The 72,089-nt window shown below is 41.4% G+C and overlaps 2 protein-coding genes across 5 annotated transcripts; one reads left to right on the forward strand and one right to left on the reverse strand.

Annotated features, from left to right (window-relative positions):
• The first annotated feature begins 3,648 nt into the window (after positions 1-3,648).
• lto1 (LTO1 maturation factor of ABCE1) lies at positions 3,649-8,386 on the forward strand. Of its 4 annotated transcripts, none has more exons than XM_069177936.1 (5): positions 3,649-3,761; positions 3,924-4,029; positions 4,101-4,171; positions 7,262-7,392; positions 7,978-8,386. In XM_069177936.1, the coding sequence occupies exons 1-5, from the start codon at positions 3,662-3,664 to the stop codon at positions 8,047-8,049; spliced, it is 480 nt and encodes a 159-aa protein (XP_069034037.1). In that variant the 5' UTR covers positions 3,649-3,661; the 3' UTR covers positions 8,050-8,386. The 4 variants fall into 4 exon arrangements, with proteins under 4 accessions (XP_069034037.1, XP_069034038.1, XP_069034039.1 ...); XM_069177937.1 differs by having other exon boundaries at positions 7,265-7,392; XM_069177938.1 differs by having other exon boundaries at positions 3,655-3,761; positions 7,275-7,392.
• A 10,318-nt stretch (positions 8,387-18,704) lies between these two features.
• On the reverse strand, positions 18,705-24,913 carry ccnd1 (cyclin D1). The gene is made up of 5 exons (XM_069177934.1): positions 24,427-24,913; positions 22,925-23,140; positions 22,165-22,324; positions 21,754-21,902; positions 18,705-21,672 (listed from the first exon to the last, which is right to left on the reverse strand). Exons 1-5 carry the CDS (start codon positions 24,622-24,624, stop codon positions 21,520-21,522), a joined length of 876 nt encoding a protein of 291 aa, XP_069034035.1. The 5' UTR covers positions 24,625-24,913; the 3' UTR covers positions 18,705-21,519.
• Between the last annotated feature and the right edge of the window lie 47,176 nt (positions 24,914-72,089).

The following is a 72,089-nucleotide window of genomic DNA, read 5'->3' on the forward strand; positions in this document are numbered from 1 at the left end:
CGAGGTCCTCCAGCAGCCTCGGCCTATAACAGCATAACTAAGGGTTGGTTCAGGTCTACCTGAGCCAGCCCTAACTATAGGCTTTATCAAGAAGGAACGTTTTGAGTCTAATCTTAAAGCTAGAGAGGGTTTCTGACCCTCCAACACAAACTGGGAGCTGGTTCCACAGGGGAGGAGCATGAAAACTGAAGCTCCGCCTCCCATTCTACTTCTGGAAACTAGGAACCACAAGTAGACCAGCGTACTGAGAGAGAAGTGCTCTGCTGGGATTATATGGTTCTATAAGATCTCTAAGATATGATGGAGCCTGGTCATGTAGAGCTTTGTAAGTCATCAAGAGAACTTTAAATTCTATTCTTGATTTCACAGGAAGTCAGTGAAGAGAAGATAAAACTGGAGAAATATGATCTCTCTTGTTAAATCCCGTCAGTACTCTTGCTGCAGCATTTTGGATCAGCTGCAGGTTTTTAATGAGTAATTTGGACATCCTAACAACAAGGAATTACAATAATCTAGTCTAGAAGTAACAAACACATGAATGAGTTTTTCTGCATCACGCTGAGGAAGGATTTTCCTGATTTTATTAATATTACGTAGATGAAAGAAGGCAGTTCTGGAGATTTGCTTTATATGGTGTCTAAAGGACAAATCCTCATCAAAGATGACTCCAAGGTTCCTCACAGTTTTACTGGAGGCCAAGACAACGTCATCTAGAGTAACTACGTGATTACAGAAAGAGTTTCTGAGGTGTTTAGGACCAAGTACAAGAACTTCTGTTTTGTCTGAATTTAGAAGCAGGAAGTTTTTGGTCATCCAGGCCTTTATGTCTTTTAGACAGGCTTCAAGTTTTACTAACTGATTAGTTTCATCTGGTTTTATAGAAAGATATAGCTGAGTGTCATCTGCATAACAATGGAAGTTGATGCAGTGCTTCCTGATGACATCTCCTCATGGAAGCATGTACAAAGTAAAAAGTATTGGACCCAACACTGAGCCTTGTGGAACTCCATAACTAACTCTTGTTTGTCTGGAAGACTCATTGTTGACATGGACAAACTGGAATCTATCTGATAAGTAGGACTTGAACCAGTCTAATGCAGTTCCTTTAATCTTCGTAACGTCTTCTAATCTCTGTAATAAGATCTTATGATCAATCGTATCAAAAGCAGCACTGAGGTCCAGAAGAACAAGTCCAGAGACGAGTCCATTATCTGAGGCTAATAAAAGGTCGTTAGTAACTTTCACCAGAGCTGTTTCTGTGCTATGATGAACTCTAAAGACTGAACATCTTCAAACAGATCATTCCTTTGGAAATGATCACAAAGTTGATTTGAAACAACTTTTTCAAGGATTTTAGAAACAAACATCAGGTTGTAAATTGGTCTGTAGTTTCCTAAAACAGCTGATCAAGAGTCGGCTTTTGAAGTAAAGGTTTAATTACAGCCACTTTAAAAGCCTGCGGTACATAGCCGGTTACAATAGATAGGTTGATCTGATCTAATATGGAAGTATTAATTAAAGTGAAGACTTCCTTAAAAAGTTTAGTTGGGATGAGATCTAACAGACAGCTAGAGGATCCAGATGAAGAAATAATTCTAGTTAACTCAGAGAGCTCAACAGGAGAGAAATGTTCCAAGTTTACATCTGGTCCTACAGTTGCTTTCAGGGCTGCTGTTGCTTAGCAACACATCAGTGATGGTGTCAGGAAGGATCGGCCCGATTCTCTCCCTGATAGTAATAATTTTATCATTACTGGAGGTTGGTCGCTGCCTAGCAGAGCGTAGTTCTGAGTTGTACCATGGAGACAACTTCCTCTGGTTCATGACTCTCTTCTTCAGAGGGGCGACATCATCTAGAGTTGTAGCAGAGATACTGCAGTGTTTTCTACCAGATGATCCACTTGTGTGGGACTAAGATCAACGTAGATGTCTTCCACTGCTTTAACACACGGCATCGAAGAGGATAAACATGTAACTGCTTCCTTAAACTTGGCCACGACATCATCTGACAGACATCTACTGTAGTGGGATTTATTCCCACATGCTGTGTAGTCCATTATTGGAACTTCAGATGTTAATAAGAAGTGGTCCGACAAAACAGGGTTTGGAGGAAATACAACAACATTTTCAGTTTCCATCCCATACGACAGAACCAGATGGAGGGTGTGGTTACCACGGTGACAGGGTTTATTTACATCCTGATAAAAGCCTATAGAATCTAATAATGAGCTGAAAGTAGAACTGAGGCTGTCGTTGTCCACGTCAACATGAATGTTAAAGTCTCCCACTATCATCACTTTATCTGAACTCAGCACTAAATCTGATCAAAAGTCAGAATTCAGTTAGAAAATTGAGGAATAGTTAATGCTTTTATTTTGAAGGCCTATCTACAATATTATTATCAATATTTATTTAATTGATCAACAGTTAATGCTTTCATTTTGAAGGTCCAACTACAATATTACTGTATTGTTGTTGTCGAATCAGACTTTATTTTTTATGATGTATTTTGATCATAAACAGGCGCCTCCCTCCCACCCCTCCCCTCCCCTCCTCCTCCCCCTCTCCCCCTCTCCCCCTCTCCCAGAGACAGGTGTGCCTCAGAGAAATGTTTGCAGAACTCACTGATTGATGAACTTTACTGATACTGAAGTTTCCCATCTCTGGAACCTCCAGCTGTGTTTTCTCAGCTGCTCAGAGACAACATGGACGTTCCTGGTAGTATCGATAGAGAACACACAGCTGGACGGACAACATCTGTCTCACCTTCACTGAACGACCACAGCTGCCCAAGCTGAGGTCACGTCAGCTTCAACCTGCTGCAGAAACCTCCTCACAGCCTTCCACTGGTCCTACAGCGCCCTCTGCTGGTAGAAGGACAGGCACCAGAGAGAAGACCTGCAAAGGTCCAAACTGCTCTCAGTCCAGATGTTTGATAATGCAGTCAGGACGATATATCTGAATGTAGATTATTACAGTCTGCGGTACTTTAACTTCCTCCCTGATCACACACTGTTTTTAGTTCACGCTGATTATTTCAGTGGCAGACAGAAGACACAGAAGATGTATGAAACACGTTCCGATAACACTGTCAGTGATTAATCTGGCTCATTATATTTATTCTGGATATGAGTCCAGAATCCATTAAAGGTCACGTTAATATTTAACTCTGTGATTCGGCAGCTTTGCTTCATATTAAAGTTGGAGTGTGTTTGACGTGTTGACTGACACAGACGTGCTGGTCTCTGGATGGCCGACAGCAGTGAGGACACTCAGAGACTTTGTTAGGCAGGACGTCCAGGAGACAAACAGTTCAGTGCTGCCTGTGAAGGAAGAAGCAGTTTGTTGTTTTTTGGAGATTTGATTTATATCCAAATTGGCCTTATTCAGTTGCAACAGTACATTATAAACTGAGCTGTAGATAAATAAATAAAGATAAATAAAGATAAATAAATAAAATCAGCCACAATGATTTAAAGAAATAAAAACAAAACAAAAGATACTAATGAGGTTAGAGACAGCACTGTGACGTGGCCTGCAGGGGGCAGCACCGTGTGACGTGGTAACCTCCGGCCTGCAGGGGGCAGCACCGTGTGACGTGGTAACCTCCGGCCTGCAGGGGGCAGCAGTGCGGCCTTGGTGGCGCAAGGCTTCGGCGCGTCATGGCTTCTTCCAGCAGATCAGCTGTTGACAGCGGAGGAAGATGGCGGGCAGCCGGGAGGACCAGGACCTGTTCGACAGCATCCTGCTGGCCGATGAAAAGTGAGTTTTATTACCGGGCTTCTTCCGGCAGCAGTCTGTAGGACCACCGGGAACCGTCCTGTTCCACCAACCGGGTCAGTACCCGGTACTCGGTGCCCGGTACTTGGTCCTCGGTACTCGGTATCCGTCTCTGTCCAACAGCGGCAACATGTCTCTGTTCAGGTTCCGAGGAGACGGTTACCGGGAGGGCTTCGAGAGGGGGACCCGCCGGGGGCTGCAGGACGGCCGCAGACACGGGGCGTCCCACGGGGCCCGGCTGTCCTCGGAGGTGAGGAGACATCCGTGTCCTCTACATGAACTGTCTGTCTCCCTGTCTCACTGTCTCCTGTCCTCTGACAGATGTCCTTCTACCACGGTTTCTCCATCACCTGGAAATGTCTCCTCCAACATCACACAGACGTCAAATCCAAGTGAGTCTCACCTGCAGCGTCTCTGTCCTCCACGCTGTGTGTCTTCATGAGTGTTTATGTGTCTTCATGAGTGTTCATGTGTCTTCATGAGTGTTCATGTGTCTTCATGAGTGTTCATGCGTGTTCATGTGTCTTCATGTGTCTTCATGAGTGTTCATGTGTCTTCATGAGTGTTCATGCGTGTTCATGTGTCTTCATGAGTGTTCATGTGTCTTCATGTGTCTTCATGCGTGTTCATGCGTCTTCATGTGTGTTCATGTGTGTTCATGCGTCTTCATGTGTCTTCATGAGTGTTCATGCGTCTTCATGTGTGTTCATGTGTCTTCATGAGTGTTCATGAGTCTTCATGAGTGTTCATGTGTCTTCATGAGTGTTCATGAGTCTTCATGAGTGTTCATGTGTCTTCATGAGTGTTCATGTGTCTTCATGTGTCTTCATGTGTGTTCATGAGTGTTCATGTGTCTTCATGTGTCTTCATGTGTGTTCATGTGTCTTCATGTGTGTTCATGCGTCTTCATGCGTCTTCATGAGTGTTCATGCGTCTTCATGAGTGTTCATGTGTCTTCATGAGTGTTCATGTGTCTTCATGAGTGTTCATGTGTCTTCATGAGTGTTCATGAGTGTTCATGTGTCTTCATGAGTGTTCATGTGTCTTCATGAGTGTTCATGAGTGTTCATGTGTCTTCATGAGTGTTCATGAGTGTTCATGTGTCTTCATGAGTGTTCATGTGTCTTCATGAGTCTTCATGAGTGTTCATGTGTCTTCATGAGTCTTCATGAGTGTTCATGTGTCTTCATGAGTGTTCATGAGTGTTCATGTGTCTTCATGAGTGTTCATGTGTCTTCATGTGTGTTCATGTGTCTTCATGAGTGTTCATGTGTCTTCATGTGTCTTCGTGTGTCTTCATGAGTCTTCATGAGTGTTCATGTGTGTTCATGAGTGTTCATGTGTCTTCATGAGTGTTCATGTGTCTTCATGTGTCTTCATGAGTCTTCATGAGTGTTCATGAGTGTTCATGTGTCTTCATGAGTGTTCATGTGTCTTCATGAGTCTTCATGAGTGTTCATGTGTCTTCATGTGTGTTCATGAGTGTTCATGTGTCTTCATGTGTGTTCATGAGTGTTCATGTGTCTTCATGAGTCTTCATATGTGTTCATGTGTCTTCATGTGTGTTCATGCGTCTTCATGAGTGTTCATGTGTCTTCATGTGTGTTCATGAGTGTTCATGTGTCTTCATGAGTGTTCATGTGTCTTCATGTGTCTTCATGTGTCTTCATGTGTCTTCATGTGTGTTCATGCGTCTTCATGCGTCTTCATGAGTGTTCATGCGTCTTCATGAGTGTTCATGTGTCTTCATGAGTGTTCATGAGTGTTCATGTGTCTTCATGAGTGTTCATGAGTGTTCATGTGTCTTCATGAGTCTTCATGAGTGTTCATGAGTGTTCATGTGTCTTCATGAGTGTTCATGTGTCTTCATGAGTCTTCATGAGTGTTCATGTGTCTTCATGTGTGTTCATGAGTGTTCATGAGTCTTCATGTGTCTTCATGAGTGTTCATGTGTTCATGTGTCTTCATGTGTCTTCATGAGTGTTCATGTGTCTTCATGTGTGTTCATGAGTGTTCATGTGTCTTCATGAGTGTTCATGTGTCTTCATGAGTGTTCATGTGTCTTCATGAGTGTTCATATGTGTTCATGTGTCTTCATGAGTGTTCATGAGTGTTCATGTGTCTTCATGAGTCTTCATGAGTGTTCATATGTGTCTTCATGAGTGTTCATGTGTTCATGTGTCTTCATGTGTTCATGTGTCTTCATGAGTGTTCATGTGTCTTCATGAGTCTTCATATGTGTTCATGTGTCTTCATGAGTCTTCATGTGTTCATGTGTCTTCATGTGTCTTCATGAGTGTTCATGAGTGTTCATGTGTCTTCATGAGTCTTCATGAGTGTTCATGAGTGTTCATGTGTCTTCATGAGTCTTCATGAGTGTTCATGAGTGTTCATGTGTCTTCATGAGTCTTCATGAGTGTTCATATGTGTCTTCATGAGTGTTCATGAGTGTTCATGTGTCTTCATGAGTCTTCATGAGTGTTCATATGTGTCTTCATGAGTGTTCATATGTGTTCATGTGTCTTCATGAGTCTTCATGAGTCTTCATGAGTGTTCATATGTGTCTTCATGAGTGTTCATATGTGTTCATGTGTCTTCATGAGTCTTCATGAGTGTTCATATGTGTCTTCATGAGTGTTCATATGTGTTCATGTGTCTTCATGAGTCTTCATGAGTGTTCATGAGTCTTCATGAGTGTTCATGAGTCTTCATGAGTGTTCATGTGTCTTCATGAGTCTTCATGAGTGTTCATGTGTCTTCATGAGTGTTCATGTGTCTTCATGAGTCTTCATGAGTGTTCATGAGTGTTCATGTGTCTTCATGAATGTTCATGTGTGTTCATGAGTCTTCATGTGTCTTCATGAGTGTTCATGTGTCTTCATGTGTGTTCATGTGTCTTCAAGTGTCTTCATGTGTGTTCATGCGTGTTCATGTGTATTCATGTGTCTTCATGCCTGTTCATGTGTCTTCATGCGTGTTCATGTGTCTTCATGTGTCTTCATGCGTGTTCATGTGTCTTCATGTGTGTTCATACGTGTTCATGTGTCTTCATGCGTCTTCATGTGTGTTCATGTGTCTTCATGTGTGTTCATGCGTGTTCATGTGTCTTCATGCGTCTTCATGTGTCTTCATGTGTGTTCATGTGTGTTCATGCGTGTTCATGTGTCTTCATGTGTGTTCATGCGTGTTCATGTGTCTTCATGCGTCTTCATGTGTCTTCATGTGTGTTCATGTGTGTTCATGTGTCTTCATGTGTCTTCATGCGTGTTCATGTGTCTTCATGTGTGTTCATACGTGTTCATGTGTCTTCATGCGTCTTCATGTGTGTTCATGTGTCTTCATGTGTGTTCATGCGTGTTCATGTGTCTTCATGCGTCTTCATGTGTCTTCATGTGTGTTCATGTGTGTTCATGCGTGTTCATGTGTCTTCATGCGTCTTCATGTGTGTTCATTTGTCTTCATGTGTGTTCATGCGTGTTCATGAGTGTGCTGTAGGAAGCGTGTGAAGGCGCTGGAGTCTCTGCTGGTTCTGATCCACAACGTTCCTCTGGAGGATCCTCAGTCTGCCACGCTGCAGGAGAACATGGAGCGGCTGCGGGCCAAATTCAGACAGGTACTCTCCATGTATGTAGTGTGTTCACAGCTACTCTACATGTATGTAGTGTGTTCACAGGTACTCTCCATGTATGTAGTGTGTTCACAGGTACTCTACATGTATGTAGTGTGTTCACAGGTACTCTCCATGTATGTAGTGTGTTCACAGCTACTCTACATGTATGTAGTGTGTTCACAGGTACTCTCCATGTATGTAGTGTGTTCACAGCTACTCTACATGTATGTAGTGTGTTCACAGGTACTCTACATGTATGTAGTGTGTTCACAGGTACTCTCCATGTATGTAGTGTGTTCACAGCTACTCTACATGTATGTAGTGTGTTCACAGGTACTCTCCAACACTGCTGATGAGTCATCAACAATATAAAACAACATTCAGGGCAGGAAGCTCCAGTAAAAATAATTTAATTAGAATACAGTGAATTCATTTTAAAATTCAAAAAAATAAATCAACATTTCATAATTCAGCAGATTCAGCATTTTTAGTAAAAACTAAAGTTTTACTATTTACTACTTCATGTTGTTGTGTGCCTCTCTGATTGGTTCACGGTGTTGCAGTGATCTAACCTGTGCTGCTGTGCAGGTGTGCTCCATGCTGAGTGTCCCTGCTGACTTCAAAGACTTCATCAGGACAGCTGAGGGGACGTCGTTCTGAGTGCTGAGGAGGAGCAGCGCTGCAACCTGACGGAAGGGACGGACGTCACTGACATGTAGAGTCCTCAGTGGGAGGACACGATGGTGTGTCTCAGTCTCTGGACCGCTCCGACCAGAGGATGGGGACAGAGTGGATTTACTGCAGTGATACGGAGACACATGGAGACAGTCAGTGATCTGTGCAAGTTTAATGAAGTGATTATTTTGAGGTGCAAAGTAACTAAGTACATTTACTCCAGTAGGAATACATGTGGACAAGTAACACACAACAGGTGAAATACACACTGGTGTTACAACTGAACTGTAGTTTGAATAAAGGAACTTTTAGAAAGCAGGAACTGGACTGATTGTTCTCTTCTGTGTTTTTGTGGAGTTGTGTTGTTATGTTAGTGCTTTAGAAACAGACACACAAACATCACAACATTTCCATGTTCAGCTGGAATCCTTCTGCTTCTTCTTGCTGTTGGATGATGGACAGGAAAAACTTCTCCAACCATGTCTCCAAAAAAGTAGTGAAGCTGTTTAAAATGTAAATTAAAAACACAATGTGATGATTTGTAAATCATATAAACTCATGTTTAATATAAAATAGACCAAAGTCAACGTATCAAATGTTGAAACAGAGACATTTTATTGTTTTATAAAAAATATCTTCTCATGTTGAATCTGATGCAGCAACACGTCTCTATAAAGTTGTTCCAGGATCATGTTCACCACTGAGCTGCATCAACTCTTCTTTTAACAACACTCTGGAAACATTGGGGAACTGAGGAGACCAGTTTCTGGAGTTTTGAAAGTGAAATGTGGTCCCATTCTTGCCTGATAGAGGTTTTCAGCTGCTCAACAGTTCAGGGTCTCCTTTGTTGTATTGTTCATGTCCTGATGCTCCAGATGTTTTCAATGATTGACAGGTCTGGACTGCAGGAGGCCAGTTTATCAGCGGACTCTTCTACTAGAGAACCATGCTGTTGGAATACGTGCAGAATGTGGTTGGACGTTGTTCTGCTGAAATAAACAAGACCTTCCCTGAAAGAGACGTTGTCTGGATGGCAGCATATGTTGCTCCAAAACCTGAATATATCATTCAGCATTAATGCTTCCTTCCAGATGTTCAAGCTACCCATGCCATGTGCACTAATGCATCCCTGTACCATCACAGATGCTGGCTTTAGAACTGAGTGCTGATAACAAGCTGGATGGTCCCTCTCCTCTTTAACCTGGAGGATGCAGCGTCCATGATTTCCAAACAGAATCTCAGATTGTGATCCATCAGACCTCAGGACAGTTGTCCACTTCACCTCAGTCCATCTTCAATGATCTCGGTCCAGAGAAGGCGGCGGTGTTTCTGGATCATGTTTCTATCTGGTTTCTTCTTTGGAGAGTTTTAACAGCATTTGTGGACGCAGCGATGAACTGTGTTCACAGATGATGGTTTTCACAAGTGTTCCTGAGCCCATGCAGTGATTTCCACTCCAGAATAGTGTTTTTTTTAATGCAGTGCTGCCTGAGGGCCCGAAGATCACCACCATCCAATATTGGTTTCCAGCCTTGTCCCTTGTGTTCAGAGATTTCTCCAGATTCTCTGAATCTTTTAATGATATTATGAACCGTAGACGATGAAATCCACCAATTCTTTGTAGTTTTACGTTGAGGAACATTATTCTTAGATTGTTGCACTATTTTCCCAGGAGGTCTCTGTGCATGAGGAGGTGATGGGGATTCAGGAGATCTGCCCTCTGCCCCAGTGGTGGTCAGGTGATTATAACCAGTGTATCTGTCATTGAAACCAGGGGAGACAAATGTTAGTGAAACTTCAAGCATTTCTTGAAGACATAAAGGCCTGGATGATTATTTTTAAGGTTTTATTTCTCCTTTTATTTTGTAGGGTTTATTGTTCCTTTTATTTTGTAGGTTTCATTGTTCCTTTTATTTTGTAGGTTTTATTTCTCCTTTTATTTTTTAGGTTTCATTGTTCCTTTTATTTTGTAGGTTTTATTTCTCCTTTCATTTGGGAGGTTTATAAGTGAGATTTTTGTTGTTATTTTCTGGAGAAGTGAGATGTGTCAGTGAGGCTGCTGGATTTGGGCTTTCTACTGATGGGGGGCCACCGGTTCATGTTAAACAGTGTGTGTACATACTTTATGTACAGGGTGTGTACAGAGTGTGTGTATTTCACGACACAACAACGAAAAACAACAGCAGCAGCATCAGGAGGCACCAGAGAAGACCAGAGGGACGTTTTCAGCCTGTCAGCTGACCTGCTCCCTGTTTCTAAAGTCCTACTGACAATACAAAAAAAACGGGACTGTGTGTGTGTGTGTGTGTGTGTGTGTGTGTGTATATGTGTGTGTGTGTGTATGTGATTGTGTGTGTGTGTGTGTGTGTGTGTGTGTGTGTGTGTGTGTGTGTGTGTGTGTGCGCGCGCGCGTAGCAGCTGGTTCATGCAGTGTCGGGCAGCAGGTGAACGCTGTCTTCTGTCTTCTGTCTTCTGTCTTGCAGTCGGCAGCTTGTGAAGGAAACAGAAGAGAGGATGAGGGAGGCAGAGGGGGAGAGGGGTGACTCAGAGAGGCTGTGTTCAGTGTTTCAGTGTTTCATTTCGACTTTAAGTTACAAACAAACACAATTCAGAGGGTGATTGAGAGTAATTATTAAATAAAGAATCCAGAAAAGAAGAAAAGGAACAAATGGACTGAAGAGGAGGAAGAGGAAGAGTAATCACAGGAAGGGAAGGAAAAAAAGGAGGAGAGAGAAGCAGGAGGAGTGGAGACAAATGAAAAGGAAGAGCAGGAGGCAGAAGAGGAGGAGGAGGAGGGAATGATTTCTTTGAAAGAATGTGGAGGAATGTGGGGAGCAGGTGGTGAGTGGTGACATGAAAAGGAGCAGTGACAAATACAGCCGGCCTGAGGGGGGGGGGGGGTACAGTATTACAGCGTTGAAGTGTTGTAGTATTACAGTGTTGTAGTATTGGGGTGTTACAGTGTTGTAGTATTACAGTGTTGTAGTATTGGGGTGTTACAGTGTTGTAGTGTTACAGTGTTGTAGTGTTACCGTGTTATAGTGTTACCGTGTTATAGTGTTACAGTGTTGTAGTGTTGGTGTGTTACAGTGTTGTAGTGTTGTAGTGTTGGTGTGTTACAGTGTTGTAGTGTTACAGTGTTGTAGAGTTGGTGTGTTACAGTGTTGTAGTGTTGTAGTGTTGGTGTGTTACAGTGTTGTAGTGTTGGTGTGTTGGTGTGTTACAGTGTTGTAGTGTTGTAGTGTTGGTGTGTTGGTGTGTTACAGTGTTGTAGTGTTGTAGTGTTGGTGTGTTACAGTGTTGTAGTGTTACAGTGTTGTAGAGTTGGTGTGTTACAGTGTTGTAGTGTTACAGTGTTGTAGTGTTGGTGTGTTACAGTGTTGTAGTGTTACAGTGTTGTAGAGTTGGTGTGTTACCGTGTTGTAGTATTGGGGTGTTACAGTGTTGTAGTGTTACAGTGTTGTAGTGTTACCGTGTTGTAGTGTTACAGTGTTGTAGTGTTGGTGTGTTACAGTGTTGTAGTGTTGGTGTGTTACAGTGTTGTAGTATTGGGGTGTTACAGTGTTGTAGTGTTGGTGTGTTACAGTGTTGTAGTATTGGGGTGTTACAGTGTTGTAGTGTTGCAGTGTTGTAGTGTTACCGTGTTGTAGTGTTGGTGTGTTACAGTGTTGTAGTGTTACAGTGTTGTAGAGTTGGTGTGTTACAGTGTTGTACTGTTGTAGTGTTACAGTGTTGTAGTGTTGGTGTGTTACAGTGTTACGGTGTTAGTGATACAGTGTTGTAGAGTTGGTGTGTTACAGTGTTGTACTGTTGTAGTGTTACAGTGTTACAGTGTTAATGCTACAGTGTTGTAGTGTTACAGTGTTGTAGAGTTGGTGTGTTACAGTGTCGTACTGTTGTAGTGTTACAGTGTTGTAGTGTTGGTGTGTTACAGTGTTACGGTGTTAGTGATACAGTGTTGTAGAGTTGGTGTGTTACAGTGTTGGAGTGTTACAGTGTTACAATGTTGCAGTGTTGCAGTGTTGCAGTGTTACAGTGTTGTAGTGTTGTAGTGTTACAGTGTTGTAATGTTAGTGTTGTACTGTTGCAGTGTTATAGTGCAACTATGTTACAGTGTTGTAGTGTTGCACTGTTACAGTTTTGCAGTGCTACATACTTGTTCTTGTGTACTGTACCTGTTCAGTACTGGACAGTGTTGCGTGCAACATGACAATATGTGATCTATGAATGACTGGTGGAGGACTAAAGCTGAATATTTCTATCAAACCAGTATTGATCAGAGTGCAGCAGCAGAGAGGACCTGCCCCGCCTCCCTGTGTGTGATGTGGGCGGCTTAGAAAACACACTTACCTGTGACAGGACCAGAATAGTTCATTACATGTCAGATAAGTGTGAGTTGGGAGTGAACAGTGAGCAACTCCACTTTCAGGTTCACTGCAGACTGCATGTGAACACTGAGCAGCAGCCAGAGTCCCATCTGATCTCACTTTGACACAGCTCCTCCCCTCCACCTGCACATTTATAAAACTGATTCTTGAAGGGATGATCCAGCTTCATTTGAGTTTTAGAATTCTGTCCATGAAGAACTGCGTCTCTCCTCTGCAGGAGCTGCAGTTCCTCCACTGGAGATGTAGAACAACATGCAGCTCCTGAAGTCAGCAGCAGATCTACGTCGGTCTGTGTTCTGTAGCAACCCAACATATACGAGGACAGAAGTTCACAGAAGTGTGTGTGTGTGTGTGTGTGTGTATGTGTGTGTGTATGTGTGTGTGTGTGTGTGTGTGTGTGTGTGATTGTGTGTGTGTGTGTGTGTGTGTGTGTGTGTGTGTGTGTGTGTGTGTGTGTGTGTGTGTGTGTGTGTATGTGATTGTGTGTACATATGTGTGTGTGTGTGTGTGTGTGTGTGTGTGTGTGTGATTGTGTGTGTGCTGAGGCTCTTTGTCTGCTGCTGGCTCTGGCAGGCCTGTGGGAAAGGATTAGACTTTCACGCCTTTTCCTCCACACTGAAGCCCCATCAAAGACATTCCTTGCATAACAAATCAATGAGTACTGTCACACAGACACAGACACACACACACACACACACACACACACACACACACACACACACACACACACACACACACACACACACACACAATCACATACACACACACACACATATACACACACACACACACACACACACACACACACACACACACACACACACACACACTCCTGTTTCATTAGCCAAACAATAACTTTCAGGTTTCAGATAGAACCTCCTTGTTCTCCTTAAATGTGGGCAGGAGGAAATTAGCACGATGAAAAGTTCAAACAAAACTATTTGTAGCAGAACATTAAAAACAAAATCAACATGAACTCATCTCTCATTGGAGTATAAGTGTGTCTGAGTGTGTGTCTGAGTGTGTGTCTGAGTGTGTGCTGCTGCTTGTGAGTGTTTAATTCAATAGTTATAGATCATATAACTGTATTTGATCAGCAGGAGAATCATTGTGCTGGTTTCACACTAAATGAGACAGGGTGAAGCGAACAGCGTCGGACAGCCGACTGCACAAGGTCCACAACAAACCTCAGGAAGGATCGGAACCACAAACTACTTTTGCCAACATGTAAGCCAAAGTCACGCTGCGGTGGCCAATCACAGCCTGGGAATCAGCCACCGTTCTGAAGCCTCTAGTTCAGATGCTGCTTGTTTTGGAGCCAGAAGTGACCTTTATTTGGATGAGCTGGGGGAAATGAGGGGAGGATCCGAGGACACTAGCCCCACCCACTTATAGCAGAAACCTGACTGTACCTCAGGCCTGTCAATCAAACAGACACGCCCCCAAACATGCTGCTTTTTGAGGCCTAATATCTAATGAATGACGGATTATTTTCAGATGGACCTCCAGAAAACTAAAGAGTGACTTCGGCATATGACAAAATAATTACTTTCTTTTTCATGACAGAAGTTTAATGTGAGTCTATGGAGCCTTTTTAGAGCCTGCTGCTAGTGGCCATTGTTGGTATTGCAGTTTAAGACTCACTCAGGAGTTACTGATCCTGCTGACCTTGTTGTCAATGACAGCAGCTCAGTTTTAGATTTCATAATGTGAGTGTTGCTCAGGTCTGTGGACCAGCAGCTTTCATAGTTCCTGGATCCAGACTAGTTCTCACAGCTGAGCGGTTCTTCAAGGTCACGTCATCAGCTTCACTATTAGTGTCCATCCATCCATCCATCCATCATCTTCCACTTATCCGGGTCGGGTTGTGGTGGCAGCAGTCAAGCAAGCTGACCCAGACTTCCCTCTCCCCCACAACATCTTCCAGCTCATGCTGGGGGTTCCCGAGGCGTTCCCAGGCCGGCCGGGAGATATAATCCTCCAGATGTCCTGGGTCTTCCCTGGGGTCTCCTGTCTCCTGCAACACTACCACTGTAACACTCCCATTAGTTTTCAATCCTGATTGAAATCTGTTTTCACTAGCATCTCCAGATAAGGCTCAATTTAATTTGATGACATTTTCTCGAGTATTATTTACTGCTCATGTTTATCCTTGTTTTATCTTTCAATGTTTCAAGTCTGATTGAATTGTGTTTGATGTTGTGCAGCACCTTCTTAAATTTAAATGTGCAATATAAATAAAACTTGCCTCCTGCCTTCAAGAAGGAAAGTTGAAAAGTTGAGTGAAGATTAAAAATAACAACAACTGGTGGAACATCTGACAATTAATGATGTTACCATGGCAACAGATCAGTAACAAAAATAATGTTCCTCAACGTAAAACTACAAAGAATTAGTGGATTTCATCGTCTACGGTTCATAATATCATTAAAAGATTCAGAGAATCTGGAGAAATCTCTGAACACAAGGGACAAGGCTGGAAACCAATATTGGATGGTGGTGATCTTCGGGCCCTCAGGCAGCACTGCATTAAAAACACACTATTCTGGAGTGGAAATCACTGCATGGGCTCAGGAACACTTGTGAAAATCATCGTCTGTGAACACAGTTCATCGCTGCGTCCACAAATGATGTTAAAATTCTCCAAAGAAGAAACCAGATAGAAACATGATCCAGAAACACCGCCGCCTTCTCTGGACCGAGATCATTGAAGATGGACTGAGGTGAAGTGGACAACTGTCCTGAGGTCTGATGGATCACAATCTGAGATTCTGTTTGGAAATCATGGACGCTGCATCCTCCAGGTTAAAGAGGAGAGGGACCATCCAGCTTGTTATCAGCTCAGTTCTAAAGCCAACATCTGTGATGGTACAGGATGCATTAGTGCACATGACATGGGTAGCTTGAACATCTGGAAGGAAGCATTAATGCTGAATGATATATTCAGGTTTTGGAGCAACATATGCTGCCATCCAGACAACGTCTCTTTCAGGGAAGGTCTTGTTTATTTCAGCAGAACAACGTCCAACCACATTCTGCACGTATTCCAACAGCATGGTTCTCTAGTAGAAGAGTCCGCTGATAAACTGGCCTCCTGCAGTCCAGACCTGTCAATCATTGAAAACATCTGGAGCATTAGGACATGAACAATACAACAAAGGAGACCCTGAACTGTTGAGCAGCTGAAAACCTCTATCAGGCAAGAATGGGACCACATTTCACTTTCTAAACTCCAGAAACTAGTCTCCTCAGTTCCCAAAGGTTTCCAGAGTGTTGTTAAAAGAAGAGTTGATGCAGCTCAGTGGTGAACATGATCCTTCCTCAGCGTGACGCAGAAAAACTCATTCATGTGTTTGTTACTTCTAGACTAGATTATTGTAATTCCTTGTTGTTAGGATGTCCAAATTACTCATTAAAAACCTGCAGCTGATCCAAAATGCTGCAGCAAGAGTACTGACGGGATTTATCAAGAGAGATCATATTTCTCCAGTTGTATCTTCTCTTCACTGGCTTCCTGTGAAATCAAGAATAGAATTTAAAGTTCTCTTGATGACTTACAAAGCTCTACATGACCAGGCTCCATCATATCTTAGAGATCTTATAGAACCATATAATCCCAGCAGAGCACTTCTCTCTCAGTACGCTGGTCTACTTGTGGTTCCTAGAGTTTCCAGAAGTAGAATGGGAGGCGGAGCTTCAGTTTTCAGGCTCCTCCCCTGTGGAACCAGCTCCCAGTTTGTGTTGGAGGGGCAGAAACCCTCTCTAGCTTTAAGATTAGACTCAAAACGTTCCTTCTTGATAAAGCCTATAGTTAGAGCTGGCTCAGGTAGACCTGAACCAACCCTTAGTTATGCTGTTATAGGCCGAGGCTGCTGGAGGACCTCGTTACATGCTGAGCTTCTTTTCTTTCCTCCTACTCTTTAACTGACTCATACCTCACCATCTTCTTCTCTCCCATAGTTTCTTATTATTATCTGTTGTCTCCATTCAGTTCCTTCACTCGTGTAGTTTCTGTTCTTTCTTTTCCAGATGTTCCGTCATGGAGCTGCATGTCTCTGCTCTGTGATTGTCGTCTCCACCAACAGTTCTTCTCTTCTATCTCTATGCTGTCCTTTTCTCTCTCTGCTCTCCTCTCACCCCAACCGGTCGAGGAAGATGCTCCACCCACCTCTGATCCTGGTTCTGTTAACAGATGCTCCGCCCACCTCTGATCCCGGTTCTGTTAACAGATGCTCCACCCACCTCTGAGCCCGGTTCTGTTAACAGATGCTCCGCCCACCTCTGATCCCGGTTCTGTTAACAGATGTTCTCCACCTCTGATCCCGGTTCTGTTGACAGATGCTCCGCCCACCTCTGATCCCGGTTCTGTTGACAGATGCTCCGCCCACCTCTGATCCCAGTTCTGTTAACAGATGCTCCACCCACCTCTGATCCCGGTTCTGTTAACAGATGTTCTCCACCTCTGATCCCGGTTCTGTTGACAGATGCTCCGCCCACCTCTGATCCCGGTTCTGTTAACAGATGCTCCACCCACCTCTGATCCCGGTTCTGTTGACAGATGCTCCACCCACCTCTGATCCCGGTTCTGTTAACAGATGTTCTCCACCTCTGATCCCGGTTCTGTTGACAGATGCTCCGCCCACCTCTGATCCCGGTTCTGTTGACAGACGCTCCACCCACCTCTGAGCCCGGTTCTGTTAACAGATGCTCCGCCCACCTCTGATCCCGGTTCTGTTAACAGATGTTCTCCACCTCTGATCCCGGTTCTGTTAACAGATGCTCCACCCACCTCTGATCCCGGTTCTGTTAACAGATGTTCTCCACCTCTGAGCCTGGTTCTGTTAACAGATGCTCCACCCACCTCTGATCCCGGTTCTGTTAACAGATGCTCCACCCACCTCTGATCCCGGTTCTGTTAACAGATGCTCCGCCCACCTCTGATCCCGGTTCTGTTAACAGATGTTCTCCACCTCTGAGCCTGGTTCTGTTAACAGATGCTCCACCCACCTCTGATCCCGGTTCTGTTAACAGATGCTCCACCCACCTCTGATCCTGGTTCTGTTAACAGATGTTCTCCACCTCTGATCCTGGTTCTGTTAACAGATGTTCTCCACCTCTGATCCCGGTTCTGTTAACAGATGTTCTCCACCTCTGATCCTGGTTCTGTTAACAGATGTTCTCCACCTCTGATCCTGGTTCTGTTAACAGATGTTCTCCACCTCTGATCCCGGTTCTGTTAACAGATGTTCTCCACCTCTGATCCTGGTTCTGTTAACAGATGTTCTCCACCTCTGATCCTGGTTCTGTCGGAGGTTTCTTCCTGTTAAAGGATGTTTTTCTTCCCTCTGTTGGAGGTTTTTCTCCCTTAAAGAGGAGTTTTTTCCTCCTAGTTTATGTGGGAATTGTTGAATTGTTGGTTTCTCTGTATAATATTGTAAAGTTCTGATGTAAGGACTTTAATGTGTTAAGTGCCATGAAATAACCTTTGTTGTGATTTGGTGCTATAGAAATAAAGTTGAATTGAATTGAATCCTGGAACAACTTTATAGAGACGTGTTGCTGACATCAGATTCAAAATGAGAAGAGTTTTAATTTACATTTTACACAACTTTTTTGGAAACAGGATTACAATTTATTTGACTTTAATTGAACTGAAATGAAGTGAAGAGGATGATTGATGATGATTCAGCCTCAGACTGAGGGTCAGCCCTGTTTGTGGTGCAGCTGTTTCATGACAATCTGAAATGTGTTCCATTATTTTCACCATCACATAATCTTCTGGTGAAGTTTTCTCTCCAGTTAATCAGCTGGTCTGAACACCTGCTGGATAAATGTTCTGTCAGCTTTGGTCTGAAGGTCTTTCCTGTTCTCTTTAAAATGCCTGACATGTTTGGTCATCAGCAGCTCAGTCACGTTTTATTGTTTACAGAACCAGCCTACTGATTTTATAGAACCACATTGCATTATGGGTAAATAGATTGTGGGTATGGAGCGTGGAGCGGTGTATGAATCTACTGCTCAAAAGGAACATACTTCTGTGTGAGTCGTGTGCTGAAGCACTCAGCTGTCATCAGAAGTAACTCTTCATGTATGAGATGTGGTTCTGTGAAGTGTGAGGGGACACGGTCCGTCCCGTCTCCTCTGGGACAGACCAGCAGTTGACTGTGATGTCATCACCATGGCAGCAGGTGAGCTGCAGGTGAGATGTTCAGCATCATCATCTCCTCACAGAAACACACGGCCACTCCTCCGTCTAATTCATGTTTTTATTGTGTTGTTGACACAAAGATGAACACACCGTCCGTCCCAGTCGAAGGAAACTGGTTGAAGTAGAACTGTGTGGAATGATTTGTGGAATCTGAACAAAGACAGTCTATGGCTTACCGAGCACGACACTGGATCTATTTACAACGTCCAATCAACTCACTGGCAGGTGGAACAGTGGAGCAAAAAGCCTTTTCTCTTTCATAAATATAAAAAGGAGGGATAAAGGGGATAAAGTCTCTTTCAGCGAGACAGCTTAACACTCAACAGAGTTATACACATCCCATCTTCTGTTATGGCAGCAATGAGAGCGTGTCCTCCACCTCCAGCAGGTTAACACAGCTAGGAGGCTCTGAGGACAGGACACATACACGACCACCAATCACAGATCCATCTGGACTGTCACATGAGGTATTGTGGATCAAAGCATTTCTGTACATTGTCTCATTTTTCCTTGTTTTTGGAATAGTATGGAAAGTCATATGTTATTATCAACAAAAATGGATCACATAGAATCTACACAAAACAACAAATGAGGATGTCAATAACACAATTTTCTGAGAAAATTCTAGAATGGCAGTATATTGACATTTATATGTATAAAAAACAACCAAAATATAGCAGCAAACAACAGGAGAAAGCATCGTTTAATTCATTACATTTTTTGTCATATTTTTCTGTTTTTTTTTTTTTAACACGTAGCTGGAATTTATTTTCTATAGCAGCGGAATACAAGGAGTGTTTCTCTCCTACTCTATCCTTACTGTACAATCAGAAACCTAAACGCAGGCTTCCTACACAGCTTCACGTCCTCGCGCCTCCTCTCCGCTCTGAAGACGGCTCCTCGCTCCTCTTCCTGTTGAAGTGGACGTGAACTTGCCGTCCTGTGTAGGAGCCCCGATGAGCTCTACAGCAGTGAGACCACCTGGCAGGTGAGCCTTCACCCCTCCGTACTGTCGCCACCTGCTTTCAGGCGAGTCCCCAAGAAACGCAGCCACGTCCTTTAGGTTTGTGCAAAATCACATCATAGTCTCTCATCTCTCCTTTCTGCTGAGCTTCGTCCCGTCTCATCGTCCACGAGCAGCGTGGAGACGCTGTCCTGGTGACGCGGAGGCAGACGGGAGTTTTAGTCGGACGTGTTTCTGGACTGCAGGGCTGCTCTGGAGCAGACCGGCTCGCTGCCGACTTAAACGTCAGGAGGTGGAGCCTCGGTCGGTCTCTACAAAAATAAATAATCTGTTTTACTATATCAAAATAAAGCATTATTTTACCTTTAAAAATAATACTTCTTTTTACATTGAGCTCTGCAAGCTGACTTTAACTAAACCTACATTTCTGTCAGACATCAGAGCAGCTCTGCGCCGGGAAACACGGCTGAAGTCAAACTCTGATGTGAACGTGGATGGCAGTTACAGCCATCGGTCGGCCGGTCCGTCGGTCTGTCGGTCGGTCGGTCGGCCGGTCGGTCCGTCGGTCGGTCGGTCGGTCGGTCTGCCGGTCCGTCGGCTGGTCGGTCCATCAGCCGGTCAGTCGGCCGGTCGGCTGGTCGGTCCGTCGGCCGGTCGGTCGGTCTGTCGGTCGGTCGGTCGGTCCATCAGCCGGTCTGTCGGTCGGTCGGCTGGTCGGTCTGTCGGTCGGTCGGCTGGTCGGTCCATCAGCCGGTCAGTCGGCCGGTCGGCCCGTCGGCTGGTCGGTCGGTCTGTCGGTCGGCCGGTCTGTCGGTCTGTCGGTCGGCCGGTCTGTCGGTCTGTCGGTCCGTCGGCCGGTCGGTCGGTCGGTCTGTCGGTCGGTCGGTCTGTCGGTCGGTCGGTCGGCCGGTCTGTCGGTCGGTCGGTCTGTCGGTCGGCCGGTCTGTCGGTCGGTCGGTCTGTCGGTCGGTCGGTCCGGTTCTGTTCCCGCTGGATGAAGTGGATCCAGCTGTCTGCTCCTCTGACTCTCCGTCACCAAACCACTCCAGCTCAGAGCCTCCGTTCCTTTCTCATATTTCTTTACTAACTTTTACATCACTGTGATTTTTTTTCGTTGAGCCAGCGTCGCTGACCAAAAGTGCTTTTTTTTTTTTAGAAAACAAAGTTGGAATGGAATCAGGTGGAACTCCAGAGAACAGACTGGACCGCTCTGCTGCCGCTAGCATCGGCCGGGTTCATGGAGTCACAGATGAAAGACGCGATCAGCATCCGTCCGCATCCTAAAGACAGCATCGCACACTACAGGACACGCAGCTCGGAAGAGAGGACGAGACTAGCTGATGAAGAGGTCTACAACGATATACGATAAAGTGACTAAACATAAGCAAGCAGGGATACATGGAGGTCTGCACTACAGGACGTCCTCAGGATCAGACCTGAGGACAGACGACGACGACGACGACCTACTGGACACTTTGGGATGTTTTAGTAGGCAGCTGAGTCTGCAGCAATTTAAAGAGTCCTAGTTTAATAAGAGAGGGAATAAAAACAAAAATCTGCCTCTGAGGCTCCGCCCCCGCAGCTCATCATACTACTTTGTCTCCGGTCCGTGTCTGTAGTGTTCGTTTCAGGGGACACGTGTGACGTGGGGTATGTTGCATGGCGGGCAGGGGGCGCTGTGTCTCGTCACGGCGGCCCTATTGGACAGCGGTCTTTTTAGTGACATGTCGGCCATGATTGCAGCCCACCCTGAGGGAGGAGGAGGAAGAGGAGGAGGAGGAGGAGGGGAGGCTGAGTTCAGACGAGGCCCCCCCCTCCCCGGTCCACCCGTCACCACCCTGATGACAACTCTCCCTCCATCATCGAGTCATCGTGCGACGCGACGGCCGGTCGCCTCATATGTTGATGTCTCTGACGTCCGTGGGCGTGCAGGACAGGTCCACGTCCTCGTCCACGCGTTTGGTCTCCGTGCTGCTGTGCTGCTGCGCCTGCCGCAGACTGGACTCCAGCAGAGACTCGATCTGCTCCTGACACGACCGCAAGCAGTCCTGCAAGCACACAACCAGTCAGACAACACTCAACAGACCCGCCGGCTCACGCTCAGAGGGAGGGGGGGGCGTGGTTCATACCGGGTCACTGCGGATGACCTGCGACAGGAAGTTGGTGAGGTTCTGGGAGGACAAGGAGGTGTCCTGGCTCTTCAGGTAGAGACCCTGAACCGCTGCCACCACGCTGCCCGCTGCCACCATGGACGGAGGACTGGCGATGAAGTTTACATCTGTGGAGACAGAAGAGGAAGGTCAGGACCGATATGATCTAATCTACAGCCTCATGGTTTATTCTGAAATATGAACTACTGATGAGAACCCAGCAGAACCTCCCCACGGTCACAATACAAGGAATCCGGTTGAAGTGGGTCCTCCACCGGGCTGAGGAGTTCTTAGCTACATGACAGGTTCCACAGAACTAACTGTAGACCACCTGTCAGCACATACATGTTCTAAACTTCTATGTGATCAAACACGAGGTCCATGTCCCACCTGTAGCACAGAGGGCCACAAAGGTCTGGGCGTGTTTCCTGAGGATCTGCTTGGTGGATGGGTAGATCTTCAGCTTGGACAGGAAGTGCTCGATGAAGTCGTGAGGCGTGACCGAAGCCAGGTCCCACTTCAGCTTGTTGAGAACCAGCAGCTCCATTTGCTGTGGACGGACCAGACCAGAGCATTCAGTCACACTGCAGCACCCCCCACCCCCACCACCACCCCCAGATTTACTCTCTGACTACCTTCAGGTGTTTATTTCTTCTGTCTCTGAAATATTCATCAGTTTTCAACTTTTTAAAAACAGATTCTTTAATTAACAGATGGTATGAAAACACAGAAAGCACTCCGTCGGGGAGCGTGCGCCTCCTGCTCATGTAAATGTGACGGGGTGAAGGAGCTCCACATCACCGTCCTCCCATGGAGGAAGAGTGTGACCGGAGCCTGCACCTCTGCCCTGCGGCCACTAGGTGTCGCTGTGAGTCGGTGTTTCCTTGGCAGTCACTGGGACCATTCATGAAACGAGGCCTCCAGTCACCATGGGAGAGTCACAGGCAGCCATTCAGCGCTGCCGCACATTTCTACGTGTTCGCCTTCAGCCTCAGAATCCATCAATTCATTTTCAATAATCGATATGTTGTAACCATGGCGACCCCGACCCACCACACCACACCACACCACCTGCACACGCTGTCTTCTGTGTGTGCCCTCCTGCATGCTGCTCATGTATGTGTTATGCAACATCCATGAAGTGAATTACCAGCAGCTCTCCGGGCTGGACAGAGTTGTCCGTGTAGATGCAGAGTTTCTCGGCCGTGAGAGGAACCGTCTCCTTCATCTTGGATGCTAGAAACATGCACGTGGCTCCCAGCAGCTGCAGCCGTGTTTTCCTGGTGGCCTCCACTGATAAAAATCTGTCCAAATAGTTCATAGCCAGCGGAAAGACCTCCTCCTCACACTTCTGTTCCTCGCAGACCTGAGAGGTGAGAAAGGAGTTTAGTTTGTTGCAGGCTGGAAGAAAATTACCCCATTCATATGCATTATAAAGCCCCCTCCACCCCGCCCCCACCCCCTGGCTCTCAGTGTTAATCCGTGCACAGCTGTTTGCATTCAGGAGCCGCAGGGCCCCAACCGGCCCCAACGAAATCACACGAAATTCAACCCTTTCTTTTAATTTGATTGGAGTTCCGCCTTTAAATGTCTTCAAGAGTTTTATTTTGAAGTTCCCCATGAAGTCCAAATCAACTGCGAGCTGTTTGTGAGTGAAGCAGAGATGAAAACAGTCGGGAATTAGTTTGCAGTCAGTTCTGACGGAGACACAAAGGTGGCGTCGATGCAAGTTTCACTCTAATTTCAACTTCGTCATCTTTTCAAAAAATATTTAGAAATATTTAAAAATTACCAGGCTGCGTGAAAACAGCATGTAAATGATCCTCATCCAATTCCTGATCGGATGGGGACCTCATTTGTCGAATTGCGGTTGGTGTGAATTAAATAGAAATAATTTCCCAGACGAGGCTGCTTCACGTGCTGCAGCCGACACTTCGCGGCCGCCCGACGCACCGCTTCACAAATTAATAAGAAATATACAGCGACAAAGGATTCGATCCAAAACTCCATGTAAATGTGAGAAAACATCTAAACTATCAAACCCGACTGTTAAACTTCATTTATTATGTCTGCACGTTGAAATAATTTCGGTTTTTGTCGGGCAGCAGCAGCGGCTCCGGCGGCGGACCAAACTTCACCGGCTCGTGTGAACGGAGCGGCCGCTGGCCGCCGCTGGGGAGCCGTCTCTCGACATCCAGCCATTTCTGCCCCATTTAATCCACTTATTGTCATTATTGTTCGTATTATAGATTTTTTATGACATTTAATTCCCCCTCGTATACGACAACAAAGATGGCGCGTAATACTGGCACGGGCCGGACTGCATACGTGTACATTGCTGTTATTTTGGAATATTTTCCTCCTCCACTAACATGCCATTACCTCCAGAAAAATATATCGGAGTATATTTTCAATATAAAAGGTGTTCCTGGAGGGAAGTGAGCGCGACTGTGGCCGATAAAGGCTCTCCGCGTGGCCGAAGGACCACCCAGCACTCGTCGGGACGTACTGTCCACCGCCTTTATGTAACATGCCGAGAAGAAGCACACATGAAGCTCTCCGGCTCCAAACTTCCCCACCGAGGCCGGAGAGAGGAGCTTCAAGTGGACACAGACCGCCGACAGCCGGCAGCAGAAGTTTCAGTAAACCCACCTCCAGCATCCAGGTGGCCACGATCTTCCTCATCTTAGGAACGATGTCCTTCTGCACACACTTGAAGTAGTTGGGAGACGGAAGGTAGTTCTCCTCCGCCTTCAGCATGGTGTGCAGGACCCGGTCGGTGAGCAGGTTCACGTCCTGGTAGGCTCTCCTGATGGAGTCCACCTCGCAGCACAGCAGCTGGTCCTCCATGGTTCTGGTGCCGGGAGATTCGGTGACCCGCCGGTGTGCCGCGCCGTTAAAACGTCCCCGGTAAGAGCTCGGAGCGCTGAAGCTACTTTCAACCACTTTCTTGTCGCTACGCTGCTGCCGCCGCGTGCTGCTGTTCCTCCGGTGTGCGCGAGCCCTCTGAGGATCACACCGCTTCACCCTGCGAGACAAAAACCCCTGCCTCGTGCGCACCAACGCGCACGCGGACGAGCGCGTACGCACACACAAAGGTTGTTGGTGAGCGCGCGCCAGGGAGCAAGGAGGAGGTGCGCGCGATGACGTCAGCTGTTATTAAGGGGGTCGGGATCAAAGAGATAAGCAGTCTGCTAGGGAGCGCGCGAGGAAGGGATTCTATTATATACATATATATAAGGAAAGAGAGCGCGAGGGGAAGCCCCCTCCCCCCTCCTCCTCCTATAGCTGCTAGCTTCTGAGCAGGAGGTGGGGGGTCTGGGGGACGTCTGTCCCCGGTAGTGGAGGGGGGGGGGGGTGGCTCTCGAAGTCGGTAGGGGGCGGTAACGGCCTGCAGCCCTCCTCTCTCCTTCCTCTGGCTCTGTGGGACTGAATGAAAGCAAACATGAGGTGAGCACATGGGACAATAGTGAAACACTGCTTTATTCATTCACCCCAGAGGACAGAGGATTGGGGACAGGGGACAGACACTGGGTCCCATAGACACTGTGTACAGGATCATCTCGGAGGTCTCACCTGGAGCACACCTGAGAGGAAGCTCACTTTTAACTCAGAGATCCAGTTGTGATCTGTTTGTACAGTGAAGCATCAACATGAAGCTCCTGATTTAAAGTCTGTAGTGAGAACTTTAACCTCCGGGTGGAACTACACAGGTCCATATGTATATATAATATATGCAATATAATATATGCATATATAATATATGTATATATAATGTATGTATATATAATGTATGTATATATAATGTATGCATATATAATGTATGTATATATAATGTATGCATATATAATGTATGCATATATAATATATGTAATGTATGTATATATAATATATGTATATATAATATATGTATATATAATATATGTATATATATGTGTATATGTATGTGTAATATATGTATATTCAATATATGTATATGTAACATATGTATATATGGTATGTGTAATATATGTATATTCAATATATATATATGTAGTATATTTATACATAGTATACATATATGTAATATATGTATATCTAGTATAATATATGTATATATAATATATGTATATGTAATATATGTATATATAGTATATATGTATATATAGTATATATGTATATATAATATATGTATATGTCCCTAAATGAAACCTGCAGTGTGATGATGTCACATTTACCTAAAAATCAATCAACAAATCAATAATGTCTCTTTCGACTGAAGAAAAGTTGGAGTGTAAATAGAAAAGTTTAAAGACTCTCTCTCTCTCTCTCACACACACACACACACACACACACACACACACACACACACACACACACACACACACACACACAGGAGGAGGCTGGAGTTGCACCAATGGGAGGAATTGCTGTTACTAGGCAGATGTTGGTGTAACTTCTCATGTGGGGAAAAGTTCAGAGCTCTGGAGAAGTTGACTTTGTTATTGACAACTAAAATCAAAGTCCTGCGAGACACACACACACACACACACACACACACACACACACACACACACACACACACACACACACGTTGTGTTGTCATGTGCTGCTTCATTGATCAGAGAAGTTTTGGAGGCTGACCAGAGGACTTTGGGACATCAGAAGTGTGCTGCAGCTGCTCCTGTCGTCCTGTGTCCATCTGCTCAGGTTCAAACCCAAACATGTAAATTGTCCACATTTTATTTCAGTTTGGATGTGAATTGAAGCTTTACACATTCCTGGAATTCCTGGCTGGGCTGCTGGACTACCGTAATACCTGCAGGGGGGAGTCCCTCCACAACACGGCTCCTCTGTTTGATGGGAGCAATAAAACACTAAAGATTCTACTGTTTGAAGTCCAGATTCAACCTCAGTTTATATCTTTAACACAATAAATCTTTTACCTGCTGACAACTTTACTTTAGAAAACTTTGAGCTATGATTCGTTCACATGTTCCTAAAACTCTTGAACATGTTTGTATAGTTTTCTTTTATGATTCCTGCTTCCTAGCTGAACCTCCCTCCACTAAAATATGAAATAATATTGCAGCCTCCTTCCCCTTCAGAGGCCCTTCTGTTGCCCTCATACCGTTTTACACTCTTTTAGGACTCGTGTGTGTGTGTGTGTGTGTGTGTGTGTGTGTGTGTGTGTGTGTGTGTCACATGAAACTTCTTGTAACTTTAGGATTTGATTTTAACATGAGGTTTGTAAATGATGTGTTATAAAAGCTGAGTGTGTCTCCTCCTGATGCTTGTCCCTCTGCCTGCTGCATGCTGGGAGCTCAGCGGCCTCCTGCAGCAGATAGGGGCTTTCTGAGGGAAACAAAGGGAAGTGGAACATGTGACTTTTGCTGTGAGGCTCTTCTAGCAGCGTTATGGTAAGGAGGGAGGGAGGGCCGGTTAAAGGGACAGTGGGGAGCAGCCGACAGACCAGTTCAGATGTGTCGGGTTTAGCACATCAAGGCCTCAGCAGAGCCGAGCCATGTCACCTCTTCCCGACACCTCGGAGCCTCCGTCACACCTCTTCAAACGCTCCCTCTTGGGGAAATCACTGGAAGCCACAGACTCCAATAAAATGGATTTTCTGGAGGAGACCCAGAAATAAGCAGAGAAATGTGAAATAAAAGTTCTACAAATGTCCAGACAAACAACAGAAGACTTGTGAGCAGTGCTGCAGTGACATGAGGTCGGAGGTCAGAGGGTGTAGTTCTGTTGTTGATCATCAGACACTAAAAGATTTTCCAAAACTTTTTTCAAAACACATTCACATGACAGTTTGAACATGCGTGTGTTCATCACGGTCTCCAGCTCGGATTACCTTGTTAGAATTGAACAAAGAAACTTTGATCAGAAAGACGTTCATTCATTCATTCACTGGTTTGGCTGGTAGGTTACGTACGTGTGTGTGTGTGTGTGTGTGTGTGTGTGTGTGTGTGTGTGTGTGTGTGTGTGTGTGTGTGTGTGTGTGTGTGTGTGTGTGTGCAACTCAGACCCTCCCCCATGATATTTGTAACCCCCACTTCCCAGTTTTCCTTCATGTTGTGAGCTTTCTGCACACACACACTTTAACACCATGTTTTACATACCTGTGTGTTTATTATGTGATAGTGTTCCTACTTCCTCATACTATTGTTTTACGCATGTGTGTGTGTGTGTGTGTCTGTGTGTGTGTGTGTGTGTGTGTGTGTGTGTGTCTGTGTATTGAAGAGGTGACATTTGTCTTCACCCACATTCTGTGTGCAGCTTTGAAGTCCTGATTCCTCTTCATATTCTAAATATGACCTCCAACAGTACACACACACCCCAACACACACACACACACAGAGTGTGTGTGTGTGTGTTGGGGTGTGTGTGTTGGGGTGTGTGTGTTGGGGTGGGGCTTCCCTCACAGTGAAAGGAGGGTTTTTCCCTGTGAATGCAGCTTCTTTCTCAGCTGAGGGTCCACAATGACCCGGCAGAGATGGATAGGGAGATTGTCCTGTGAAGTGATCCACGAACAGAGATAGGGGGGGTCCGTCTGTGTGTGTGTGTGTGTGTGTGTGTGTGTGTGTGTGTGTGTGTGTGTGTGTGTGTGTGTGTGTGTGTGTGTGTGTGTGTCCACCACCACTGACCTAACAGCACCTCTGTTCCAGCTAGATGGGTGGGTGCTCCGGGGCCGTGGAGGGCCAAGGGCAAGGATAAGAGGAGAACCCCGGCACAATGGGTCAGGAGGAGTTTGGGAAGGGGGCAGGGAGGCTGGAATGCGCTCACACACACACACACACACACACACACACACACACACACACACACACACACACACACACACACACACACACACACACACACACACACACACACACACAGAGTCCACAGGGTGCTGCTTGACAAGTGTATGTGAATGAGGCTGGATGAAACTACCAGCTGATGTGGAGCTCAGTGGTTTCAGACAGCAGCTTCATCAGCAGTTCAACATGTGACTTCATCATCTTCATTAATGTCTGTTGATCACACAGCTGGAGGTGGAGGTGGGAACATACATGTGTGAGTGAGTTGAGCAGCTCTCCATGCAGACGGTCTGAGTGGGTGGATGTGGTGGTTGGGTGGAGTGTTCACCCAGACGCCTCTGCTCACCTCAACCTGTACTTTTTACACACAGGAAGTGACATGTCCTGTGTTTCTTGTATCTCGTCTCTGTGTCATCTCCACACCAGCAGACCTTTTAAAATGACATTAATGATGAGCGATGTGATATCCCAGAGTCACCGTCCACTTCCTGTGTCTGTCTGCTGGAGATTTAAAGAAGAAATACAAATACAAACACCTGTCTTCTTCCTGTTCTGCACCTTAATATGAAACTGTTTGTGCATGAAGGAGGACGTAGTTCAGCTCACCCTGAGGACGTCGGCTGAGGAGGCGGTCCTTCGATGCGGTCTGAGCAGATCACATGTTAAGTGTTAATACCAGATTAAATCACTCTGCTTTCACTGTCCAATCACATGTTTAGTGTCACAGTTCACAGTAGACGTGTCCTTTGTCACGTCAGTAGATGTTTCTAATTATTGTATGTTAACTGGTTTCAGTCTGTCACGTCTGTTCATGTAAATACATTAAAAGCATGTTAACATGTTTACTTCATGTGTTCAGTCTGACACCAGAGAGCCCCGCCCACCTCTTTTCATCTTCTCATTGACAAGTATTGGACAGTAATAATAAAGGATCCAGACTTCAGGTCACAAGATCACAAACACTCCAGATGTTCCTATTACGTTGAGTCGGGGAGTTTCCTAACCTGGACATCAGTTCTGTGTTCTGGACTCTGAACTGTTCATTTGCATAACTTTGCATGGATTTTGCATCATGCCTCCAGAATGTGCAAGTTTCCCAGAAGTCTCAGGGACAAATTTTCACTGAATGCCCTGCAGCCACATGGAAAACCCCACAAACACAACCGTGTTCACAACATGTAACGACTCAGTTGTGTTACTTCACTGACACTCAGACAGTCTTGAAAACGGGCGAGTTTCTCACCTGCAGCAACACCATCGTAGCTCCGCCCACTCTACTGAATTTGTCTCCATGCTGCTTCTTTCTGTTCTCAGACTTTGTTGTGCTCAAGTTTCAGGTATGTGCAGAAATCCCAGACTCAGCCGGACCACTGCACACAAACGTATGTTGTAACAAGAAAACTTGGAGTTCTTACACATGAAGGTTACATCTTCTCTGCTGCCGCGCACCATTCACGTGCAACAGGAGCAGTCTCTGAACTTATTGATCCACCAGCGTATGTTGTGATTTGGCACTATATGAATAAAACTGAAAGTAATGGAAATCTTTTACTTGGATGTGCTTGAATGTAGTGGGAAAATGAAATTCCCACGACTGAAAACATTGCAGGCTCTGTTTTAACTACCTGACTGCACGATCTACAGCACACGGTGAAGCTAATTTTTAACCAGCTCACCTCATTTTAAACCAGCTCACCTCATTTTAAACCAGCTCACCTCATTTTCAATCAGCTCACCTCAATTTCAACCAATTCACCTCGTTTTCAACCAACTCATTACATTATAAACAAACTCACCTCATTATTAACTAACTCAACTTGTATTAAACCAACTCACCTCGATTTAAACCAGCTCACCTCATTTTAAACCAACTCACTTCATTATGAACAAACTCACCTCATTATAAACCAACTCAACTTGTATTAAACCAACTCACCTCGATTTCAACCAACTCACATCATTTTAAACCAACTCACCTCATTTTAAACCAACTCAACTAATTTTCAACCAACTCACCTCATTTTAAACCAGCTCACCTCGATTTAAACCAACTCAAACTCACCTCATTTTAAACCAATTCACCTCATTTTCAACCAGCTCACCTCATTATAAACCAACGCACCTCGTTTTCAACAAACTCACCTCCTTTTAAACCAACTCACCTCAATTTCAACCAACTCAAACTCACCTCATTTTAAAACAATTCACCTCATTTTCAACCAGCTCACCTCTGTCAGGAGTTCAGTTTTGTCCTCCGTTTTGCCCCCGATCACCTCTCCTCCTGTGTCCCCTGTCTTTGTCTGTGGCCACGCCCCTCACCTCCCGTGGCCACGCCCCTCACCGGTCCCAGCAGATGCAGCCACTCACCCCTGATCACCACCTGCAGGTGTGCTGCATCTCCCTGATCACCTCCCCAGACTATATGTAACCTGCCCCTGCACAACTCTGGTGGTCGGTGCATTTTTGTTTAGCCACCCGTCCGTCCTCTGTCTGCTCCCCGTCAGCTCTCCGTCAGTCCTGTACCTGTTCCCGTTCCTCCGGCCTCTGTGTCTCCTGCGGATATCCCCGTCAAAATCATCAGTTGCCCTCCCGGCTTGGAAGATTGTTGACGCCGTCCCGCCGGCTGCCCTGTTACCCGTGTCCCCCTGGAGCTGTCGGTTGAGTTGCCCTCCCGACTGGACGTAAAGTGGACACGCTCGGTGCCACATTTTGGTTTGTAGTTTTTTGCTTGTTTTTTCGCTGGACAATAAAGACTGTATTTTTGGAACTTGAAAACCTTGAGACTGTGAGCTTGCATTTGGGTCCTGGAAAAATACCCCACCACATAAAAACCTCATTATAAACCAACTCAAACTCACCTCATTTTCAACCAACTCACCTCATTTGAAACCAACTCACCTCAATTTCAACCAACTCAAACTCACCTCATTTTCAACCAGCTTACCTCGATTTAAACCAACAAAAACTCACCTCATTTTAAAACAATTAACCTCATTTTCAACCAGCTCACCTCATTATAAACCAACTCACCTCATTTGAAACCAACTCACCTCAATTTCAACCAACTCAAACTCACCTCATTATAAACCAACTCACTTCATTTTAAACCAACTCACCTCAATTTCAACCAATTCAAACTCACCTCATTTTAAAACAAAACACCTCATTGTAAACCAACTCACCTCATTTTCAACCAGCTCACCTCATTGTAAACCAACTCAAACTCACCTCATTTTCAACCAACTCACCTCAATTTCAACCAACTCAAACTCACCTCATTTTAAAACAATTCACCTCATTTTCAACCAGCTCACCTCATTATAAACCAACTCACCTCGTTTTCAACAAACTCACCGCCTTTTAAACCAACTCACCTCATTATAAACCAACTCACATCAATTTAAACCAACTCATCTTATTTTAAACCAACTCATCTTATTTTAAACCATCTTACCTCATTATAAACCAACTCAACTCATTTTAAACCAACTCACCTCGATTTAAACCAACTCACCTCAATTTCAACCAACTCACCTCAATTTCAACCAACTCAAACTCACCTCATTTTAAACCAGCTCACCTCGATTTAAACCAACTCAAACTCACCTCATTTTCAACCAGCTTACCTCGATTTAAACCAACTCAAACTCACCTCATTTTAAAACAATTCACCTCATTTTCAACCAACTCACCTCGTTTTCAACAAACTCACCGCCTTTTAAACCAACTCACCTCATTATAAAACAACTCACCTCAATTTAAACCAACTCATCTCATTTTAAACCAACTTACCTCATTATAAACCAACTCAACTCGTTTTAAACCAACTCACCGCGATTTAAACCAACTCACCTCAATTTCAACCAACTCACCTCAATTTCAACCAACTCAAACTCACCTCATTTTAAACAAAAACACCTCCTTATAAACCAGCTTACCGCATTTTCAACCAGCTTACCTCGATTTAAACCACTCTAACTCACCTCATTTTAAAACAATTCACCTCATTTTCAACCAGCTCACCTCATTATAAACCAACTAACCTCGTTTTCAACAAACTCACCGCCTTTTAAACCAACTCACCTCGTTATAAACCAACTCACCTCAATTTAAACCAACTCATCTTATTTTAAACCATCTTACCTCATTATAAACCAACTCAACTCGTTTTAAACCAACTCACCTCGATTTCAACTAACTCACCTCAATTTCAACCAACTCAAACTCACCTCATTTTAAACAAACACACCTTATGAACCAGCTTACCTCATTTTCAACCAGCTTACCTCAATTTAAACCAACTCAAACTCACCTCATTTTCAACCAACTCACCTCAATTTCAACCAACTCAAACTCACCTCATTTTAAACCAAAACACATCATTGTAAACCAACTCAAACTCACCTCATTTTCAACCAGCTTACCTCATTTTCAACCAGCTTACCTCGATTTAAACCAACTCAAACTCACCTCATTTTAAAACAATTCACCTCATTTTCAACCAGCTTACCTCATTATAAACCAACTCACCTCGTTTTCAACAAACTCAACACCTTTTAAACCAACTCACCTCATTTTAAACCAACTCACCTCATTTTAAACCAATTCACCTTATTGTAAACCAACTCACCTCCTTTTAAGTCAACTGACCTCCTTTTAAACCAACTCAAACACACCTTGATTTAAACCAACTCACCTCATTTTAAACCAACTCACCTCATTTTAAACCAATTCACCTCGTTTTCAAACAGCTCACCTCATTATAAACCAACTCAACTCATTTTAAACCAACTCACCGCGATTTAAACCAACTCACCTCATTTTAAACCAAAACACATCATTGTAAACCAACTCAAACTCACCTCATTTTCAACCAGCTTACCTCATTTTCAACCAGCTTACCTCGATTTAAACCAACTCAAACTCACCTCATTTTAAAACAATTCACCTCATTTTCAACCAGCTTACCTCATTATAAACCAACTCACCTCGTTTTCAACAAACTCACCACCTTTTAAACCAACTCACCTCATTTTAAACCAACTCACCTCATTTTAAACCAATTCACCTTATTGTAAACCAACTCACCTCCTTTTAAGTCAACTGACCTCCTTTTAAACCAACTCAAACACACCTTGATTTAAACCAACTCACCTCATTTTAAACCAACTCACCTCATTTTAAACCAATTCACCTCGTTTTCAAACAGCTCACCTCATTATAAACCAACTCAACTCGTTTTAAACCAACTCACCGCGATTTAAACCAACTCACCTCAATTTCAACCAACTCACCTCAATTTCAACCAACTCAAACTCACCTCATTTTAAACCAAAACACATCATTGTAAACCAACTCAAATTCACCTCATTTTCACACAGCTTACCTCATTTTCAACCAGCTTACCTCGATTTAAACCAACTCAAACTCACTTCATTTTAAACAAAAACACCTCCTTGTAAACCAGCTTACCTCATTTTCAACCAGCTTGCCTCGATTTAAGCCAACTCAAACTCACCTCATTTTCAAGCAGCTCACCTCATTGTAAACCAACTCAAACTCACCTCATTTTCAACCAACTCACCTCAATTTCAACCAACTCACACTCACCTCATTTTAAACCAAAACACCTCATTGTAAACCAACTCAAACTCACCTCATTTTAAAACAATTCACCTCATTTTCAACCAGCTCACCTCATTATAAACCAACTCACCTCGTTTTCAACAAACTCACCGCCTTTTAAACCAACTCACCTCGTTATAAACCAACTCACCTCAATTTAAACCAACTCATCTTATTTTAAACCATTTTACCTCATTATAAACCAACTCAACTCGTTTTAAACCAACTCACCTCGATTTCAACTAACTCACCTCAATTTCAACCAACTCAAACTCACCTCATTTTAAACAAAAACACCTCCTTATGAACCAGCTTACCTCATTTTCAACCAGCTTACCTCGATTTAAATCAACTCACCTCATTTTCAACCAACTCACCTCATTTTCAACCAGCTCACCTCATTGTAAACCAACTCAAACTCACCTCATTTTTAACCAACTCACCTCAATTTCAACCAACTCAAACTCACCTCATTTTATACCAAAACACATCATTGTAAACCAACTCAAACTCACCTCATTTTCAACCAGCTTACCTCATTTTCAACCAGCTTACCTCGATTTAAACCAACTCAAACTCACCTCATTTTAAAACAATTCACCTCATTTTCAACCAGCTCACCTCATTATAAACCAACTCACCTCGTTTTCAACAAACTCACCACCTTTTAAACCAACTCACCTCATTTTCAATCAGCTCACCTCATTTTAAACCAAATCACCTCCTTTTAAGCCAACTGACCTCCTTTTAAACCAATTCAAACTCACCTCATTTTCAATCAACTCACCTCATTTTCAACCAACTCACCTCATTTTAAACGAACTCAACTTGTATTAAACAACTCACCTTGATTTAAACCAACTCACCTCATTTTAAACCAATTCACCTCATTTTCAAACAGCTCACCTCATTATAAACCAACTCACCTCATTATAAAACAACTCAAACTCACCTCATTTTAAACAAAAACACCTTATGAACCAGCTTACCTCATTTTCAACCAGCTTACCTTGATTTAAACAAACTCAAACTCACCTCATTTTCAACCAACTCACCTCAATTTCAACCAACTCAAACTCACCTCATTTTAAACCAAAACACCTCCTTATAAACCAGCTTACCTCAATTTCAACCAACTCAAACTCACCTCATTTTAAACCAAAACACATCATTGTAAACCAACTCAAATTCACCTCATTTTCAAACAGCTTACCTCATTTTCAACCAGCTTACCTCGATTTAAACCAACTCAAACTCACCTCATTTTAAACCAAAACACATCATTGTAAACCAACTCAAATTCACCTCATTTTCAAACAGCTTACCTCATTTTCAACCAGCTCACCTCATTATAAACCAACTCACCTCGTTTTCAACAAACTCACCACCTTTTAAACCAACTCACCTCGTTTTCAACCAGCTCACCTCATTATAAACCAACTCACCTCGTTTTTAACAAACTCACCACCTTTTAAACCAACTCACCTCGTTTTCAATCAGCTCACCTCATTTTTAACCAGCTCACCTCATTTTAAACCAACTCACCTCCTTTTAAGCCAACTGACCTCCTTTTAAACCAATTCAAACTCACCTAATTTTCAATCAACTCACCTCATTTTCAACCAACTCACCTCATTTTAAACCAACTCAACTTGTATTAAACAACTCACCTTGATTTAAACCAACTCACCTCATTTTAAACCAACTCACCTCATTTTAAACCAATTCACCTCATTTTCAAACAGCTCACCTCATTATAAACCAACTCACCTCATTATAAAACAACTCAACTCGTTTTAAACCAACTCACCTCATTTTAAACCAACTCACCTCATTTTAAACCAACTCATCTTATTTTAAACCATCTTACCTCATTATAAACCAACAGAACACGTTTTAAACCAACTCACCTCGATTTCAACAAACTCACCGCCTTTTAAACCAACTCACCTCGTTATAAACCAACTCACCTCAATTTAAACCAACTCATCTTATTTTAAACCAACTCACCTCAATTTCAACCAACTCAAACTCACCTCATTTTAAACCAACTCACCTCATTTTCAACCAACTCACCTCATTTTCAACCAACTCACCTCAATTTCAACCAACTCAAACTCACCCCATTTTAAACCAACTCACCTCATTTTAAACCAACTCACCTCATTTTAAACCATCTCACCTTGATTTAAACCAACTCAAACTCACCTCATTTTAAACCAACTCACCTCATTTTAAACCAATTCACCTTATTGTAAACCAACTCACCTCCTTTTAAACCAACTGACCTCCTTTTAAACCAATTCAAACTCACCTCATTTTCAATCACCTCACCTCATTTTCAACCAACTCACCTCATTTTCAACCAACTCACCTCATTTTAAACCAACTCACCTCAATTTCAACCAACTCAAACTCACCTCATTTTAAACCAACTCACCTCATTTTAAACCATCTCACCTTGATTTAAACCAACTCAAACTCACCTCATTTTAAACCAACTCACCTCATTTTAAACCAATTCACCTTATTGTAAACCAACTCACCTCCTTTTAAACCAACTGACCTCCTTTTAAACCAATTCAAACTCACCTCATTTTCAATCAACTCACCTCATTTTCAACCAGCTTACCTCGATTTAAACCAACTCAAACTCACCTCATTTTCAACCAACTCACCTCATTTTAAACCAACTCACCTCCTTTTAAACCAACTCACCTCAATTTCAACCAACTCAAACTCACCTCATTTTAAACCAAAACACCTCATTTTAAACCAATTCATCTCTTTTTCAACCAGCTCACCTCATTATAAATCAACTCACCTCATTTTCAACACACTCACCATTTAAACCAACTCACCTCTATTTAAACCAACTCACCTCTATTTAAACCAACTCACCTCATTTTAAACCAACTCACCTCCTTTTAAACCAACTCACCTCAATTTCAACCAACTCAAACTCACCTCATTTTAAACCAAAACACCTCATTTTAAACCAATTCATCTCTTTTTCAACCAGCTCACCTCATTATAAATCAACTCACCTCATTTTCAACAAACTCACCATTTAAACCAACTCACCTCTATTTAAACCAACTCATCTCATTTTAAACCAACTCACCTCTATTTAAACCAACTCAACTCCTTTTAAACCAACTCACCTCATTTTCAACAAGCTCACCTCAATTTCAACCAACTCAAACTCACCTCATTTTAAACAAAAACACCTCCTTATAAACCAGCTTACCTCATTTTCAACCAGCTTACCTCGATTTAAACCAACTCAAACTCACCTCATTTTAAAACAATTCACCTCATTTTCAACCAGCTCACCTCATTTTCAATCAGCTCACCTCATTTTAAACCAACTCACCTCCTTTTAAGCCAACTGACCTCCTTTTAAACCAATTCAAACTCACCTCATTTTCAATCAACTCACCTCATTTTCAACCAACTCACCTCATTTTAAACAAATTCACCTCATTTTAAACCAATTCACCTTATTGTAAACCAACTCACCTCCTTTTAAGCCAATTCAAACTCACCTCATTTTCAATCAACTCACCTCATTTTCAACCAGCTTACCTCGATTTAAACCAACTCAAACTCACCTTGATTTAAACCAACTCACCTCATTTTAAACCAACTCACCTCATTTTAAACCAATTCACCTCGTTTTCAAACAGCTCACCTCATTATAAACCAACTCACCTCATTATAAAACAACTCACCTCCATTTAAACCAACTCATGTCATTATAAACCAACTTACCTCATTATAAACCAACTCACCGCGATTTAAACCAACTCACCTCAATTTCAACCAACTCACCTCAATTTCAACCAACTCAACTCATTTTCAACCAGCTCACCTCATTGTAAACCAACTCAAACTCACCTCATTTTCAACCAACTCACCTCAATTTCAACCAAGTCAAACTCACCTCATTTTAAACCAAAACACCTCATCGTAAACCAACTCAAACTCACCTCATTTTCAACCAGCTTACCTCATTGTAAACCAGCTTACCTCGATTTAAACCAACTCAAACTCACCTCATTTTAAAACAATTCACCTCTTTTTCAACCAGCTCACCTCATTATAAACCAACTCACCTCGTTTTCAACCAACTCACCTCATTTTCAACCAACTCACCTCATTTTAAACCAACTCACCTCAATTTCAACCAACTCATCTTATTTTAAACCATCTCACCTTGATTTAAACAAACTCAAACTCACCTCATTTTAAACCAACTCACCTCATTTTAAACCAATTCACCTTATTGTAAACCAACTCACCTCCTTTTAAACCAACTGACCTCCTTTTAAACCAATTCAAACTCACCTCATTTTCAATCAACTCACCTCATTTTCAACCAGCTTACCTCGATTTAAACCAACTCAAACTCACCTCATTTTCAACCAACTCACCTCATTTTAAACCAACTCACCTCATTTTAAACCAACTCACCTCAATTTCAACCAACTCAAACTCACCTCATTTTAAACCAAAACACCTCATTTTAAAGCAATTCATCTCTTTTTCAACCAGCTCACCTCATTAAAATCAACTCACCTCATTTTCAACAAACTCACCATTTAAACCAACTCACCTCTATTTAAACCAACTCACCTCATTTTAAACCAACTCACCTCTATTTAAACCAACTCACCTCCTTTTAAACCAACTCACCTCCTTTTCAACAAGCTCACCTCATTTTCAACCAACTCACCTCATTTTAAACAAACTCACCTCCTTTTAAACCAACTCACCTCAATTTCAACCAACTCAAACTCACCTCATTTTAAACCAAAACACCTCATTTTAAACCAATTCATCTCTTTTTCAACCAGCTCACCTCATTATAAATCAACTCACCTCATTTTCAACAAAATCACCATTTAAACCAACTCACCTCTATTTAAACCAACTCACCTCTATTTAAACCAACTCACCTCATTTTAAACCAACTCACCTCCTTTTAAACCAACTCACCTCATTTTCAACAAGCTCACCTCAATTTCAACCAACTCACCTCATTTTCAACCAACTCACCTCATTTTCAACCAACTCACCTCCTTTTAAACCAACTCACCTCATTTTCAACCAGCTCACCTCATTGTAAACCAACTCAAACTCACCTCATTTTCAACCAAGTCAAACTCACCTCATTTTAAACCAAAACACCTCATCGTAAACCAACTCAAACTCACCTCATTTTCAACCAGCTCACCTCATTGTAAACCAACTCAAACTCACCTCATTTTCAACCAACTCACCTCAATTTCAACCAAGTCAAACTCACCTCATTTTAAACCAAAACACCTCATCGTAAACCAACTCAAACTCACCTCATTTTCAACCAGCTTACCTCATTGTAAACCAGCTTACCTCGATTTAAACCAACTCAAACTCACCTCATTTTAAAACAATTCACCTCTTTTTCAACCAGCTCACCTCATTATAAACCAACTCACCTCGTTTTCAACCAACTCACCTCATTTTCAACCAACTCATCTTATTTTAAACCATCTCACCTTGATTTAAACAAACTCAAACTCACCTCATTTTAAACCAACTCACCTCATTTTAAACCAATTCACCTTATTGTAAACCAACTCACCTCCTTTTAAACCAACTGACCTCCTTTTAAACCAATTCAAACTCACCTCATTTTCAATCAACTCACCTCATTTTCAACCAGCTTACCTCGATTTAAACCAACTCAAACTCACCTCATTTTCAACCAACTCACCTCATTTTAAACCAACTCACCTCATTTTAAACCAACTCAAACTCACCTCATTTTAAACCAAAACACCTCATTTTAAAGCAATTCATCTCTTTTTCAACCAGCTCACCTCATTAAAATCAACTCACCTCATTTTCAACAAACTCACCATTTAAACCAACTCACCTCTATTTAAACCAACTCACCTCATTTTAAACCAACTCACCTCTATTTAAACCAACTCACCTCCTTTTAAACCAACTCACCTCCTTTTCAACAAGCTCACCTCATTTTCAACCAACTCACCTCATTTTAAACCAACTCACCTCCTTTTAAACCAAAACACCTCAATTTCAACCAACTCAAACTCACCTCATTTTAAACCAAAACACCTCATTTTAAACCAATTCATCTCTTTTTCAACCAGCTCACCTCATTATAAATCAACTCACCTCATTTTCAACAAACTCACCATTTAAACCAACTCACCTCTATTTAAACCAACTTACCTCATTTTAAACCAACTCACCTCATTTTCAACAAGCTCACCTCAATTTCAACCAACTCACCTCAATTTCAACCAACTCAAACTCACCTCATTTTAAACCAACTCACCTCATTTTAAACCAACTCACCTCATTTTAAACCAGATCACCTTGATTTAAACCAACTCAAACTCACCTCATTTTAAACCAATTCACCTTATTGTAAACCAACTCACCTCCTTTTAAACCAACTGACCTCCTTTTAAACCAATTCAAACTCACCTCATTTTCAATCAACTGACCTCATTTTCAACCAGCTTACCTCGATTTAAACCAACTCAAACTCACCTCATTTTCAACCAACTCACCTCATTTTAAACCAACTCACCTCAATTTCAACCAACTCAAACTCACCTCATTTTAAACCAAAACACCTCATTTTAAACCAATTCATCTCTTTTTCAACCAGCTCACCTCATTATAAACCAACTCACCTCTATTTAAACCAACTCAAACTCACCTCATTTTCAACCAACTCACCTCATTTTAAACCAACTCACCTCTTTTTCAACCAACTCAAACTCACCTCATTTTAAACCAATTCATCTCTTTTTCAACCAGCTCACCTCATTATAAACCAACTCACCTCTATTTAAACCAACTCAAACTCACCTCATTTTCAACCAACTCACCTCCTTTTAAACCAACTCACCTCCTTTTAAACCAACTCACCTCCTTTTAAACCAACTCAAACTCACCTCATTTTAAACCAAAACACCTCATTTTAAACCAATTCATCTCTTTTTCAACCAGCTCACCTCATTATAAATCAACTCACCTCATTTTCAACAAACTCACCATTTAAACCAACTCACCTCTATTTAAACCAACTCACCTCATTTTACACCAACTCACCTCTATTTAAACCAACTCAACTCCTTTTAAACCAACTCACCTCATTTTCAACAAGCTCACCTCAATTTCAACCAACTCACCTCAATTTCAACCAACTCAAACTCACCTCATTTTAAACCAAAACACCTCATTTTAAACCAATTCATCTCTTTTTCAACCAGCTCACCTCATTATAAATCAACTCACCTCATTTTCAACAAACTCACCATTTAAACCAACTCACCTCATTTTAAACCAGATCACCTTGATTTAAACCAACTCAAACTCACCTCCTTTTAAACCAATTCACCTTATTGTAAACCAACTCACCTCCTTTTAAACCAACTGACCTCCTTTTAAACCAATTCAAACTCACCTCATTTTCAATCAACTGACCTCATTATAAACCAACTCACCTCATTTTAAACCAACTCAAACTCACCTCCTTTTAAACCAATTCACCTTATTGTAAACCAACTCACCTCCTTTTAAACCAACTGACCTCCTTTTAAACCAATTCAAACTCACCTCATTTTCAATCAACTGACCTCATTATAAACCAACTCACCTCTATTTAAACCAACTCAAACTCACCTCCTTTTCAACCAACTCACCTCGATTTAAACCAACTCAAACGCACCTCATTGTAAACAAAAACACCTCATTTTAAACCAACTCAACTCGTTTTAAACCAACTCACCTCAATTTCAACCAACTCACCTCGATTTAAACCAACTCAAACGCACCTCATTGTAAACAAAAACACCTCATTTTAAACCAACTCAATTCATTTTAAACCATCTCACCTCATTATAAACCAACTCAACTCGTTTTAAACCAACACACCTCATTGTAAACCAAAACACCTCATTGTAAACCAAAACACCTCATTATAAACCAGCTCACCTCGATTTCAACCAACTGAAACTCATCTCATTTTCAACCAACTCACCTCATTTTCAAACAGCTTACCTCATTTTAAACCAACTCAATTCATTATAAACAAACTCATCTCATGTTAAACCAACTCACCTCATTTTCAACTAGCTCACCTCATTTTCAACCAACTCACCTCAATTTAAACCAACTCGCCTCATTATAAACCTACTCAACTCGTTTTCAACCAACTCACCTCATTTTAAACCAGCTCACCTCATTTTCAATCAGCTCACCTCATTTTAAACCAACTCAATTCATTATAAACAAACTCATCTCATGTTAAACCAACTCACCTCATTATAAACCAACTCACCTCATTATAAACCAACTCACCTCATTTTCAACCAATTCACCTCATTTTCAACCAGCTCACCTCATTTTCAACCAACTCACCACAATTTAAACCATCTCACCTCATTTTAAACCAACTCACCTCATTATAAACCTACTCAACTCGTTTTCAACCAACTCACCTCATTTTAAACCAGCTGACCTCATTTTCAATCAACTCACCTAATTTTCATTCAGCTCACCTAATTTTAAACCAACTCAATTTATTATAAACAAACTCATCTCATGTTAAACCAACTCACCTCATTTTCAACCAGCTCACCTCATTATAAACCAACTCACCTCATTGTCAACCAGCTCACCTCATTTTAAATGAACTCACCTCAATTTAACCCAGCTCATCTCATTTTAAACCGATTCACCCATGGGTGCCCACATGGCTGAAACTACTTTAACCAGGTGCTGTACAGGACCCACCATTGACCATGACAACCTTCTCCTGAGACTGCAGAGACACTTTGCAGTCCATAATGTCCCTGCATGCTGTCCACCTGCAGGTTCTGAGTAAAACTTGCAACTATTCCCACCACATGACTGATTGGCTGAGTCCCCTGTCAATCAAGCACTCCCCACCCCCACCACACACAGTCACAGCACAGCCTGTAATTGCACTGCAGACCTCACCAGATACATGGAGGTCGACAGGAAGTGTGGGCGTGTTTTGGTGAGAGAGAAAGGTGCGCTTGTTTTTCAGTGTGGTTCGCTGCAGGAGTCGCTTGTGGTTTGGTGGAGGTGGAGGGAACAGAAGTTTATGTCCCTTTAATTTTACGACATATCCTTCAAACACCCTCATTACCTCGTCCACCATGTCACAGGGCTTCTGTTTGTTTGTGCAGCTTCGTGTATAATAAAAAGCTCTTTGGGATAAGTGCAGCATACAGGCTGTGTTAGTGATGGTTAACATTCCAGTGCTAACAGGAATGTGACATCACATGCTGCCTGTTCTTCTGGAGAGACCACCCTTCTGGTTCTGAGAAATAAAGTGACCGAGGTGTCGTCCTCGTTTCATGTTTCTCTGAACACATCAGAACTCTCGTAGCTCAATTAGGTTCTGTGTAACTCAGGTGTCCTCAAGATGACATCACTGTTATGAAATGTCTAACCTCTGTCTTTGTCCACCTTGGTGCCGGTGTAGGTGCAGGTGTAGGTGCGGGTGCAGGTGCAGGTACGGGTGTGGGTGTGGGCGCGGGTGTGGGTGTAGGTGTAGATGCGGGGGTAGGAGAAGGTGCAGGTGTAGGTGCAGTTGTAGATGTGGGTGTAAGCGCGGGTGTAGGCGCGGGTGTGGGTGTAGGTGTAGTTGTAGATGTGGGTGTAGTAGGTGCGGGTGTAGGTGCGGGTGTGGGTGTGGGTGTAGGTGTAGTTGTAGATGTGGGTGTAGGTGTAGGTGCGGGTGTAGGTGTGGGTGTAGGCGCAGGTGTGGGTGTGGGTGTAGGTGTAGGTGCGCTGATGGCACAAGTAGGTGGTAAATGTGTTTGGTGCAACGGTGAAGTTGTAGGAATAAAGAATTAATCACGTTAATGATCTTTTCATTCCCACATTTTGTAAAGCCAGTTTACGGATGTGAGTTAGTCGCTGATTTTCCTCTGATCTTTCTCTGATGTTCCTCTGATCTTTCTCTGATGTTCCTCTGATGTTCTTCTGATGTCCCTCTGATGTCCCTCTGATGTTCCTCTAATGTTCTTCTGATGTCCCTCTGATGTCCCTCTGATGTTCCTCTGATCTTTCTCTGATGTTCCTCTGATGTTCCTCTGATCTTCCTCTGATGTTCCTCTAATGTTCCTCTGATCTTCTTCTGATGTTCCTCTGATGTTTCTCTGATCGTCCTCTGATGTTCCTCTGATGTTCCTCTAATGTTCTTCTGATGTCCCTCTGATGTTCCTCTGATGTTTCTCTGATCGTCCTCTGATGTTCCTCTGATCTTCCTCTGATGTTCCTCTAATGTTCCTCTGATCTTCTTCTGATGTTCCTCTGATCTTTCTCTGATGTTCCTCTGTTGTTCCTCTGATGTTCCTCTGATCTTTCTCTGATGTTCCTCTAATGTTCCTCTGATCTTCTTCTGATGTTCCTCTGATCTTTCTGTGATGTTCCTCTGATGTTCCTCTGACCTCCCTTTGATCTTGGTGATGAGTTCACGGTCCTCACCAACACCAGCGTCCAGCCTGCCCTCATTTTAAATATCCCGGGACGACCTTCTGAGCCCAATCCTCCTTATTGATCCCAGCAGCTGCTGCCTCATCCACTGAACACGGTCTGCTGGCTAATTCCTCATCAAATTGGTGGTAATACGGGTTATTGATCGTGGAGCAGACTTATCAGTCTGGACACAAGGACATCCGTCTGACAGACACATAAAGGAGGGTGAACGCCTGTTTCTGTTCTCCTGACTTTGGTTTTACACTGTGACATCATCGTCACGGTAACCGCGTGTTGTCACGTTGATTTAGAGATGTGTCAACAGAAACAGGCGTCATCGTCACCTTCATCATCCAGGACATTGTCAGTGAGTGTGTGTGTGGGAGTGTGAGAGTGTGTGAGAGTATGTGTGTGTGTGTGTGTGTGTGTGTGTGTGTGTGTGAGAGAGTTTAAGGTGTGTGTGTGTGTGTGTGTGTGTGTGTGCGTGAGTGTGAGTGTGTGTGCGTGTGTGCGTGTGTGTGAGTGTGTGTGTGTGTGTGTGTGTGTGAGTGTGAGTGTGTTTGAGTGTGTGAGAGTATGTGTGTGTGTGTGTGTGTGTGTGTGTGTGTGTGTGTGTGTGTGTGTGTGTGTGTATGTGTGTGTGTGTGTGTGTGTGTGTGTGTGAGAGAGAGTGTGTGTGAGTGTGTTTTCAGTGATGGATCACTTCTATAATGATGAAACTGTGAGAAGAATAAAGAAGGAAATCATTTCTGAAAGATCATTGATGGAGTGATGTTTCTTCAGAGTAAAAGGCTCCAGTTTTACATGAACATTTTCTACTGCTCTCGTTCACTTTGTTTCTGTTTCTGGGAGACGTGTGTTTGATGCTAACAACTAGACGGCCCAGAATGCCTTTGGTGTGCCCACTTCCTCCCATGGTGCCCCTAACTCATGTCTGATTGGTCCTGCTGCCTTTCATCTCAGCCCGGGCCTTAATCACAGTATGTGTGAGCATGTGTGTGTGTGTGTGTTTTCTTTGCTTGTGTTGGGGGTTGAAGAAAACTTGGATGTTGCAGCTGCATCAACACACAAATGTTTTGTTGATCAGTCTAATCAATGAAACATTCAAGTGTGAGTTTGAATCGAATTAACAACTTTTAGAGGTGATTTTAACATCGGGATTTTGAAAGTATAAAATATCTTCTTTGGATGTTCCAGGTAGACTTTGACATCAGAAGCTGAGGGCCAGCAGTAGACTCACTGATCTCTAAGACTTCCTGTCCCACGGGATGATAACTTCCAGTTCTGGGACTCATCAATAATTTGATTTTTTGATTTTGATTTTATACACTTTATTAATCCCCGAGGTGAAATGTCTTCACTACAGCAGGGGGGCTCTCAGGGGGGAGCTGCTGCAGCAGGCTGCCACTAGCGCGGCGCCAGGTAACCTGACCTGAGGTGTATGTTTTTGGATGATGGGAGGAAGCCGGAGAACCCGGAGAGAACCCACGCAAGCACAGGGAGAACATGCAAACTCCGCACAGAAAGGCCCAGGACCGGATTCGAAACCGGAACCTTTTTTGCTGTGAGGTGACAGTGCTAACCACTGCACCACCGTGCCGCCCAAACAAATAACTAACAGCAGTCATGCACTGAGATGCCTTTAAATGTGTCTGGACTGAAAACAGAAAGTCATCCCGACTGACCACAGATCATCCAGTGCTGTGTAGGTCTGGGTTTGTAAAATACAAATAATCATTTGGGTCAGAACCAGTGTAGTCAGAACGAGTTGGGCCTCTGGAGGTGATCTGAATCAGATCAGATCTGCCTCTTCCTGCTTCCTCAGCTAATCAGTCAAAAAGCCTCCGACTGGATGGACAGTTGTCTCCATCCATTTGGTCCGTCCACCACTGGATCCCCAGACGTCTCACAGCAGGACCACCTCAGGTGTGAGCAGTTGCATGAACGATGGCTGAAGTCCATCCAGAGTGTCCCAGTGTTTGATTTCCTGGACACTAAAAGTTAGTGAACCAGTTAGAACCTGTTAGTGAACCTGTTATTGAACCTGTTAGTAAACCAGTTCGTTAACCTGTTGTTGAACCTGTTAGTAAACCAGTTAGTTAACCTGTTATTGAACCCGTTAGTGAACCAGTTAGAAGCTGTTAGTGAACCAGTTAGTTAACCTGTTAGTGAACCAGTTAGAAGCTGTTAGTTAACCTGTTAGTGAACCAGTTAGTTAATCTGCTATTGAACCTGCTAGTGAACCTGTTAGTGAACCAGTTAGTTAACCTGTTATTGAACCAGTTAGAAGCTGTTAGTGAACCAGTTAGTTAACCTGTTATTGAACCTGTTAGTGAACCAGTTAGTTAACCTGTTATTGAACCTGTTAGTGAACCTGTTAGTTAACCTATTATTGAACCTGTTAGTGAACCAGTTAGAAGCTGTTAGTGAACCTGTTGGTCAACTGTGGACAGATTCAACAAATACATTCCACTATGTAAAACCATCTGTTAGTCGAACTATGATGGTGATGACGGTGATGAAGAGCTGATACTCACTGACACTTGAATCACACTATTGACCCTCCTGCGGAGTCTCTTGTCATCATCATCTTCCTCCCCACCGCTGATGACAATCACTTTGATGTGCACAGTTGAGGGGAATTAACTCCAGCAATATGCCCGTGTTTTGAGCAGCATATGTGTGGGCTAATAAGTATTCAGGTCAGGTGGCCAAACGGAGGCCAGTCCCAGACTGTCAGTCTGATGTCCATCTCCTCATTCACCTGCTAATAGGATCAAAAGCAGGAGGGTCGCGGCCGGGTGACCAGCGGGGCGTGGGCTAATGCTGAACGCGCGCCACCTCGCCCATCTGCCCCAGATGGACCGCCGAACCCGTCCCCGGGGATTAGGAAGATGACTCACTGCTTTGTGTGTGTGTGTTTGTGGGTGGTGTGTTTGGATTGTGTGTAATTACCCAATGCTCCATCTCCAGTAAGATTTCCATTGTTCGCTCTCGACTTTCGAGATGACACATCGCGCGTGGATTATCCCCCGCATACCCAGTAATCTACCAGTCCAGCAGCGTGGAGGCCCGGAGCTCTCTGCTCTGGAGTAAAGCTGAATGTTCTTCTAAATATAACACTTTAATATGAAGTTGTTTTAGTTCATGGCACATTTTTCATTCCATTTTCCTTTAGCTTCTTAGTTTTTGACTGCTTTGGTCTGAGGTTGCAGGAGTCCAGCTTGTTGAGTTGCCATTTTAACTTTACGTTGACTGAACGTTGGCGTTGGGATATGACTCAGTGGTAAACATCCAATCAGCTTTGACCTCACAGTTTGAATATTATCAGTTCTCCTCATAATTTTATGATGCCATTTCCAGGAGCATCAGTCTGTTTCAGAAAGTAAAGACAGAACGTTAACATGTTTACTGTGAGTATATCATTAGAATCTGATGAAGGCAGAGTACCAAACCGGCATCATGGCAAAATGTGAACTAGCCACGCTTTGTTCTGACTAGTCGTGAAAGTTACACATTTTCCTGTCGTGGATGGAAATTTAACCTCCTGCATGTGTAGAGCCATGTGATTCACAGAAAAATGAAACTTAGAGCTAAAACACGTGGTTGGAGTTAGGAAACAAAAACCAACTCAACAAAAATGTCATCACCTCCTGGATACAAATCTCGTCATCCAACATGGCAGTCTGTGACTGATGCTACCTAGCCCCGCCTCCTGCCTCCTAACACCTCCAAAAAAATGTCCGTTATTGCCTGTCGTGGGACCTTGGTCACATGATCCCCAGTCACATGACATTAAAGGTTCACGCTTTCAAAACATGTAACTTTCACGCCTAGACAGTCCAAAGTGTGTCTATTTCACGCTTTGCTGAAGTGGACCGGCATGTCTATTTCACGCTTTGCCATGATACTGGGTTGAGAGTACATATGATGCACCTGTTGCAACAAATGAGATCCTCCACTGGACTGTAATCCAAACCTCTTGTGTCTCGTAGGAATCCCGTGTGACACAAACATTTCATTTCGTTTAGTTTAGTTTCGTTATATTTCATTTATCTGACGCTTTTATCCAAAGCGACTTACAATAAGTGCATTTCAACCATGAGGGTACAAAACCAGAACAGGAATCAAGAAAATATAATTTCTTTAAGAAAGCCAAACTTCAAAGTGCTATAAGTGAGTGCTACTAAAGTTCTCCTATTCAAGGTAAAGTCTGAAGAGGTGTGTTTTTAGTTTGTGGTGGAAGATGTTCAGAGTTTCTGCTGTCCTGATGTTGGTGGAGCTCATTCTACCATTTAGGAGCCAGGACAGCAAACAGTTGTGATTTTGTAGAGTGTTTAGATCAGTGAGGAGCAACAAGCTGATTGGTAGATGCAGAGCAGAGTGAACGGGCTGGGATGTAAGGTTGGACCATGTCCTGGATGTAGAGGAGGAGGAGGAGGAGGAGGGGGAGGAGGAGGAGTAGTGTGGGTGAATCTAGGAGGTTAAAGACCAGTCGAGCTGCTGCATTCTGGATGAGCTGCAGAGGTCAGATGGTACTAACAGGTAGACCTGCCAGGAGGGAGTTACAGTAGTCCAGATGTGAGATGACCAGAACCTGGACCAGAGCCTGGACCAGAGCCTGGACCAGAACCTGGACCAGAACCTGCGCCACCTTCTGAGTGAGAAGAGGACATATTCTCCTGATGTTGTGCAGCATGTATCTAGGTAGGTAGGTACATAGTTACTTTATTAATCCCACAAGGGGAAATTATTTCGCTACAGCAGCATTTATAGATACAGGAAAGAAATAAAATAACAGTAACAAATATTAAATATAAAAATGCACAGTATATACAATACAATAGAATAAAATAAGATAGAATAATTAAATTAAAACTAACTAAACAATAGCGCAAAGTTTTTATATTTTTTTATATTTAAACAAACAAGAAAAATAGACAACAGTGTTATTGTTGTGTGATGGATTTTTGCCAGAGGTGAGTTATTGTACAGTCTTATTGCGGTGGACAGGAATGATCTCCTGTATCTGGAATGATCTCCTGGATCTGTCCTTGTGACAGCAGCTGGAGGAGTCTTTTGGAGAACATCCTCCTCTGTCCCTGCAGCAGGTGGAGAGGGTGGTCAGGATTATCCAATATGGATAATAGTTTGTTCAGCGTCCTCCTCTCCACCACCTTTTCCAGACTGTCCAGTTTGCAGCTGATGATGGAGCCGGCCTTCTTCACCAGTTTGTTAAGTCTGTTGGTGTCAGCAGCTCCAATGCTGCCCCCCTCTTCTACCTCTCCCCCCCAGCACACTACTAGAAGTACAGTTCACTGGCCACAACAGATGGTAGAACATCTCCAACATCTCGCTGCACACATTGAAGGATCGAAGTTTCCTCAAGAAAAAGAGTCGACTCATCACCTTCTTGTAGACAGCGTTGATGTTGGTCTTCCAGTTCAGTCTGTTGTCATGGAGACACCAGGTACTTGTACTCCTCAACCATGTCCACCTCCTTTCCCAGAACTCTCAGCGGTTGTGGAGCCGTCGTCTTCCTCCTGAAGTCGACCACCATCTCTCTGGTCTTGGCCACGTTCAGGAGGAGGTGATTTCTACCAGCCCACTCCACAAAGTCCTCCTCTACTGCCCTGTACTCCTCCTCCTGTCCATCCCTTATACAACGTCCACTGACTCCTCCTCTCGTCCATCCCTTATACACCGTCCACTGACTCCTCCTCCCGTCCATCCCTTGTACACCGTCCACTGACTCCTCCTCCCGTCCATCCCTGATACACCGTCCACTGACTCCTCCTCCCGTCCATCCCTGATACACCGACCACTGACTCCTCCTCCCGTCCATCCCTTATATACCGTCCACTGACTCCTCCTCCCGTCCATCCCTTATACACCGTCCACTGACTCCTCCTCCCGTCCATCCCTTGTACACCGTCCACTGCAGAGTCATCAGAGAACTTCTGTAGATGTCTTGACTCTGAGTTGTTCTGGAAGTCAGTTGTGTATAAGGTGAACAGGAAGGAGACAGAACAGTTCCCTGAGGAGCTCCAGTACCACTGACCACCGTATCAGACAGCACACTGCCCAGACGGACAAACTGTGGTCTGCCTGTCAGGTAGTCAGTGATCCAGGAGACGGTGGACGTGTCCACCCCCACCACCCGCAGCTTCTCACTCAGCAGCAGTGGTTGGATGGTGTTGAATGCACTGGAGAAATCAAAGAAAGTGATTCTCACAGAGTCACCGGTTCCATCCAGGTGAGACTGAGCTCGTTGCAGCAGGTAGATGATGGCGTCGTCCACTCCCACATGAGGCTGGTATGCAAATTGCAGAGGGTCCAGAGAAGATTTCACCAGCGGTCTGAGGTGGGCCAAGACCAGCCTCTCCAGCACCTTCATCACATGAGATGTGAGGGCAACCGGTCGGTAGTCGTTGAGGCCAGATGGAGTTGTCTTCTTAGGGACTGGAACCAGGCAGGACGTCTTCCACAGCACCGGGACTTCCTCCTGCTTCAGGCTCAGGTTGAAGAGGTGTTGTAGGACCTCAGCCAGCTGGACGGCGCAGGTCTTCAGGACCACGGGGCTGATGCCGTCAGGTCTTCAGGACCACGGGGCTGATGCCGTCAGGTCCTGCAGCCTTGCGCTGGTGGATTCTCTCCAGCTGTCTCCTAACCTGGCCAGTCGTCACAGAGAGGGGGGGAAGGGATGGTGGAAGAGCCCTTTGGAGTTGAGGGCTCTGTGTCTATGCAGCTCACCAGGGGAGGACAGAGGGGGGAGGAGGGGAGGCAGCGGAGGTGTTTGGGAGGTGTGGTGTGTGGAGGAGACAGATGAGGGCGGTGAACTAAACCTGTTGAAGAAACAGTTTAGCTCATTGTTCCTCTCCAGGTTCCCCCTGGTTGTTCCTCTCCAGGTTCCCCCTGGTTGTTCCTCTCCAGGTTCCCCCTGGTTGTTCCTCTCCAGGTTCCCCCTGATTGTTCCTCTCCAGGTTCCCCCTGGTTGTCTCTCTCTCCCCTTGAACCCAGTAATCTCCTTCATACCGGTCCACACCTCCCTCACGTTGTTCTGCTGGAGTTTGGCCTCCAGCTTCCTCCTGTAGGAGTCCTTGACCTCCCTCATCTTCTCCTTCAGGTGGCGCTGCACTCTCCTGAGCTCCTCCCTGTCCCCAGACCTGAAGGCTGCTTTCTTCTGATTAAGAAGAACTTTCAGGTCGCTGGTGATCCACGGCTTGTTGTTGGAGAAGCAGTGTACAGTCCGGGATGGTACGGTGGTGTGTTCACAGAATTTGATGTATTCTGTGATACAGTCCGTCCTGCTGTTGATGTCCTCCCCATGTGGTCCACACAGCACATCCCAGTCCGTGGACTCAAAGCAGTCCTGCAGGGCGTCTTTAGCCTCCTGTGTCCACCTCCTCACAGTCCTGATGGTTACAGGCTGCCTCTGCACCAGAAGACACTTTGGTGTCAGCAGGACCAGGTTGTGGTCTGATCTACCAGGGGGGGGCAGTAGTACTGTATGTATCCATGGCATTAGCATACAGTAAGTCCAGAGTTTTATTGTTCCGGGTGGGGCAGTTAACATACTGGTGCAAAGTTGGCAGTACTTTATCCAGACTGGTTAAAGTCACCAGTAACTAACAAAAATGCACCGGGATGCTGAGTCTGAAGTTTGGACACAGTGGAGTAGATGGTGTCCACTGCTGCCTCTACGTCAGCTGATGGAGGAACGTACACAGCGATAACAATGGCAGACGAGAACTCCCTCGGCAAATAATAAGGGCGCATCCCCACGGCTAGCAGTTCAATGTCCGGGCTACAGAAACGTTCCTTCACACACACGTGGTCGGGATTGCACCACCTCTCATTCACATAGACTGCAATCCCTCCACCTTTCTTCTTGCCGCTCCGAACAACGTCTCCGAGAGGATCAGTTGGGTGTCATCAGCATAGCTGTGGTAGGAAAAGACATGTGAGTGAAGGACAGAGCCGAGAGAGTCGGTGTAGAGAGAAGAGGAGGGGACCCGGGACGGAGCCTTGAGGGACACCAGTAGTGAGAGGACAAGGTTCAGACACAGATCCTCTCCAAGTTACCCGGTAGGTGAGGTCGTTGAGGTAGGATGAGAACAGGGAGAGAGCAGAGCCTGAGACACCGAGGTCCTGAAGGAGGAAAGAAGGATCTGGTGGTTCACTGTGTCCAATGCAGCAGAAGGTCTAGAAGGATCAGGACAGAGGACAGAGAGGCTGCTCTAGCAGTGTGAAGCTGCTCAGAGACAGAAGGAGGACCGTCTCTGTTGAAACCAGACTGGTGGTCAAGAAGGTTATTATGGTGGAGATAGGAGGAGAGTTGGTTAAAGATAGCTCACTCCAGAGTTTTGGAAAGAAAGGGAAGAAGAGAGACGGTCTGTAGTTGTTTACTTCAGACGGGTTGGGGGGGGGTTTCTTCAGGAGAGGGTTCACTCTCTCCTTCAGAGAGTTCAGGAAACAGACCGTTGACAGAGAAGTGTTGATGAGATGGAGAGAAAAGGAAGAAGGTCTGGAGCAATAGACTGGAGAATGTGAGATGGGATGGGGGGGGGGGGGGCAGGTGGTTGGGGGGGAGGTGGAGGTTACCAAGGTAACAACTTGATTGGGAGACAGGGGAGTGAAAGAGGAAAGTGAAGGGGATGAAGATGAAGATGATGGACATGTAGTTATATAAGATGGATTATAAAATGAGGAGCATATGTCATCTATCTTTTTAGTAAAGTAGTTGACAAAGTGGCTTGATGGAAGGATGGAGGGGGGAGGGGAAGGGGGGAGGAGGGGTCAAGGTGGTTGGAGAAGATGGAGAAGATGGAGAAGAGCTGTTTGGTGTTGGAAAGTGAGGATTGAATTCTGGCTTGGTAGAAGGGTGGAGGGACACATCATGACAACATTTTAGTCACTGAGATAACTAGAAACTTTGGGGACAAGAGAACAAAGATGAACTCTGATTATAGCCAGTGAAGAAACTCTGCTTCAAATGTCAGTAACGTGTTTCAATTGTGGGAGTTTAAATCCTGCGTGACCCTCGTCCCAGTGGACCTCTCAGCTGTCTCTGCAGGTCCACAGATCTGAGCATCATTTTTCAGGAGGGGATGTCGATGAGATATGATCAGGTCAGTGGAACGGCATTGTGATGCGTACGTGTGCGTCGACATTGATGTGAAGCTTTAAATGGATCTCCGTCCTCAGCAGGATTTAAACTGAACTTTCTGTCTGAGTCATTTCATCGTGTTTCTTTGGTTATGTTTGTTCTTTCATTGAAGTCCAGATAAACTTTTCTGTTCACTGTGTGCACGTTTAAATCTGCTCTCACTATCAGACAGACAATAGTGACAGGAAACACTCTGTGTTGTTTAGAGGGAACTCCTATAATAATGAGGACATATTGTAAAGAAACAATACACAGACGAGGAGACTGTTTCTGCAGCTGCCGGCCGAATTTCACAAATAAATGAGCAAAGTCTGAAATCAGATGTTCATCATGAAACAGGAGTTTATTTTTATAGCACATATGCACAAGTCTGTAATAAGGAGATGCAGGACCACCGATGCGCTCAGCCAGCGTCACCATATGGAAGCAGAGCCATCGTCTCACGTCGGACGTGCACAAGGTTGTTGTGGTGTCAGCCGTAAAACAATGAGCCGCTATACAATTAGTGATACACACCCTGCTGCTAGCGGGAGGCTAACACTGATAAAGAGCAGCCGTCCATAAGAGGCATTAATACCTCACCACAGGCAGATTAAAGCTGTTGATCTAAAGGACCAACGCAGCCATGTTTTTTAATTAGTCGTATCAGAGGATGAAATACGGGTGGCTGGAGGATCTCAGTTATTAAAGAATAAACTCCCTACGGACAAAACAGATGCTGAACGTATTGATTATAACACATCTATCAATTCAGCTGTATCATGAGGACACACACACTCACACACACGCACTCACACACACACACTCACACACACACACTCACACACACACACACACACACACACACACGCACCCAGACACACAAACACTTTCTGTAATGACAGTAAAACACACTCACGCACACACATCTTCACACACACACACTCACACTCACATACATGCTCACACACACACAAACATTCACACGTACACACATACTATATACAGTGGGTACGGAAAGTATTCAGACCCCTTTAAATTTTTCACTCTTTGTTTCATTGCAGCCATTTGCTAAAATCAAAAAAGTTCATTTTATTTCTCATTAATGTACACTCAGCACCCCATCTTGACAGAAAAAAACAGAAATGTAGAAATTTGTGCAAATTTATTAAAAAAGAAAACCTGAAATATCACATGGTCATAAGTATTCAGACCCTTTGCTCAGTATTGAGTAGAAGCACCCTTTTGAGCTCGTACAGCCATGAGTCTTCTTGGGAATGATGCAACAAGCTTTTCACACCTGGATTTGGGGATCCTCTGCCATTCTTCCTTGCAGATCCTCTCCAGTTCCCTCAGGTTGGATGGTGAACGTTGGTGGACAGCCATTTTCAGGTCTCTCCAGAGATGCTCAATTGGGTTTAGGTCAGGGCTCTGGCTGGGCCAGTCAAGAATGGTCACAGAGTTGTTCTGAAGCCACTCCTTTGTTATTTTAGCTGTGTGCTTAGGGTCATTGTCTTGTTGGAAGGTGAACCTTCGGCCCAGTCTGAGGTCCAGAGCACTCTGGAAGAGGTTTTCTTCCAGGATATCTCTGTACTTGGCCGCATTCATCTTTCCTTCAATTGCAACCGGTCGTCCTGTCCCTGCAGCTGAAAAACACCCCCATAGCATGATGCTGCCACCACCATGTTTCACTGTTGGGATTGTATTGGGCAGGTGATGAGCAGTGCCTGGTTTTCTCCACACATATCGCTTAGAATTAACGCCAAAAAGTTCAATCTTGGTCTCATCAGACCAGAGAATCTTATTTCTCATAGTCTGGGAGTCCTTCATGTGTTTTTTGTCAAACTCTATGCGGGCTTTCATATGTCTTGCACTGAGGAGAGGCTTCCGTCGGGCCACTCTGCCATAAAGCCCCGACTGGTGGAGGGCTGCAGTGATAGTTGACTTTGTGGAACTTTCTCCCATCTCCCTACTGCATCTCTGGAGCTCAGCCACAGTGATCTTTGGGTTCTTCTTTACCTCTCTCACCAAGGCTCTTCTCCCACGATTGCTCAGTTTGGCTGGACGGCCAGGTCTAGGAAGAGTTCTGGTCGTCCCAAACTTCTTCCATTTAAGGATTATGGAGGCCACTGTGCTCTTAGGAACCTTGAGTGCTGCAGAAATGATTTTGTAACCTTGGCCAGATCTGTGCCTTGCCACAATTCTGTCTCTGAGCTCCTTGGACAGTTCCTTCGACCTCATGATTCTCATTTGCTCTGACATGCACTGTGAGCTGTAAGGTCTTATATAGACAGGTGTGTGTCTTTCCTAATCAAGTCCAATCAGTTTAATTAAACACAGCTGGACTCCAATGAAGGAGTAGAACCATCTCAAGGAGGATCAGAAGAAATGGACAGCATGTGAGTTAAATATGAGTGTCACAGCAAAGGGTCTGAATACTTATGACCATGTGATATTCAGTTTTTCTTTTTTAATAAATTTGCACAAATTTCTACATTTCTGTTTTTTTCTGTCAAGATGGGGTGCTGAGTGTACATTAATGAGAAATAAAATGAACTTTTTTGATTTTAGCAAATGGCTGCAATGAAACAAAGAGTGAAAAATTTAAAGGGGTCTGAATACTTTCCGTACCCACTGTATATATACATACACATACTATATATATATATATAATCTGCCTGTGGTGAGGTATTAATGCACATATATACATACACACATATATATATATGTGTATGTATATATATATATATATATGTGTATGTATATATATATATATATAGTATGTGTGTACGTGTGAATGTTTGTGTGTGTGAGTATACATATATGTATGTGTATGTATATATACACACATACACATATATATATATATATATATATATATATATATATATATATATATATATATAGTTGTTCTTCTTGTTCTGAGACACAATCTTCAAGTTGAAACGATGATGCAGCATGTTGCTGCATCATCGGTCCAAAAAACGTGGCCCCTGATTTGCATTATCTTGGTTCACGCTGCAGCTGCTGCTGGGTTATGTAATATGATGCTCCATATGTTCCACATGACTAATTACACGATACAAAAGGAGGAGGGAAGAAGGAGCGTGATGAAAAAGAAAGAATGCTGTCATTAGTTCCTGTTCCTTCAGTTTATATCAACAAATGTGATCGTCCCTGCAGCCCGTGTCCCCCCGTGTCTCCCTGTGTCCCCCCGTGTCCCCCCGTGTCCCCCCATCTCCGTCCCCACTGTTCTCCAATCAGTCCAAATTCATTGTGATGGCTGCAGGCTCTGACCTACTTTGAGGAACAATAGCCCCCCACGGCTGCTGGGGACATTCTGATGGTTTGGTTTGGAGGTCACCCAGCCTTGTACAGTGCTGGGGGAGAGGACGGGAGGGGAGGGGTGAGGAGGGAGGGGGGGGGGGGGGTGAAGCCTCACCACCATCCTCTGTGACCCCACGCAACAAAGACTCTGAAGGGTCACAACCAGCCAATCCAGGCCGGTCCCGACCATGTTGGGCTGGACCAGCTGCCTCCTCACCTCCACAGCCACACCAATGTCTTCATCTGTCCTCTGTCCGTCCTGTCTGATCCTTCCTGACCTGCTGCCAGGTGGAGGTTCTACTACACTGAGTCACAGCTTGTTCACCACAGCCTGGATGTAAATGGGGGGTGGGGGGGTGGTCCACTGACCTCCTCCCACCTGACGCTGCATGGGTTTCTCTGGTGCTCCTCTAATTTCCATCTCTTGTCCCTCCTGTCCCTCAGTTTGCACTGATCACTAAAACGTTCTGAGTGTCTTCACCTCAGCTCTCACCTGCCCTGGACGTGTTGATAAAGAGCTCCGGTGTGACGTCACCTACATCACAGCGTACCACCTGTTCCCCTGCAGGAGGGAGCAGCTCATCACGGTACCACAGTGAGCTGATCCTGTTGGACTCATCGGAACCGAAGTTCTGATTTGCTGAGCTGGCCCCTCAGTGTCCATCCATCTACCGGCGGTCGGCCAGACACATTCCAACTCAACACTAACTGAAACCTTGATCTGAGTGTAACATGGGAGGATGGCAGGTCTGCAGCAGAGAGGCTGTTATCTGGTGAACTTACACATCCTCCACTGTATATCAGCAGGAAACTGCTGCCCTGCTCTCTGAGACACTCAGTCACTACCAACCATACACTGCTGAGACCAAAGCATCCTGGAGTGGCAGGAACGGACACACAAACACACACACACACATGTACGATAGGCCGGTCGGAGGGAAGACTGCGGACCGGATGGTCCAGAGAGACGCCCTGTGTAAGAATGGAAACAACAGAAGAGAAGCAGAGAAAGCCTCAGAGCAGCATAAACAGACAAAACAGTCAGTGGAAATAACAAACACACAACCAGAGACAAAGGATCGGGCTGCACAGATAAGCTCACTACTCACTATTTATTACACCGTGTAGACTCAGATAACGGGACCATTGCTGACATGCAAAAACATCTCTGACCAATATTTCACAAAGTTAAGAGCCACATCGGACTCTGTTGGATTTCTTCCTGCACACCTGAACCATCACCTGCAGCTTCACTCTCACATGACCGAAGCTTCTCCGTCTCTGATCTGACTGTGGAGAAAGAACATATTCTCGACTTGGACTTCAGAGGAAGGAACAGTTTATAAATGTAACAGTTTAATAATGTAACAATGTAACAGTGTAACAATTGAACAATATAACAGTGTAACAATGTAACATTGTAACTGAAACAATTGAACAGTGTAACAATGTAATAGTTTAACTGTAACAATGTCAAAGTGTAACACTGTAACAGTGTAACAATCTAACTGTAACAGTATAACAGGGTAATAATGTAACAGTGTAACAGTGTGACAATCTAACAATGTGACTGTAACAATGTAACAGTGTAACAATGTAACTGTAGCAGTGTAACACTGCAACAATGTAACTGTAACAGTATAACAGTGTAACAATGTAACAGTGTAACAATGTAACAATGTAACCCTGTAACACTGTAACAATGTAACAGTGTAACAATCTAACAATGTAACTGTAACAGTATAACAGGGTAACAATGTAACAGTGTAACAATTGGACAATATATCAGTGTAGCAGTATAACACTGTAACAGTGTAACAATCTAACAATGTAACTGTAGCAGTATAACAGGGTAACAATGTAACACTGTAGCAATGTAACAGTGTAACAATGTAACAGTGTAACAATTGGACAATATATCAGTGTAACAATTGAACAACGTAAGTGTAACAATGTAACAGTGTAACAATATAACTGTAACAGTGTAACAATGTTACAATGTAACTGTAACAGTATAACAATGTAACACGTAACAATGTTACAATGTAACAATATATCAGTGTAACAATGTAACAGTGTAACAATTGAACAATATAATATAATCCAGCCTGCCCTCTTGTGTCGGACCTCTGGAAACCACACAGCGAACCTGCTCCTAGTCCTCGTTAGGACTCCTGGGGCCTGCCAGCCTGCCTGCCTGCCTGCCTGCCTGCCGGCAGTATCTACGGCTCCCACCTGATCCTGCTCGGACCGGAGCTGAGTGCGTAGCAGCACCAGCTGGCCCCGCCCCCGCCCCCCGGTGTGAGTTCGGTGGAGTTTCCCTCCCGACTTGGGAAGAGGAGATAGAGCGGGGAAGAGACATTGGGCTCCTGGACACCAGTCAATAAAAACTGTTTCTGTACCTGAACTTGAGTCTGTGTCTGCGTTTGGGTCCAGTCCTACTCCACCTCATAACACAATGTAACAATTGAACAATATATAAATGTAACAGTGTAACAGTGTAACAATGTAACAGTGTAACAGTGTAACAATGGAACAATATATACATGTAACAATGTAACAGTGTAACAGTGTAACCTGCATCTCCAATAACAGATCTGATAAATGATAGTGATTCTCTGTGTAATGTTACCTGTATGGCCTCATTATTTGATACATGAGTGCAGACTGAACAGCACCAGCTCTCCACCTGATCCTTCAGCATCTTGTTAATCAGCTCTGATGTCGTCTGCAGCTGTTACAGAACATGAGAGCAGCCGTCAGTGTTCAGCAGTCATGTTGCTACACAACATGTTCGTGATTTACAGCTCGTTATAACCAGGATCTTCTGATGTTGGACCATCAAAAAGTCCACATGTAAATTTGTCCAATACTTTGGTTTACGACCAAAAATCTGCAAAACTAATGATGTTCTCATCTGCCTCGGTTTTAGGTTGGTGCTGGAATGGATCAGCGGGAAGGATGCTCAGCCTGTGATTGGTTGTTACTTTGAGAGAGGGCTAAGGTCTGGGATAGAGAGCAGTGGATTATCAGTGAAGCAACCAATCACAGCAGGTTTAGTGTGTGCTTCCCTCGGCTGATCCAATCTAACCAACATGATAAGAGACTGTGAACCGTCTCTCCTGGAGGACGTTCATGTTGTTGCATTTGTTTGTTCACTTGAAAAATGAAAAAAGAGAAAGAGTGAAGAAATACTTCTGCTTCAGAACTGATGTGTCATCAGATTGAATCCCGTCAAACAAACTCTGCTGCTCTGAGTCCAGTTTTATGTCCCATGTTTGTTTGCACTGGACTGAAGCTCTCACTCTGGAAGTAACACTGCTTCTTTAGATAAGTTAAAATATTTTTACTGTGTGTATTTGGGTTTGAGGTTTGCTCATAGATAAATATAAAGATAATGAACATGTAAGGAACAGAACGCAGTGACTCTCATTAAAGACAAACAGCCTCCAGGTGAAAACCTGCAGTCACAGACTGTGAGGCTCCTTTGTTAAAGTTACAGAGGTGTTGAGAGGAGGAAGTGACGGCAGGCACACACACACACACACACACACACACGTGCGCACACACACACACACACACACACACACACACACACACACACACACACACACACACACACACTCCTCCACTTCTGCCTTTTCATGAATGGAACTGGGGAGTGGAAGCCTGTCAATGGCTGATGGGCAGACCAATCAGAGCAGAGCGTGGGTGGAGCCTGTAAGCAAGTTTCTCACTATTGACTGTGATGGGATATTCAACAGACTGAGTGTAATCCCTCCAGACTTCCACTCCATACATCTACAAAGTGTTCTCTGCTAACACAAAAGGTTCCTGCATCTGTAAAATGTTCCAAACAACACTCACTTTCATTTCTTTTCCTTCTGTATTCACTGATGATCTCGAAGCACAAAAGGACGGTTAAATACTAAAAGAGTCAACATGGACAAGACTTACTGACTATTTCCTTTTTCCTAACATGAATCGAATGCTTTGGAAGCCAAAATCTAAATTTGTTAGGTTTAATTATCTTATATCTTCCCGAGTGTGTGCAGGTTAACTACTACAGCATCACATTTCTTTTTTCATTTCGTACATGGTCACTGACTCTATTTCACCTTCCCAAACTGTGCACTCATATGGTTTTGAGTTACAGCCTCTTCTATGTTCTATCTGAATTTGTATTCGTTGAAATGTTCCAAGACTGCATGTTTTATCAAAAATATGTGTAATTTCTACAAATCATCAACATCTATTTAACTTATTTATTCTTTAAAGTTAGGAACAAGTATCATACATCAGTGATGTCAGCGTTGGGTTGTGAACGTTCTGAAGCCTCCAGTTCAGATTCTGACCATCACCATGTCGTAGACATGTTGTCTAAAATATGATAAAAAAGTCATACTATAGCATGTTGTCTAAAATGTGATAAAAAAGTCACACTATAGCATGTCGTCTATAATATGATAAAAAAAAGTCACACTATAGCATGTCGTCTAAAATATGATAAAAAAGTCACACTATAGCATGTCGTCTAAAATATGATAAAAAAGTCACAATATAACATGTCGTCTATAATATGATAAAAGAGTCATACTATAGCATGTCGTCTATAATATGATAAAAAAGTCATACTATAGCATGTCGTCTATAATATGATAAAAAAAAGTCATACTATAGCATGTCGTCTATAATATGATAAAAAAGTCACAATATAGCATGTCGTCTAAAATATGACTAAAAAAGTAACACTATAGCATGTCGTCTAAAATACGATAAAAAAAAGTCATACTATAGCATGTCGTCTATAATATGATAAAAAAAGGTCACACTATAGCATGTCGTCTATAATATGATTAAAAAAGTCATACTATAGCATGTCGTCTATAATATGATAAAAAAAAGTCATACTATAGCATGTCGTCTATAATATGATAAAAAAGTCACAATATAGCATGTCGTCTAAAATATGACTAAAAAAGTAACACTATAGCATGTCGTCTAAAATACGATAAAAAAAAGTCATACTATAGCATGTCGTCTATAATATGATAAAAAAAGGTCACACTATAGCATGTCGTCTATAATATGATTAAAAAAGTCATACTATAGCATGTCGTCTATAATATGATAAAAAAAAGTCGTACTATAGCATGTCGTCTAAAATATGACTAAAAAAGTCATACTATAGCATGTAGTCTAAAATATGATAAAAAAGTCACACTATAGCATGTTGTCTAAAATATGATAAAAAAGTCACACTATAGCATGTAGTCTATAATATGATAAAAAAAAGGTCACACTATAGCATGTCGTCTATAATATGATAAAAAAAAAGTCATACTATAGCATGTCGTCTATAATATGATAAAAAAAGTCACACTATAGCATGTTGTCTAAAATATGACTAAAAAAGTCATACTATAGCATGTCGTCTAAAATATGATAAAAAAAGTCACACTATAGCATGTCGTCTAAAATATGACTAAAAAAGTCATACTATAGCATGTTGTCTAAAATATGATATAAAAGTCACACTATAGCATGTTGTCTAAAATATGATAAAAAAGTCACACTATAGCATGTCGTCTAAAATATGACTAAAAAAGTCATACTATAGCATGTTGTCTAAAATATGATATAAAAGTCACACTATAGCATGTCGTCTAAAATATGACTAAAAAAGTCACACTATAGCATGTTGTCTAAAATATGATAAAAAAGTCATACTATAACATGTCGTCTATAATATGATAAAAAAGTCATACTATAGCATGTCGTCTATAATATGATAAAAAAAAGTCATACTATAGCATGTCGTCTATAATATGATAAAAAAGTCACAATATAGCATGTCGTCTAAAATATGACTAAAAAAGTAACACTATAGCATGTCGTCTAAAATACGATAAAAAAAAGTCATACTATAGCATGTCGTCTATAATATGATAAAAAAAGGTCACACTATAGCATGTCGTCTATAATATGATTAAAAAAGTCATACTATAGCATGTCGTCTATAATATGATAAAAAAAAGTCGTACTATAGCATGTCGTCTAAAATATGACTAAAAAAGTCATACTATAGCATGTAGTCTAAAATATGATAAAAAAAGTCACACTATAGCATGTTGTCTAAAATATGATAAAAAAGTCACACTATAGCATGTAGTCTATAATATGATAAAAAAAAAGGTCACACTATAGCATGTCGTCTATAATATGATAAAAAAAAAGTCATACTATAGCATGTCGTCTATAATATGATAAAAAAAGTCACACTATAGCATGTCGTCTATAATATGATAAAAAAAGTCATACTATAGCATGTTGTCTAAAATATGACTAAAAAAGTCATACTATAGCATGTTGTCTAAAATATGACTAAAAAAGTCATACTATAGCATGTCGTCTAAAATATGATAAAAAAAGTCACACTATAGCATGTCGTCTAAAATATGACTAAAAAAGTCATACTATAGCATGTTGTCTAAAATATGATATAAAAGTCACACTATAGCATGTTGTCTAAAATATGATAAAAAAGTCACACTATAGCATGTCGTCTATAATATGATTAAAAAAAAGTCACACTATAGCATGTTGTCTACAATATGATAAAAAAAAGTCACACTATAGCATGTAGTCTAAAATATGATAAAAAAGTCATACTATAGCATGTCGTCTATAATATGATAAAAAAAAAGTCACACTATAGCATGTCGTCTAAAATATGATAAAAAAGTCACACTATAGCATGTTGTCTAAAATATGATAAAAAAGTCATACTATAGCATGTCGTCTATAATATGATAAAAGAGTCATACTATAGCATGTCGTCTAAAATATGATAAAAAAGTCACAATATAACATGTCGTCTAAAATACGATAAAAAAAGTCATACTATAGCATGTCGTCTAAAATATGATAAAAAAGTCACAATATAACATGTCGTCTATAATATGATAAAAGAGTCATACTATAGCATGTCGTCTATAATATGATAAAAAAGTCATACTATAGCATGTCGTCTATAATATGATAAAAAAAAGTCATACTATAGCATGTCGTCTATAATATGATAAAAAAGTCACAATATAGCATGTCGTCTAAAATATGACTAAAAAAGTAACACTATAGCATGTCGTCTAAAATACGATAAAAAAAAGTCATACTATAGCATGTCGTCTATAATATGATAAAAAAAGGTCACACTATAGCATGTCGTCTATAATATGATTAAAAAAGTCATACTATAGCATGTCGTCTATAATATGATAAAAAAAAGTCATACTATAGCATGTCGTCTATAATATGATAAAAAAGTCACAATATAGCATGTCGTCTAAAATATGACTAAAAAAGTAACACTATAGCATGTCGTCTAAAATACGATAAAAAAAAGTCATACTATAGCATGTCGTCTATAATATGATAAAAAAAGGTCACACTATAGCATGTCGTCTATAATATGATTAAAAAAGTCATACTATAGCATGTCGTCTATAATATGATAAAAAAAAGTCGTACTATAGCATGTCGTCTAAAATATGACTAAAAAAGTCATACTATAGCATGTAGTCTAAAATATGATAAAAAAGTCACACTATAGCATGTTGTCTAAAATATGATAAAAAAGTCACACTATAGCATGTAGTCTATAATATGATAAAAAAAAGGTCACACTATAGCATGTCGTCTATAATATGATAAAAAAAAAGTCATACTATAGCATGTCGTCTATAATATGATAAAAAAAGTCACACTATAGCATGTTGTCTAAAATATGACTAAAAAAGTCATACTATAGCATGTCGTCTAAAATATGATAAAAAAAGTCACACTATAGCATGTCGTCTAAAATATGACTAAAAAAGTCATACTATAGCATGTTGTCTAAAATATGATATAAAAGTCACACTATAGCATGTTGTCTAAAATATGATAAAAAAGTCACACTATAGCATGTCGTCTAAAATATGACTAAAAAAGTCATACTATAGCATGTTGTCTAAAATATGATATAAAAGTCACACTATAGCATGTCGTCTAAAATATGACTAAAAAAGTCACACTATAGCATGTTGTCTAAAATATGATAAAAAAGTCATACTATAACATGTCGTCTATAATATGATAAAAAAGTCATACTATAGCATGTCGTCTATAATATGATAAAAAAAAGTCATACTATAGCATGTCGTCTATAATATGATAAAAAAGTCACAATATAGCATGTCGTCTAAAATATGACTAAAAAAGTAACACTATAGCATGTCGTCTAAAATACGATAAAAAAAAGTCATACTATAGCATGTCGTCTATAATATGATAAAAAAAGGTCACACTATAGCATGTCGTCTATAATATGATTAAAAAAGTCATACTATAGCATGTCGTCTATAATATGATAAAAAAAAGTCGTACTATAGCATGTCGTCTAAAATATGACTAAAAAAGTCATACTATAGCATGTAGTCTAAAATATGATAAAAAAAGTCACACTATAGCATGTTGTCTAAAATATGATAAAAAAGTCACACTATAGCATGTAGTCTATAATATGATAAAAAAAAAGGTCACACTATAGCATGTCGTCTATAATATGATAAAAAAAAAGTCATACTATAGCATGTCGTCTATAATATGATAAAAAAAGTCACACTATAGCATGTCGTCTATAATATGATAAAAAAAGTCATACTATAGCATGTTGTCTAAAATATGACTAAAAAAGTCATACTATAGCATGTTGTCTAAAATATGACTAAAAAAGTCATACTATAGCATGTCGTCTAAAATATGATAAAAAAAGTCACACTATAGCATGTCGTCTAAAATATGACTAAAAAAGTCATACTATAGCATGTTGTCTAAAATATGATATAAAAGTCACACTATAGCATGTTGTCTAAAATATGATAAAAAAGTCACACTATAGCATGTCGTCTATAATATGATTAAAAAAAAGTCACACTATAGCATGTTGTCTACAATATGATAAAAAAAAGTCACACTATAGCATGTAGTCTAAAATATGATAAAAAATCATACTATAGCATGTCGTCTATAATATGATAAAAAAAAAGTCACACTATAGCATGTCGTCTAAAATATGATAAAAAAGTCATACTATAGCATGTCGTCTAAAATATGATAAAAAAGTCATACTATAGCATGTCGTCTATAATATGATAAAAGAGTCATACTATAGCATGTCGTCTAAAATATGATAAAAAAGTCACAATATAACATGTCGTCTAAAATACGATAAAAAAAGTCATACTATAGCATGTCGTCTAAAATATGATAAAAAAGTCACAATATAACATGTCGTCTATAATATGATAAAAAAAAGTCATACTATAGCATGTCGTCTAAAATATGATAAAAAAGTCACAATATAACCTGTCGTCTAAAATATGATATAAAAGTCATACTATAGCATGTTGTCTAAAATATGATAAAAAAAGTCATACTATAGCATGTTGTCTAAAATATGATAAAAAAGTCACACTATAGCATGTTGTCTAAAATATGATAAAAAAGTCATACTATAGCATGTTGTCTAAAATATGATAAAAAAGTCACACTATAGCATGTAGTCTATAATATGATAAAAAAAGTCACACTTTAGCATGTTGTCTAAAATATGATAAAAAAAAAGTCATACTATAGCATGTAGTCTAAAATATGATAAAAAAAGTCATACTATAGCATGTCGTCTATAATATGATAAAAAAAAAAGTCACACTATAGCATGTCGTCTAAAATATGATAAAAAAGTCATACTATAGCATGTAGTCTAAAATATGATAAAAAAGTCACAATATAACATGTCGTCTATAATATGATAAAAAAAAGTCATACTATAGCATGTCGTCTAAAATATGACTAAAAAAGTAACACTATAGCATGTCGTCTAAAATACGATAATAAAGTCACACTATAGCATGTCGTCTAAAATACGATAAAAAAAAGTCATACTATAGCATGTCGTCTATAATATGATAAAAAAAAGTCATACTATAGCATGTCGTCTATAATATGATAAAAAAAGTCATACTATAGCATGTCGTCTATAATTTGATAAAAAAAAAAGGTCACACTATAGCATGTCGTCTATAATATGATAAAAAAAAGTCATACTATAGCATGTCGTCTATAATATGACTAAAAAAGTAACACTATAGCATGTCGTCTAAAATACGATAAAAAAGTCACACTATAGCATGTCGTCTATAATATGATAAAAAAAAGTCATACTATAGCATGTCGTCTATAATGTGATAAAAAAGTCATACTATAGCATGTCGTCTATAATATGATAAAAAAGTCATACTATAGCATGTCGTCTAAAATATGACTAAAAAAATTCATACTATAGCATGTCGTCTATAATATGATAAAAAAAAGTTCACACTATAGCATGTCGTCTATAATATGATAAAAAAAAGTCATACTATAGCATGTCGTCTATAATATGATAAAAAATTCACATTATAGCATGTAGTCTATAATATGATAAAAAAAAGTCATACTATAGCATGTCGTCTATAATATGATAAAAAAAAGTCATACTATAGCATGTCGTCTATAATGTGATAAAAAAAGTCATACTATAGCATGTCGTCTATAATATGATAAAAAAGTCATACTATAGCATGTCGTCTAAAATATGACTAAAAAATTCATACTATAGCATGTCGTCTATAATATGATAAAAAAAAGTTCACACTATAGCATGTCGTCTATAATATGATAAAAAAAGTCATACTATAGCATGTCGTCTATAATATGATAAAAAATTCACATTATAGCATGTAGTCTATAATATGATAAAAAAAAGTCATACTATAGCATGTCGTCTATAATATGATAAAAAAAAGTCATACTATAGCATGTCGTCTAAAATATGACTAAAAAAGTCATACTATAGCATGTCGTCTATAATATGATAAAAAAAAGGTCACACTATAGCATGTCGTCTATAATATGATAAAAAAAGTCATACTATAGCATGTCGTCTAAAATATGATAAAAAAAAGTCACACTATAGCATGTCGTCTATAATATGATAAAAAAAAGTCACTATAGCATGTCGTCTATAATATGATAAAAAAAGTCATACTATAGCATGTCGTCTAAAATATGACTAAAAAAGTAACACTATAGCATGTCGTCTTTAATATGATAAAAAAGTCACACTATAGCATGTCGTCTAAAATACGATAAAAAAGTCATACTATAGCATGTCGTCTATAATATGATAAAAAAGTCATACTATAGCATGTCATCTAAAATATGACTAAAAAAGTCATTCTATAGCATGTCGTCTATAATATGATAAAAAAAAAGTCACACTATAGCATGTCGTCTAAAATATGATAAAAAAAAGTCATACTATAGCATGTCGTCTATAATATGATAAAAAAAAGTCATACTATAGCATGTTGTCTAAAATATGATAAAAAAAAGTCTCACTATAGCATGTCGTCTAAAATATGACTAAAAAAGTAACACTATAGCATGTCTTCCAAAATATGATAAAAAAAAGTCACATTATAGCATGTCGTCTATAATATGATAAAAAAGAGTCATACTATAGCAATGTCGTCTAAAATATGATAAAAAAAAGTCATACTATAGCATGTCGTCTAAAATATGATAAAAAAGTCACACTATAGCATGTCGTCTATAATATGATAAAAAAAAGTCATACTATAGCATGTTGTCTAAAATATGATAAAAAAGTCACACTATAGCATGTCGTCTATAATATGATAAAAAAAAAGTCATACTATAGCATGTTGTCTAAAATATGATAAAAAAAAGTCACACTATAGCATGTCGTCTAAAATATGACTAAAAAAGTAACACTATAGCATGTCGTCCAAAATATGATAAAAAAAAGTCACATTATAGCATGTCGTCTATAATATGATAAAAAAGAGTCATACTATAGCATGTCGTCTAAAATATGATAAAAAAAAGTCATACTATAGCATGTCGTCTAAAATATGATGAAAAAAAGTCACACTATAGCATGTCGTCTATAATATGATAAAAAAAGTCATACTATAGCATGTTGTCTAAAATATGATAAAAAAGTCACACTATAGCATGTCGTCTATAATATGATAAAAAAAAGTCATACTATAGCATGTTGTCTAAAATATGATAAAAAAAGTCACACTATAGCATGTCGTCTAAAATATGACTAAAAAAGTAACACTATAGCATGTCGTCCAAAATATGATAAAAAAAGTCACATTATAGCATGTCGTCTATAATATGATAAAAAAGAGTTATACTATAGCATGTCGTCTAAAATATGATAAAAAAAAGTCATACTATAGCATGTCGTCTAAAATATGATAAAAAAAAAAGTCACACTATAGCATGTCGTCTAAAATATGACTAAAAAAGTAACACTATAGCATGTCGTCCAAAATATGATAAAAAAAAGTCACATTATAGCATGTCGTCTATAATATGATAAAAAAGAGTCATACTATAGCATGTCGTCTATAATATGATAAAAAAGTCGTACTATAGCATGTCGTCTAAAATATGACTAAAAAAATAACACTATAGCATGTCGTCCAAAATATGATAAAAAAAAGGTCACACTATAGCATGTCGTCTATAATATGATAAAAAAAAGGTCACACTATAGCATGTCGTCTATAATATGATAAAAAAAAGTCATACTATAGCATGTCGTCTAAAATATGACTAAAAAAGTAACACTATAGCATGTCGTCTAAAATATGACTAAAAAAAGTCATACTGTAGCATGTCGTCTATAATATGATAAAAAAAAGTCATACTATAGCATGTCGTCTATAATGTGATAAAAAAGTCATACTATAGCATGTCGTCTAAAATATGACTAAAAAAGTCATACTATAGCATGTCGTCTATAATATGATAAAAAAAAGGTCACACTATAGCATGTCGTCTATAATATGATAAAAAAAAGGTCACACTATAGCATGTCGTCTATAATATGATAAAAAAAAGTCATACTATAGGCATGTCGTCTAAAATATGACTAAAAAAGTAACACTATAGCATGTCGTCCAAAATATGATAAAAAAAGTCACATTATAGCATGTCGTCTATAATATGATAAAAAAGTCATACTATAGCATGTCATCTAAAATATGATAAAAAAGTCACACTATAGCATGTCGTCTATAATATGATAAAAAAAAGTCACTATTGCATGTCGTCTATAATATGATAAAAAAGTCACACTATAGCATGTCGTCTAAAATACGACAAAAAAGTCATACTATAGCATGTCGTCTAAAATATGACTAAAAAAGTCATACTATAGCATGTCGTCTATAATATGATAAAAAAAAGGTCACACTATAGCATGTCGTCTATAATATGATAAAAAAAGTCATACTATAGCATGTCGTCTAAAATATGATAAAAAAAAGTCACACTATAGCATGTCGTCTATAATATGATAAAAAAAAAATCACTATAGCATGTCGTCTATAATATGATAAAAAAAGTCATACTATAGCATGTCGTCTAAAATATGACTAAAAAAGTAACACTATAGCATGTCGTCTATAATATGATAAAAAAAGTCATACTATAGCATGTCGTCTAAAATATGATAAAAAAAAGTCACACTATAGCATGTCGTCTATAATATGATAAAAAAAAATCACTATAGCATGTCGTCTATAATATGATAAAAAAGTCATACTATAGCATGTCTTCCAAAATATGATAAAAAAAAGTCACATTATAGCATGTCGTCTATAATATGATAAAAAAGAGTCATACTATAGCATGTCGTCTAAAATATGATAAAAAAAAGTCATACTATAGCATGTCATCTAAAATATGATAAAAAAGTCACACTATAGCATGTCGTCTATAATATGATAAAAAAAAGTCATACTATAGCATGTTGTCTAAAATATGATAAAAAAGTCACACTATAGCATGTCGTCTATAATATGATAAAAAAAAAGTCATACTATAGCATGTTGTCTAAAATATGATAAAAAAAAGTCACACTATAGCATGTCGTCTAAAATATGACTAAAAAAGTAACACTATAGCATGTCGTCCAAAATATGATAAAAAAAAGTCACATTATAGCATGTCGTCTATAATATGATAAAAAAAAGAGTCATACTATAGCATGTCGTCTAAAATATGATAAAAAAAAGTCATACTATAGCATGTCGTCTAAAATATGATAAAAAAAGTCACACTATAGCATGTCGTCTATAAAATGATAAAAAAAAGTCATACTATAGCATGTTGTCTAAAATATGATAAAAAAGTCACACTATAGCATGTCGTCTATAATATGATAAAAAAAGTCATACTATAGCATGTTGTCTAAAATATGATAAAAAAAAGTCACAATATAGCATGTCGTCTAAAATATGACTAAAAAAGTAACACTATAGCATGTCGTCCAAAATATGATAAAAAAAGTCACATTATAGCATGTCGTCTATAATATGATAAAAAAGAGTCATACTATAGCATGTCGTCTAAAATATGATAAAAAAAAGTCATACTATAGCATGTCGTCTAAAATATGATAAAAAAAAAGTCACACTATAGCATGTTGTCTAAAATATGACTAAAAAAGTAACACTATAGCATGTCGTCCAAAATATGATAAAAAAAAAGTCACATTATAGCATGTCGTCTATAATATGATAAAAAAGAGTCATACTATAGCATGTCGTCTATAATATGATAAAAAAAAAGGTCACACTATAGCATGTCGTCTATAATATGATAAAAAAAAGTCATACTATAGCATGTCGTCTAAAATATGACTAAAAAAGTAACACTATAGCATGTCGTCTAAAAATATGACTAAAAAAGTCATACTA

Source organism: Embiotoca jacksoni, unplaced genomic scaffold (genome assembly GCF_022577435.1).
Source record: "Embiotoca jacksoni isolate LCO1_2020_lvr unplaced genomic scaffold, fEmbJac1.0.p SCAF_79, whole genome shotgun sequence".
Taxonomy (NCBI): domain Eukaryota; kingdom Metazoa; phylum Chordata; class Actinopteri; family Embiotocidae; genus Embiotoca; species Embiotoca jacksoni.

What these genes read in the sequence shown, in the direction of transcription:
- lto1 (XM_069177936.1), top strand. Translation starts at nt 3,662, where the DNA reads ATGGCTTCTTCCAGCAGATCAGCTGTTGACAGCGGAGGAAGATGGCGG. An exon ending in ATCCTGCTGGCCGATGAAAA is followed by an intron (nt 3,762 to 3,923) that starts GTGAGTTTTATT and finishes GTCTCTGTTCAG; the next exon opens with GTTCCGAGGAGACGGTTACC. An exon ending in CACACAGACGTCAAATCCAA is followed by an intron (nt 4,172 to 7,261) that starts GTGAGTCTCACC and finishes ATGCGTGTTCAT; the next exon opens with GAGTGTGCTGTAGGAAGCGT.
- ccnd1 (XM_069177934.1), bottom strand. Translation starts at nt 24,624, where the DNA reads ATGGAGGACCAGCTGCTGTGCTGCGAGGTGGACTCCATCAGGAGAGCC. An exon ending in TCCAGCCCGGAGAGCTGCTG is followed by an intron (nt 22,325 to 22,924) that starts GTAATTCACTTC and finishes GTCCGTCCACAG; the next exon opens with CAAATGGAGCTGCTGGTTCT. An exon ending in TGTGGCCCTCTGTGCTACAG is followed by an intron (nt 21,903 to 22,164) that starts GTGGGACATGGA and finishes CTGTCTCCACAG; the next exon opens with ATGTAAACTTCATCGCCAGT.